Below are 72,089 nucleotides of genomic sequence, written 5' to 3'. Positions count from 1 at the left end.
AGCACATGGTAAGAATGTCACAATGGATTTGGACTGGACTGGTTGCCCTGCAAAATGAGAAGCACTGATCATTATACATAAAAAAATAAAGAAGGCATACTGTGTTGGTTATTGGGGGGAAGTAAAAGTGAGAAGCTTTCTTTTAACTGTATATTATAGCCTTTCCAACACCTACTGTCCTTAATTTCAGCATCCTCCTGCTGTTCTTTGATCAAAGATCCTCACAGTGAGAAAAGCAATAAAGCTGGACCATCTGTTTGCCCATGGCCTTGTGAAGCCTGGGAGGATGTTATAAGTATTCTAGGGGCTGTGGTGCCTTTAACTAGGTCAACACGGTGGGGGCCTGGTCTCGTATAAGGAAAGCTTAGGGATGTTTTCTATCATGTATATGAATTAGAAACGGATATATGTCAGTAAATAATGCATATCAACCAATTATTTTTTTAAAAGGAGTTTAATTATGAAATTAGAAAATGTAGCAGATGACACGGACATTGAAAAAGGGGAAAGTACTTGATTGTTATCTTTTATATTCCATCCCACAAAATCATCATTTTGTAAGTGTTTGATTGGTCAATGAAGAACATGGAGCTAGATGTGAACTAGAACAAAAAGCTCTTAAAGATTCTCATAATTTTTTGTGATAATTTTTTTCTCTCTTAAAAATGGGTTGGTCCCTAGAATGGAGATCAAAAATCATCTCCTTCATTTGAACTGTAGTGTTAGTGTTTGTCTGTCACTTTGCACTCGGTTGCTTTACAGTTTGGGTTCTTTTGAGCATGTTCCTGCAGTGATGCTCACCCCTGCCTCGGCTCTTGTGGATCCTTTGTTCTCGAGTGTCTGAGACCACAATGTGAACACTGCTCAGACATAGACAATCAGTTTTTGAAATTGAACAAGAAGACAAGGGAGGGAAACAGAATGCAATACAAAAGCCATTCTCTGTAGTGTCTTATCACCATGTCATCTCAGGAGGCATCAAAGCAAACAGCAGATGCAGAGGCCCAAGTGAGGAATGAACAGCTCATATAAAGACATTCCCAAGCTTCAGCAGACCTGTATGATCCGGAAAGATGAAGTGTATAGCACCTTCTCTGACCGCTATGTTTTTTTTTTCTTTCACTCATTATCTACTACTGTGTTACAGGCAACTGGAATCCATCGACCTGTCCTACAACAGGCTCGTGCACGTGCCCTCCTTCCTGCCCATGGGCTTAAGACAGCTCATCCTGCACCACAACCAGATCGAGAGGATCCCGGGCTACGTTTTCGCCCATTTGCGACCCGGCCTGGAATTCCTGCACCTGTCCCACAACCACCTACGGGACGATGGGATCCACGGAGTCTCCTTCCTGGGCCTCTACCGCTCCCTGACAGAACTGCTGCTGGACAACAACCACTTACGTGCCATTCCCCGTGGGCTCCTCAACCTCAGATTCCTGCAGGTCCTCCGTCTCAACGACAACCACATCAGGTATGGTCTATAGCCGACCTCCAGCCTAGTTTTAATCTCCTCTGGCTTGTTTTGTGCTAATGGGCGGTGAATTACAGCACTGTAGTTACTGCACAAAACAACATATTTTGAAAGACTTGCTGTTGATTGCTGATCTTCTTGAGTGAATTTCCAGTCACTTGCACTTGATAGACAGATGGATACATGGATAGAAGGACAGAGGAAGAGATAGATACAATGTCTTCAGCTAAAGAGTGTGGGAGAGGGTCCTGGGCTCTGACTGTACTATGCATCGTACTCAAACCCAACCATACACACACACACACACATACACACACACACACACACACACATTCTCCCGTCCCCTCCAACTGCCCTGAGCGAGGTACGGCACAAATGAAATGGCTTGGAAATAATCAGGGTTTAATTTTCATCGGCACGGAAAGGCTTGGCCAGGCTCGCCCCTGTCACATCTACTCACATACAAGAAGACTGAATAAAAGAATAGGAAATAAGAAGTCTGGGATCTAATAAGCTGAGATACCAGCCATAAGTGGCAGCCGCGTTTGAAGAAGTTCGAACAAGAAAAGAGACGGAACTCTGACTCTTTTCCTAAACGGTTACAGATCGTAACAGAGATTTGTTTTTTTCAAATTGTGCTCCCTTTCCCAAACGGTTTGATTTAACACATGCACATGATGACAGTTTTTAGGGTTATACGGTTATCATGTTTGGATTTTGATTGGTATGTTCTGCAACCTCCGCCAGATACGCCAATCATTAATAATAACAATAATACATATTTTCTCCTTCATGCCCATCCAATTCGGAATATATATATAATTTATATTACATCAATGGTACTGTAATGTACTGTGATTGGATTACATAAGCTGCACAATAATGTTTTTTTAATTATGCCTTTTTTGATCAGGTGTGTATTGATGATATCTAGACAGATAGGTAGACAATCATATTGTGTCATAACACAGCTGGATATGTCTTTTAACCAGTCGTGTGCATTAGTACAACAGTACGATCATCAACCTAAACCTTTCATCTTTAAAAATAACCCCCATGAGGATATCTCCAGCTCATCTTCCAAAATGAAGATTAAACAAAAACCAAAATTAATCTCTTTGTTGTTTCACAAACCGATCTCCAACTAAATCTTTCCCTCCTGGACATCCTGTTGGTTGACTCCATTTGAAACTGTCTCCCACAGGTATGTGCCTCTCAACTCCATCTGTGACACCCGAGTCATGGAGGATTCCCCCCTTATCTCTATCCATCTGGAGAACAACCTGATCGACCGCCGCCTCATCCCACCCACTGCCTTCTCCTGCATCAGATCCTACCACAGCATCATCCTGCGTCCTCAAAGCTATGAGGAATAGATCTTGCATCTCCCCCCCTTTCATCCATCCACCTCCCTCTCTCCCTCTGTCCCTGTCCTTCCGTCTTACACTGCAGTCTCAGAGGAGGCATGACTTGGAGACACGTCTCATTTGTCTCCTGAAAACATCAGACACACCCCATCTGCCCCCATCTCCGCCCCCTACTTTGGTTATATTTGCTTTCTAACCGTTAATTTCAAAATTCTCCATTCTCGCCTCCTCTAAAGAAAGTCAGTGCTTAACACAGGAATAAGACAGGATATCTGTCATATTTTAAACTAATTTTCATTTCAGGTTTTACAGATAAAGACCGTCTTTTTCTCTCACAAATACACACAACCTTGTTTCTTGTTCCTGAGTCAGCTACAGCAGGATATGCTATTGCTTTTCTTTTTTTCCATTTCCTTTAAAAGAAAAATGTTATTATTTCCCCTCTATATTTAATTAATTGCCTGTCTGCTCCGTGTCTGCAGTTTTGTGTGTTTTTGTGTAATCCTCTCCACCCAGTCGTGTTTGTTCAGGGTGATTCTGTTTGCCGTTTGTCTTGATTCAACAGACCTACGCATTCCACTTCAAAGTGAAAGCCAAGCATGGGTTGTTGGGAGACAGATTAGTAAAGCACTTTCTGAAGACAAACCGAATTCAGGTTTATTTTGGTAAACTTACTGTAGGTTTTTTACATAATATTTGTAATATTTATAGTTAAATGTGTTTATAGTTTTCTATGAGTTCAGTTTGCCTTGTCTGTGATTTATTACACTGTACCACGAGTAATCCATCAGTACTATAGTAAACAAGCCCTGGAAGCATGTATTATTGTACATCACAGAATTCAGTGTTTTTGTCACCCTTATGATGCCATCAACTGTCATTGATCCTTCCCCTGTCTAATAAAGTTGGCTATTAAAAATGAAAGGTGAGAGTGTATTCAGAAGGTCAGATGGATTTTATTTAATCTATCTCTTGACTACTCGAGATGAATGATGTTTAAAGTGGTCTGTATTAGCAGACCCAATCCAGAGATCGATTCTATATTTTGTATGCAGTTCCTTAATGAAAATATACCATAGTAAATATAGGAATTTGTATGTTTTTCCATAGTTTCACCATGGTTAAACATTTACTTTACATGTACTTAATTTCACAGAGTATAGTACACTGCACCACTCCATGTCTTACTTTACATGTTGAATTACAGTAGTCACTGGGAATATTTTACAGTGCACTGCGTTAAAATCAGCTAGGCAATGGCACTAAATGAGATATTAACAGTACTGATAACACATTAAAGTCTGATCTTCCAACCTTGGTAACTTGGTATACTAAAACACGGAGAAAGTATATAAGCTCATTAAGTTAGAACAAGATTTAAATTGAAGCTCATTAAATCAATCAGTACATTAGTTCACTGACATGTACTGAAGGAGAAACACAAACCTACTTACCAGAATTATATATTTTTTTAGATGACAGTGAAAGATAAACAATATGCACTTGCCAACAGATTTACTTTAAGCTGATCTGAGCTCATCAACTACCGCCTTTGGAAGATTATCTCTTACTAATTGGTACCAAAATACTGCATTGCTTGGATAGACTGAGAACATATGAAGAACAGTAAGAATGTGCACCAGTATCACTAGAAATGTCAAAGAACCAAAATCTCAACAGAGAAATAATAAAGCTCTGTGAATGTGGTTGCAATTTACCATCAGATTGGTGAGACATTAAATAAATTTAACATACTAATAGTTTGCTGAGACATTTTAATCAAGAAAACTCACCATCTACAAAAAACAAGGAACCTAATAAATACACAACTCTTTAAGAAGACAACTTAAGGATCTTGTTGACTGAACCATTTTAAAGGACATTGCTTCATATTCAGCCAGATCTACAAACACAACACAGTCCAGCTCATCGAGACACTGGAAGGTTGTCTGAAGTTGTCAGATACAAATGGGTTCAAAAACCTAAAAGATCTGCAGTCTAGGCATTTTCCTCTGATCTTTACTGTGATTTGCTGCATGTCTCCCATCAGACACTGCTGAAACCTTTTCATTCAATGTGAACTTGTCCTTCAATACATTTACTGACCTATTGAATCAACTGTTATGTTCCCAGTTTCCCTTTTCCACCTAGATCCGTGAAGTCTACTACAAAACCATCGATTCCACAACTACATAGTCCACCTCATTCAATTCATCAGCTGACCTTTCTCTGAAACCCTATATACATTAGTGATTATGTTGATTAAAAGACTGGAGGCAATTGTAGAAGTATTAGAAGGGTAGAAGTCGGACTCATGGGATTATCTCACAGTAGCACCTCCTTGTGGCGTCTCGGGTGCCTGGAGGTTCAGGGGGGTTCCTCCGATTGGTAGAATAGCTGTCAGGACTGACCGAGTGTAAGAGTAACAGCACGTACACCAGAGGACTTGTGCTTTGCCATGGCCTATTAGAAGAAGCACAGAGTTGTAGCAGTGAAGTGAATCAACTCCACTGTGAACTGGGTATTCCAAGTGTGTGGCTATTTTGCCAACCCCCCCCCACCCCTCAATTTAGCATTGAGAAATCACAAGAAAGAATTAATTGGGAAGCAATGACAGGAATGTGATACGGCATGGGGGTGCTATCGGGCGTATCGCATTGTAACTAGGGCACACATTCATTGCGAACGCTGGCATTGCCGCATATCCCCAGCAATGACAATAATTTCCCCTAATTAGGCTGCATGCTGAGGTGCAGATAATGCCCTTTTTCATGGGACTCAAGCTGTTTCAGTTTGTTTTTCTTCTCCACCAAGTTATGGAAATGCATTGACTTAATGCAGAAGGAATGTGTGCTTGGGACTTTTTAAACATTGAGGGACTTATATATAAAATAGACATGTGAATCCTACAAAAACAGCAGATTTTCACTTTTAACTGGAAAGCCTAGTAGATACAGAAGTATTTATGGATACAGATATATCCTATAAAGCTGAAGCACATCCCATAGGCATATATATAAGTATTAATTATTATTATTATTATTAATAATAATAATAATATTAATGATGGCCTTTACTGAAGACTAAAGTACAGGTTATTAGCACAAAGGCAATATTTCTCATAATAAGATAATAATCCCTTATGCATATTTAGTTATTATAACATTTGTGTACTGTGAATAAGAGCATTACCGAGGTATGCAAAGCAACACCAGGCACAATATGGAGCAAGCACCAACACCCTAGCCTCTGCACCCCTGTCTTCCATGACAGCCGAGGGAATTATTGTGGGGGAGAATATCTGTGTGGGGGGTGCTCGGTTGTTTATAGCAGGGCTCAACCATCACAAAACTAAAGAGGGCCCACCCCTGAATGAAGCTGCCCACATTTGCTTGATCCTGTAGCAGTTTAGTGTTGGCGTTTGAGCCTCCTCAATCCCTTGGAGCCCCATAGGCCCCCTGAATAAAGCTGAGCTGAGGTCTCCTCTGGCATCTCTCTGTGTGCCCTTTTGTTCCTGTGGATATATACGCACGACCGCACAAGTCCAATATCCCAGCAGATGTTGGACATGAGTGACATCATAGCTCTGACTTTCTTGTGCTTTTCTCCTGCAATTTATCAGCCCTGTAATAGTAGTGACAATGATGTTGGGGGGCGTATTTTACTCTGTTGGCAGCCCAGATTTACAAAGTGAACTCCATGGCATTCACCCGAGAACTGGAACTCAGGCTGAATCACTAAGCTGGAAAGGGGGGGTAAGAGGGGTTTGTGTGAAGCCAAACGGGACATGATCCTGAATTAACAGTGAAAGGCTTTGTCTCGAAAATGACTCCCTTGGTGATGACAAAGCCTGTTATTTTCACTTCATAAGAAACGCTGGCTTTCAATGGAGTCTGCCAGCAGCATCTGTGCAGTGTCTACCTTTGTACCCCATCCAGCTGTCACAACACTGGCTCAACAACAGTATAGAGACACTATACAGTGATGCTGAACACTACGGGTTACCACAAACCCTTGCATCTGCATATTTTCTACCTCATGTCTGCTCCTGTATCCTTTTCTGCTGTGTGTCATTGGCAGCTTTTTGCAAAGTGGAGGCTCTTTCCTGAGGGATATACCTGTTTCATTCTGCGTACTGTAGCCCCATATTCATAAGATTTAGTTTGGAGTTAGGGATGAAGTGGATTTTGGTTTTTTCCAGGACCCCTCTGCTGAGTGCCTCTCTAATTCACAACACAGTAAATGGTTGGGGTCAAGACTGGTAAAATGTTGAGCATTGGCTCTGAAGTTCAATTTTCAAGGACCAGGTGGATAGGAAACAGTTGTTCTGTCTTTCATTGTGGTAGGTAATATGTCTTCAAAGATTAAAAAAACCTCACCTAATGCGATTCCTAGCCTTTGATTAAAACCAGCATTCTCATACGGTTCTTATTGTCTCCTAATCTCTTCTCAGCCCTTTGCTGGCTGTGTTTACTGATTTAGGAGACCCACGAGTCCATTTCAATTCTGTCCAGTTCTGTTAGCACATGAAGAGTGATGCTCAAAGCTTTTTCTTTTCTCCCCTCAGTGTCGAAATCTGCTTGTCAGGGTCTGAAAGTCATTTAAACCAATGTGAAATAAGAAAAGACAATGGCTGTGTTTACTTGTGCTTTGCATTCTCGACTTTGTGATGTAGATCAGGCGCTTTCTGCAGGATAAAGCTGAAGCACATCCCTATGCCAATACATGGGGACTCCTGACTACTAATATTTCAAATTATTCCTCCCAAAACAAAATTTTGTTTCAATTGTTTTTTGATAAATTATAAATCACACATTATAAAGGTTTATTTATCATTTATAAATTGAGTTATTGGTTCCTAACTGATTTATAAACTATTTACCAAATATGTATTAATAGCACAGTAATAAAAGGTGTTAACTTTTCTTCTTAAATATACATTTCCCTTTTATTGAAATGGGTCGATATGAATACTGTATTCTGTGGGTTTTTAAAGCTCAAAAACTGTTTTAAACTTTAAACAATGTAAAAACAACAACAAGAAGTGTTATTTAATTGTTGTTTAAGATACTAATAGAAAAGCACTGACAAATATATACTGTAATCCATACCAAAACAGACATATGACAATAAAAAGCAATTGTCTATGGTGTCACCACGTTTTTTTCTCCTTTCGACAGTATCACATCCATATACTTACCAGGCCCAGCCCTGCTTAGCTTCTTTGATCTGACAAGATCAGGTGGTATAGCATAACTCAAATCAAGTCTACACATATATTTTGAATATTCCTTCTTGCATGGATAATATTTCAAAACAGGCATACAGTTGCAACAACTCCTATAATTGACTCATGTCTTATTCAACAGCATTAAAGGCTTGTAATAAGCCATGTATGTGTTCCTGAAGTACAGAAAGTCAGTGTTAACATCATGTTTTAATCCAATATTTAAATGCTTAAGGGTAAAGAGTAACAATGACTTAATATTGTCATGCAGGGATTTTTATGGATGCTGGGATTTTCATATTCTCTCTCTTCTCTCTCCCTCCCTCCCTCCCAGAGAGCTGACACATTTGCAAATGGAAGCAATTTAAACCTAATAAGGCTAAGAACAAACCTCCACTGTTTCAGGGTTATTGCTGTTATTATCCACTCCTTAGCATTTGTAGCCATTTATTTAATTTCACACAATTGTACATTTTCCAATTCAAATCGTTGCACAACTGTCAAACTGCAAGCTGCACTCATCCGGTTTTTCATTGCCTCTATAGTGCTTTATTATTATTATTATTATTATTATTATTATTATTATTATTATTATTATTATTATTATTATTATTATTATTATTATTATCATTACTATTATTAATGTTCATCTGTGAAGCATATCTGATATGATACAGAATGCTATTACTGAGGAAAAACTGGGCAGACAGCCAAAAGATCTATTTCTTTTGAAAGAGTTCCTTATTTAATGAAAGTCATAATGCTATTTAATGATGCCTACACCTAGTTGATTATTAACTTCTGCACCAAGTGTCACAAGACTTAAGGATCTGTAAAACCGGTGACTTTGCAAAAATCTCCTTAAAGAACATAATTTCAATGCATACAGATATAAAAGTTAATAACAATATTCTGTCTTATGACCTAAATGAATATGTATTGCACCATTGACTTTTCTTCATAAAGCAACATTTTTACCATTGTTGGCATCTACGTTGTTGTCATTATGTCCAACATAATGCAGAGTTTCATGAAGATGGTGATCTATCTGTACAGTTATTCCTCTTCTCACACAGGACACTGTGTTGCGGCCTCACAGCAGCATTCCTGTGGCCGTTGATGGGAATAGCTTCTCCGGACTGCAGGGGGGGCAACATTAATGACTGTTGTACTTCTTTATGTGAACTGAACAGGTCTCAACCGGCTCAAAAATCAGTACTCAATCACATTCACTCCTCCCAACAAACAACTCCCCATTTTAATATTCACCGTTCATTTGTATGGGTGTGTGTGTTTGTGTGTTTGTTAGTGTGCACTTTTGGGATCTCTCCCAGATTATTACTAAAAGATCCTGAATACAAACAAAATGTGATGTGAGATGACATTTCCACATGCACTTTAATAGGCCAAGGATTAAGTCATGTTCATCTTCATAATCATCTTTGTGCTCATGTTCATAATCATCTTCATGTTCATAATCACGCTCATCTTAATTTTGGCACTGATCACCCTCCATAGTCTTCAGCCACAGATTGGAAAGACTTGGGCGCTCCCCAGGACCAAGGCTGGAGACCTGGGTGTTAGTCTGGGTCAGAGAGAAAGAGTCTGAATTTCTCTTTTGGAAAATATGTAAAAGAAAGTTCTATCCTGTGTTGAGATCATAAGCTTGACTTGAGTTTCAACTGGCCATCTCAACAGAAGCAGAATGCAGTGGCACTGTGAGCAGAACCTGCACTTTTCAAATGAGATCCCAGGGGAGGAACCGGGCGGACTGCCTAGTACTGGGGTACAGCACTAATGCCATTAGTTAAATAAGTGTGAGACTATGTCAGAGACATTGTCTGAACTTGCCAGGGTGTTAAAAGTGAAATATATCACATTTGGTTGTGTCTTGTTAATTTATTTCTTAAAAAACGAAGAGACAAAGATGAAGAAGAAGGAACTTTAAATATGTTTTGTTTCTTTCTAAACATAGTACCAAGGCTGTCTAGCTACAGTTCAGGAGAAAAATAAAATGTGTGGAGGGGGAGTATATCAGAATTCATCAACTACTAATACACACAGAGGCCTCAGGATAAGTGAAGAACTGGTTCCCCAGTACAGGTCCTCACAGATCACAGAGGGGGCTTTCCAGAAGCTATTTTAACTGGCAAAGCCCTGGTTATGCCAAGAAACAATCTAAGACCAAAGGGCCCCAGAGAATAACTATGAAAACATGCATCCAGTTACAAAAGTAAGAAATGTTATAACAGGAACCTAAAGCTGTGAACCCCCTTCACCCCCTTTACTTGTAAAGTAATGTAAAGAAACGTTGTGTAAGTATAGGCTATACACCGATTAGCCAAAACATTATGACCACCTGCCTAATATTGTGTAGGTCCCCCTTTTGCCGCCAAAACAGCCCTGACCCATCGAGGCATGGACTCCACTAGACCTCTGAAGGTCTGCTGAGGTATCTGGCACCAAGACGTTAGCAGCAGATCCTGCAAGTCCTGTAAGTTGCGAGGTGGGGCCTCCATGGATCGGAGTTGTTTGTCCAGCACATCCCACAGATGCTCGATTGGATTGAGATCTGGGGAATTTGGAGGCCAAGTCAACACCTTGAACTCGTGATTCATCAGACCAGGCCACCTTCTTCCATTGCTCCGTGGTCCAGTTCTGATGCTCAAGTGACCATTGTAGGCGCTTTCGTCAGTGGACAGGGGTCAGCATGGACACCCTGACTGGTCTGCGGCTACGCAGCCCCATACGCAACAAACTGCGTTGCACTGTGTGTTCTGACACCTTTCTATCAGAACCAGCATTCACTTTTTCAGCAATTTGAGCTACAGTAGCTCGTCTGTTGGATCGGACCACACGGGCCAGCCTTCACACCCCACGTGCATCAGTGAGCCTTGGCCGCCCATGACCCTGTTGCTGGTTCAGCGCTTTTCCTTCCTTGGACCACTTTTGATAGGTACTGACCACTGCAGACTGGGAACACCCCACAAGAGCTGCAGTTTTGGAGATGCTCTGACCCAGTCATCTAGCCATCACAATTTGGCCTTTGTCAAAGTCGCTCAGATCCTTACGCTGCCCATTTGTCCTGCTTCTAACACATCAACTTTGAGGACAAAATGTTCACTTGCTGCCTAATATATCCCACCCACTGACAGGTGCCATGATAACGAGATTATCAGTGTTATTCACTTCACCTGTCAGTGGTCATAATGTTATGGCTGATTGGTGTATATACAGTAATATTAAATAAATGGCTGACAAATGAGATCAGAAGTTTTTGAAAATATAATTCAATTAATTGTAAAAACATATACTTCATGTGTTGGTTTTGGATAAAACATTTTATATAAGCATGTGTATGTTCTAATAAGTATTTCATTATATTTATGGACACATAAATAGAAAGTAATTTCTGTTTATGAACTAGCAGTTATTAATACAGTGACAGATGTTTTGTTTAATTAATTGCTGGCAGATAATAAGCAATTCATTATTACCCTATTTTTTGCAGATGCCATATATCCTTTTAAACCAATGCCTGTAACCTTTGCATTAGCTTGGTGTTTTGATTTTTATTAGCACATCTGCGATGCAATGTATCCAGACTTAGTGACTTAGAGACACTAGTGACTAAAGCAGAACTCAAGAAGAATGAAATTGCACAGGTCTACAGCCAGACGGTCTCTCTAACCTAGTCATAATAGTTGAGACTGAGGTAAATATTAGGACAGGAGACAGGAGACATTGACAAGGAAATGACATACTTCCTGTAGCTCTAACAATGGCTGTATAAACCCAGCATCAGTTTGAAATACTCCACATCTATCAGATCTCAGATGGATGGCTGGGGATTTCAGATCCCTTTTGTTCCTGTTGAAACTGAGAGAATCCTGGAAACCTGTTGCCCAGGAAAGGAATCTGATCTCAATGTTCCTCAAATTCCTGAGGAAAGGAGAAGAGGTCTGTTTGAAGCTTATTAGAAAATGATTGTGTGCCAACAGACAATCAGCTCCCAGATTATCAAATAATAATGCCCAACTGTAAATTCAATAGAATTAAACAAATACCGGATTAGCAAAAGATAAACCAACCACTGTATAAGAGCAACAACTGTTCAGTTACTCTCTGATGCTGGTCTGGAGATGAGGGAAAGCATGTCAGTGACAGGACACCACAATGAAAGCTCAATTCACAGCTACTGGACAGTAAATCCACAGGAAAGATGACATTGGTCCACAGTTTTAACTTCATCAGGATCCAAAAATCACTCAAAAATCAGTTTCAGCTCCAGCCAATCCGCTTCCTGCCAGCTTGAGTGAAGCCCCGCCTCCAGCAACAAGTTCCAACGTAATACTAGTACAGGGACTGTTTGGTAATGTTACTTTCTCTAGCAATGTCCAAATTGATCATAACAACACAATAGTCTTTAAAATGAATAAGGATATATTTTAGCCAAATAAAAATGATAATTTTCTGTATGTCTATGTCATTTATTCATTCTAATTACGTTAGGAACAATTTTTCTCAGCGGAAGGTTACTGGTCAAAATATCAGAATATCAAGATAAATATAGGTTTTTAAGTTTATTAAAATAAAAAACCCTTAATACATCAATCTGTTTTCTAATACCAATAGAGCATCTATGTGGGCTCTGACATTTTGATAGATGACCGTAACTGGAGTTATGCGTCCTGAGCTGATGTCTAGGTCATCTATCAAACGTTATTGCTTAATTGTTGTGCCCAGTGTAGCTTCCACGCCCTTTTAGGTCATATAAGGACAGGAGCCAAGTGGAGTCTGGAGAGGTGGAGGGGAGCTGCTTAAGTTGATTGGCTACTCCTAAATTGCCTTGTAGTGGTCTGTATGTGTGGCGTGTGTCTGCCAGGTTGGGCTCTGGCACACCATGACCTGTGCTAGATGGAGTGTTTGTTGAAAATGCATGAATCTCAGATTTTGTTCTCCCTACTTTTCCTCCAAATATGGAATTGCATGAAAATCAGGGCCTTCCTGTAACTTGTTTTTCTTTTTGGAAATAAAGCACTTATTTTGCCTCCCATTAACAATTGTACTAAACTCCCAGTTCCACACAAGCCTGGGGTGGTTTTATAACCAGCTCGACTCAGCGCAGACAGTTATAAAGTCCTTACGTAATGTACCAGAACAATGTCTTGTAATTTGTTTCTCAGTAAGGAACTGAAGACAAGTCAAGGACTGCCAGTTCCTGATGCTGGTGTGGCCCCCCAGGGAAGATTACAAACAAGGGGATTGAAAATTGAATTCTGTTACTGAATGTAATTTTCTTTTTCTGAATTAAAAACTAAACATTATCCAGAGAAAAATAAAAACTATTTTAATCCTTGGTACAGATGGAGTAAATTATTTGTTTAATTATTTAATGGGGAGGTGGGGTGGGGCTGGAGGGTCTTAAATTGTAATTTAAGTGTATTTATTTTTATGATAGGAAAATGGACAGGGGTTGAGCTGGATCTCATTTAGGCAACAGAGGCTGCTGGTAACCAGTTGTCTTCCAGCAGGGGGGGATGTAGGTGTTGCTCAGAGAGGGGGGTTCAGAAAATGCTGGCAATATGATGAAGGTTATACTGCCAGTTCCCAAACTGCCCAAATAAGATAAACAAAACATATAATGTAATACACGCAACCTTCTGGGCTGTTCAGACATTTTACAGTTTATTTACTATACTGCCTTATGCTCCTGCATACCTGTGTATTGTAAGCACTTATATTGTTTTACTGTGACTTCTCTGATGCCCCCACTCTCCCTTTAACACATACCTGGGACTTAAAAGTATTTATCTGCACTTGTTACCTCAATGTACTAGGATGTGTGCTTAATGTATTTTGTCCTACTGCACTTGTCTGCACTTGTCTGCTTCGAAATAAATTATATACACAAGAAAAGTGTGTATCAGTCGGCCCAAGAACAAAACAACCAGAACAAGAACAAGATCAAGAAATGGACCCAAAACCAGAACAATATTGAATCGAGATGACAGAGATACTCGCAATAATGGGATTTAGATCGAGTAGCACTCAAGTCACTGCAGTTCTTGTCCCGTACTGTGAATCAGTCAACACCACCGGCTGTACATTTGATGCTTCACTGGCACTGTGAAACCCAATCCCTTAATCTGCTTACTTACAATCACATTAATTTGACATACTCTCTCAGTTGTTCCCCAGATTTATTTTGTAAGTAAAAGTCATGTGTTTTTTCCCCTTAGCTGGCATGCGTACATTCAGGAGTAATTGTTGCATATAACTAAAAGTTATACACAAAAACGTATTATCACAACTTTATGCTAGTTACACTGTCAGAGTTAGCTTTGTTTAGTACAGTAAGTGATGTTATTTTGTGGTGTTTTCGCATTTATTATTGTTCTGCCAATCCACTCTGTCCCTGTCCAATGACAACTGCCATTCATCATTTTTGTAGTGCAGTTCACTTATACTGTACTTATACTGGACACCACCATCTTTCCCATTTAAAAGCTCAGCAGCTTCTAATGTCAGTGGGTTCATTGATTTGATGCCGCACGTCACCGGCCCTAAATGATGGAATAAAGCTGGATTTTTAAAGGCGTTGTTACTTGTAGTTAAATTTAGGAAAGCACCCCTTGTTTCAAAGTGGCCACAACATTATTTAGTGAGCTGGGAAGTGGATTTTTTTTAAAGTCACACCGAAGATAAAAAATAAAAGTGAAAACCCGCATTTGCCTTCACTTAAGTAATGGTTTTCTTTGGAAGGACTCCGATTAGTGATGGAAAGTAATGGGAAAAGAGGCTGGGAAACAGCCACCATGCTACAGTGGTGTAGATATACAAAAATAGTAAACCCAGTGCTTGTTAACTGACCATTGACTGTGACACTCTTTCCCCCTGTCTGTTTTACAATGGGACAGGCCACATTAAAGCGAAGCTGATGGGTGTGGATTCTGTAATGCGTCCCGCAGACCAAAGTCTGGGCCGTGGAGAGGAGAGAAATAAATAAATAAATACATAAAATGAAGCAAGTTGGAGTCACACAAAGAGATTCCCACCGGACACAGAGAGAGGAGCAGCAGGGAGTGTGAAGTAATCGTGCGAGTGTGAGAACTGTGTGGGGGTGTTTTGAACTGTCTGCCAACTGGATTTGCTGAGCCAATCCAGCCAATCCGGCAAAGTGGATCTGAACACAAGTATCGACTTCACTCAGCTTACCTGCAGACTGACAACAAAACAAAGGATCAGAGCTATTAATCACTTAAATACATTCTAATATTAAAAATTCATAATCGACATCATCATCATCATAATAAATGCAATGCCTAAGGGGAAAAACAGAAGTCCATCTACAACAGCCCGTATCGAGGAATGTGCCGCTGGATTCCCCCTTCACTGCCCTGACCTGTTTAATCGGAGCAGCGTGGGAAGTGGGCTGCAGGGGTCAGGACAGATGATTGACAGCCTCATCCGGTTAGAGTCCTGCCGGCTTTGGTAGCAATCTCCCAGGCAGTGTGCCAAAGTCAATATCAGTACTGACCTCCCCATTCCCCTCTGCGCACCCACACACACACACACAGTAGGCAGAACTAACAATATTAAAATGTTCACCGGGAGACATGCTACTTTAAATGCAATGAGTTCTTATTCTTGTTAGTGTGATGCATATAGGAGCCAATGTTGTTATAGCCGGGCCCTGGAGAGTTCTTATCCTTCAGGTTTGATGTTGTTTTTACATTAATATGATGTTATCTGTGACTTAAGATCATACTGGAAAAAAATATTGTTGGTTTAGTTCTGCCTTAGAATTCCACTCAGCTTCTTCTTGAAGGAACTCAGAAAGCCAGCAAAAACTTGTTCCACACCCCCACCACTCTTTGCGTAAAAATATGCTTTTCTTTTGTGGCTTTAAAAGCCTTATCTTAACTTATGATTCTCACATCTGGGGACTTGTTTAATTGTTGAGTGTGAAAGCTTTCCGTGGGAATGACTTCCTCCACCCTGTTCACACTTGGGAATCTGCAATCACTTGTGTCCAAGAATGATGAGATTCGGGTTCCTTTAACCTTGTCTGTGTTAAACACTCCTTTGACACCAGGAATTAGTCTAGTCACTCCTCTCTGAACTCCCTCCAAGGCAGAAATATCCTTCTTCTAGAGAAGTGACCAAAAACTGCACATAATATCACTAGCGTTCTGTATAATTATAACATCGCATCCCTCAATTTTAATTCTACACTTTTGACTACATATTAAAGCATTCTTCATCATTAACTATTTTTATCTCATTCCCCACATTCGTCTAGACGAGGACAATGATGAATCACCAAAAACGCATGAATTATTTCTGTAGGTTGGTACTTCAAGTTCACTGACACTTATTTTATGTTTAAAGTGTATGTTTCTGTGCACAAGCATGTAGTACTAAAGACCACGCAGCCTGAAGTGGAATTGGCCAGGTGTCTGCCCAGTCCTGAATAGTGTCAGTCTTCCTGGATTGTCTTTGTTGTTGCTTTACTGTTTGCTGTTTTACAATAAGAACTATGGAGGTTATCAGTAAAGGTACACTCCTCAGGTACCCTCGTGGCAAGACTGAAATATACCCATTGAAAGACTTTAAGGATGGCTTTCGTTTACATAGAAAGTCACCCAAATGCTAAATCAGCTGTTCTAGTGCCACGTGTTCTTTCTTTTCAAATGTAATCTGTGGGTTTACATGCCTTAAGGAGAAAATATCTAGATCTAGCACTAGCGGTGATTAGCAGTAAGCCACTGTAATCTCTGGCTGTGTGGTAACAGAGGAACATCCTTTAATGTGTTTTGAGAAAGGAAATTCAACAAGATCAAAGAAGACATTTCGATTCGCTTTCCTCGTTTCAGTTCAGACTTGATTTAAGTCCTGCTCTGTTCAATTGAGCATTGACATCCTTCACTGCTGGCTTTACTGGCGGTTGTAATTTGGGACGGTTGCTTTGAAAGTATTCCTCTGAGATGTAAGGAGCAAGGTGGGGACTGCAGGGTTAATATTGCAGTTAGAAACCACATCTCAGACACACATCTCTCCGCCCCACAAGAAAAATGTTTTTAATTTGCTTACAGCTCTCTTGGACAGTATGGTGGTTTGTGATGGAGTGAAAGATTACATTTAGCCCCACTTTTTATATTTAGTTCCATTGTACTGTACCACATACAGACATAGCTATTTATTTTATTTTTAAAAGCATTTTAATGCCATTCTTTCTTTCCTTTTCTGTGTCCCGACCCCTCAGTTGCCGCTCAGCTGTAGTAACGCCTTGGTGGCCTGAGAGAGAGAGAGAAAGAAGTTGTGCATCTGGCCCAGTGGCTGTCCAACAGTTTTTATGGGTCCCTTTCAGTCCTGACTTCTAGAGCTGGGATTGGGGTTAAACTAATGTAGTCTGTGAAGAAAGAACTATAAAACCAGAAACAGTTTTAAAATGCTTTCCTATCTCAAAGTGTCCCTGGGCAGTCTATGGAGTAGTGTGTTCCCACTGCTTTGCAGTATTATCTGCAAGTTACATTAGCCCTCCATACAGCTCTACTGTTAACAGCGGGGGTCTTTCGGAGTGAATAGCAGCACCATGTTTTGAAGGACACATACCTAGTGGAAGCGCTATTGATTAAAAATTGGCCATTCTGCAAGGTATCAACAGAAAAAATGTAAGACAGCATCAAAAGTATTTTTATAAATGGGAATTAACACTGACAGTGAAGGGACACTTTCGCGTTGTGGTGCCAGTCTTTGGAGTCTTTGATTTAACATGCTTAAGCCCCATTCTTGGTTTCATCCACATATCTAACTCAGCCCGAATGACATGTCTCAGGCTGCATGAATGTAACTGCATCTTTTCCTAAAACACAAATAAAGAAATAAAATAAAAAGATGTGGCACAGTGACATCAACTCATGAGCAGTTGCTTCCAGCTACAAGTCTGGCTTTGAAATAACTCGGCTCTTGTATTTGAATGCAGCAGGCCAGTTCCTTTATTGAATGTTGTGTGCTGAATGCATGTAATTTGCTGTCGCTTCGGCACTTGATTGACTTATTTGTTTTGTCTGTGGCTGACTAATGTATTCAGGCAAAGTCAGCAAATGAAAATCAGGCTTTACTGTATGTGAAATGTAGTGACAACCACCATTTCATTGATTTGCTTCTTGTCTTCTGCATTTCTATGCTGTCTTCATATGTATTTCACCCGGGGTGTCATTTCTGTGTTATCGTACTTACTTTCATTAGGAGGTTACGCTCCAGTATCGTATAGGTTGACCACAATAAGGGTGTGATTACATTTTGACTCTCAGGTCGAGCGATGTATGTCATTGACAGCTGACACACGTTCTGTGCTCCTATGGGACTAGGTTCCTGTCCAGAAATAACAAGACACAGATGTCTTCCAGGCAGTTAATAGCCCAAAGGGGATTCAGCCAGAAAGGATATGAAAGAATAACGTTGTTTTTTCTGCTTTTTGAATACAAATTATACAAATTTCAGTAGTTGTTTGTTACAAATGCATTCATATAAGTCTCAAGGGAATTACAGTTTTGAGTGACTCTCATTCTTGGTAGCAAGAAACAAACCAATCAATAAAACCAAACAGACCACTCTTTCTGCTTACAAGCAACGATTTTTCTTTTTGCAGCGCTAGCTCTGTTATTGTGGTGTGTCCTCTTTGTTTAAAATGAGGTGTCTCCTCTCGCCCTGGGACAATCTGGGGTTGTGCATTGTAGGTAATTAGCAAGCAAGGTTTCCTGATGATAGAGGAATGGTTCCAGTCACCTGTTCTCCTACATTGAGAAGCAGGTCCTAAGTGAGTGGAATGAACAGTAGGGATGAGGAATTCTCATGTGGATTTGAGAGCAGAGAATATATTTCAACAATGAAAATCCAATGCAAAAACTACTTTCAGACTCTGATTCCAGTACTCTAGTGGAGGAGCAATTCTCTTGTAAATCCAATCGTTTGGGAATAGAACACCCTTGTGGGTATTCCAGACTCTATTCGAATAAGTCGGATTTTATAAGGAAATGAACTTGTGAACTCTGCTCCGTGCATTTCAGGTTGTTGGTGAACCGTGACATTTGTCTTTATCTCCAGCAAGGAAACAGACAGCGTTCTTGTTTGTTTGTTTGTATGTGTGTGTGCTTGTTTCTTTTTAATCTTTTTTTAAGTGTTAGTGCACTGTTCCTTTTCAGATCCAAGTATCGCAAGCTCAGAGAAGGCTATTTCATTCAGCTGAAGAATACAGAGTCTACAAAAGTCTATCTGTGTTATTGTTATAATAATTTTCTTCCTATATGTCTGCTTTTTAATGTAATTTAAATTGCCCAGCTACATTACAAAACACACACACACAAAACAAACCGATCCTTTTGCTTCAAAAAGTGTCTCTGCTTGTCACACATTTCATCCTCATACCAAATCATAATCCATTTAGCTTTATATCATGTCAGTATGTGGCTTTGTATTGGTATACACTACATGTGTGACTGTAGCTTATACACACATTCAGTTCTACATAATTAGGCTTCCTTTGGTTTTAGGTTTTACCATAATAATATATCAGCCATTTACAATAAAGTGTTTCTCTTCATTTATCCATTTGAACCTGTTAACTAGCCATCACCGCTCACTGCTTGATCGTTGACAAATTGTTGTGCACCTTCTGAAAGCTAACAGTGATGTCAGACTGTATCGACACTGTACAGATTGTTTGTTCTCATATCGATTCATGTTTTTCATCTCCTTGTGGGATTCCCAGCAAACATCTGTCCATGCTGCTTTGTGCTGTTCAGAGCTTCTGTCTCATTCTTGCATTTAATGACATGCACATTGTTCTGCATTTATTTAATACTCATTAAAAGTAGAGGTCCAAAATATGATAATGTGATAAAAACAAATGAGTAATGGTGTGTTCAATACACTGAGTCTGTGGTTAGTTTGGTAATTACTATACAGTGGACATAGATATATTGGCACAGCTGGATTCTGTTGTATAGCAACAAACATCAGGACAACACTAATTAAAGGCTGTGTCTCGGTACATGGATCTCAATAGATATAGGCAGGAAGATCACATTTAAACATTGCTCTGTCATTTTCAAAAGACAACGTTGGCTTTCTGCAATAATACATTGGATATGCAATTATACATGCTCTCACCACATACATAGGGTATCGAAACCGAGATGGGTGGAAATGGCTTCAGTTTAAAATATACCATGTCATTATACATTATACATTAGGTTAAAAGAGAAACAAAAAAGAAAAAGAGCACTTCAGTGTAGGATTTACATTATTTTAATGAGAGCGCTGGGCAGTTTTATATAGATTCCTAAAAGTGCCACATCAGTTGAAAAAAGTAAAGTGTTTCTTTTTTTAATTTCTTTTTTGAAGAACAGCGTAACAGTGATTGGCCTTGGAGATGCAGTTTAAAAAATATATACTTTAAATTAATAAATAAATACATAAATGCACAAAATCACTTGTGCATTCTTCCCTACTTTTTGGCATTAATGCCAAACTATTTTCAATGTCAAAGACTGCAACCTCCTCTTATGGTATGGAAAAGGAGGCAACTAATTTGACTGTAGTGAATTTTATATATATACCAGCATGGTTTCAGAGATTTTATTCTGGTCAGCAACACTGGAATTATATCTATAGTTCATATAAAGAATATTTAACAATTTGATTTCCTAACTATATTGAAAAAGATATAGGTGTAATACCGGTACATTTTCACACAAGCATATAAGAAATTGAAATGTTGAATTGAAAGCAGTATGACTGGTGGCTTCTAGTTATATACAGATCTAGAGAAACAGTCACTCTGCCTCTGAATAGCTCTTATTTTGGGACACGGTTTTGATTTTATGTTTATGTTTTCAATTTAAATAAAAATCTTCACTTATGGAAAGAAAATAGAGAAATACGAATCAGCAAATGATGTACCATAGTGTGACAGATAATAATAATACCAACAACAACAACAAACAAATAACAACTCATTTGCACACACAAAACAAGCTTAATAAATGCCTTATTTTAAGTAAACACAGATTGCAACACAGTTTTTAAAAACTTTTTCGACCGGGAGCCAATGTCCCACCTACTTAAATCTCCCTGTGCAAACGCCCCAGGTTTGCGTTGCTCTTTATTGTCATTCTTGCTGCACTTTTCTGGAACTGCCTAGCTACCTGGAATGCTGCCCAATGCTGAGGAAAGCACAATCTTTTAACGCAGTCCAAAAGCTGGGTTTCTGTGGCCGAGAGAGGAGCCATAACCTTACAGAACGTGCCAAACGCGAGACACAACGAATATAGACCATATACATTTTCCAATTACGAGAGCTGGCACAGCGTAGGGCCGTGGCCTGTTTGAGTTATCACACACGGCACTGGCTTGTGTTGTACATGGGATTCTCCAAGAGCGCATTGTGACCGCAGGGGCCCGCAGGATCATCCGGTTCCTCATCTTCATTCATTTCCTCTGTGCTTCCCTTAGCTTCACTGAGGAATGAGCAATTGTGTGCAGATGACGTTTCTGGACGCAGTATCTTTGTGAATACCTGTGGGCGTCTGGTTGTGCATCAGTGTGTCAGTGTCGTGGAGAAGCTTGGTAACATTGTATGATGAGGTTACAGCTTTGTTGTCCATTGACTACATTTGATTTTTTAAGGGATTATATGTATATTACTGACTGCCCTTTTTCCTGCAAAATAGTTATATATGTTTATACAGTGAGTACATGTATAACACTATTGTTGATTGTTATTAAACATGTATTAATACTATATAGATGGGTTATTAACCATTATAGCTGTAACCTGTATAAATTACCAACATTGTAATACAAAGATTAATCAAAATGCATTCAGTAGTTTTTGAGAACTAAATAACCATATATAGATGAAAACGTAAGTGATGAAAATTCTATTATGTATACAAAATTGGTGAATTACTATTAAAAAAGTTATCATTGTTGCAAAGTAGCCCTGTCATTCGATTTACTATTACTTAGCAAGAAGCCAAGAACAGAACCCAGAGACAAAAGCTGAAATTAAGTTTAGTAGGACTGAGAAGAGGCAACGTTTCGTGGAGTGAAGCTACCCAGCCAAGTACTAGAGATTCACTCCTTGGGCTCCTTCATGAAAGCCTTGTATGGCGTTATGAGGTCAATTAGCTACTAACCATCACACAAACAAGACTTTTGGGTCTCTTATTCTGATCCTATGTTCGGTCAAAAGTCTCTGTATCACAGGACAGCTGCTGTTCCGGTTATGGCTTGTGTAAATGTGCTCTGACTAATGTTTTTAAGTTATTCCCCTGTCCTGGGGGACTGACTGACAGCAAACACAGCTCAACTGCTTGCCAGAGCTCCTATTCACTCTTAACAGCATTTTTCCAAGAATTGTTTGACATGATTTCCTGGATTATCACTTAAAATCTGTGCCCAATACATGAAGATTTAAAAAATGATGTATTGTTTTTTATGTGAACTTTTCTTTACCCCCACCCCCCGCAAGTTAATTTAATAAAACAAGAAATGTTACAAACAAGACTGCATTCAGCACAGCCTGCTTACTTGGGTTTCCCACTTGACCCCAGAATCTCAAACAGTCATTTCTTGAAAAGTAACAGTCAGCTTTCACCATGTGGCTGGCAGCTTGTTCCACACCCCTACAATACTGTGTAAAGACATGCATGCCTGCTTTCCCATCCTGAATGTATGTAATTTTTTTACTTCTTTACCCTGGTCCTTGTCATGCTTATAAGGTTTTGCATTTTCTGAATGACAAATAGTTTTATATTTTAATCACAATCTATTATTTCAATAACACAATTGTTTGATTGTAGTTCAATAGGTGATTATTCTCACACATACAAATAGTGAAAACGCAGAGGCCTATCACTAAAATAATATTAGCAATTTGGAGGTGAAAGCTATATTTGTTTCACAGTGTATCTCTGCATATCTATATCCAGTACCAGGAGCATGCCTGTTTATCTTGCCAATGGTTTGATGCACATGTCTTGTGATTTAAACTATCCAGCTGCAGTGGAATGCAAATTGGATGCATTTTTCTGATATAGCAGAACACAAACAATGAATGGAAAGAATGGAACTATTGTCAAACGCTGGACACTTACAGTGTGTATAAATATATTTATATGTGTCTGTGTGATGATACTCTGACCAGTAACTCCTGGACACCCCCAACCGCCCCAATCAATGACCCTGTCTCTATGCATAGACTACTGGACCCCTGGGCACCAGTTTACTCCCCTTGGTGTTTCTTGAAGTGTTAGTCATGAAAGCAGTGGATACAAACGTCCACAACTAATGTCCCATTGTAGCTAGCACAAGTCACGGTCATTTATGCTGAGGCCCTCAGAATACATTGGGGATCTTGGGATATATTGGTTCCATACCTTGCTCTACTGCTGCCACATACACTCTGGGATCCTTTCCAAGACTCTCCCTGCTACAGATCCTATCTCCTTTGGATACAGCATGCCTTCCTGGAAGATTAAGATCAGTTGTTGATGGAGTATTCAGGTTTATTTATTTTTTAATGTTGGTTTGTTTGTTCTCTTATTTCAGTCAGTTTGATAAGGTCTGCTAGATTTATACTGCTTCCTCTTCCAAGATCCGTAGCAAATTCACGCAGTGCACGTTTAGACTAGTGCAGGTGAACTAGCAGAAACAATGATTGTAAAATCCGTTGAGCATCCAAACATTGTTTATGTATATACCAATATTAAATTAAGCAGAATCTAAATGCATTGAGAAACCCAAACCAATATTGCATGTGCCAAGAAACACTATTTCAGGGGAACTGTTAGAGACGCACAAATTGTGGTGCACAGCTCGGACTATTCAATACTGCTCAGAAGAAGAAGACGTGAGCGGTGAGATGAGACTCCAGAAAATTACAGTGATGCGTCTCTCTCCGGAGTGCGGGGTAGGATTGGCAGCATTTCATTCCTTAAACATAAAGACGTGACTAATTATTGTCGGCTTTTACAGACAGAGACACTCTTTTGACTTTATCCAGCAGGCCAGCGTTTTTAGACACCGTCAGCTGCGCTTGCAACATCTTGATAAGACATCACCTGGTTAGCCTATTTGCTCGACAGAAGCGAAAGAGGGAGCGGATTATCAAAGGTAGCAATCATGTGGGACGGGGAGGGTTTTATTTAGACTTAAGTAGGAGTCGGAGGGAACATTGGAAAGAGGTTTGATTATAACGCTAAGAAAGAAAAGCAGACTTCACATAATTGCGACAAGTGATACATTTGTGTGAGAAACTTGAATATGTTTCTATATTTTATATTATGATAATATTATTATTATGCATTAGTATATATTAATACATGTTATAGTATTTTATTTGTATTTTTATTATTAATAGTAATTTAGCGGATTTGTTTTGAATCCAAATCGACTTGGATTTATTAAATCAAATCAAGGGTAACAACATAAACTTACAAAAATAAACTTGGCCATGTATTAATAAACAACATTTAGTCTCGTGTAAAGTTTTCTATTAGAAGCTTACTTTCACGACTTAAGAAAATGATGAGCACTTTTCAGCACGTTCAGATCAAAGAGAGAATTGATGCATTGTTGTCTTTGACCGATTGAGTTCAGGAATCAACAAGCTGATCTGTGTAATCCAACCTGATCCACACTGTTGTGTCCCATTGCTGTACAAGTCTTGACCTGATAACTGTCCTTGAACAAGCTACGTACCTATAAGACTGAATAAGAAAAACGTCTGTATGCCAATAGATGTGGATGTCTGGAACAAGTAGCCAGCCATGTATTGCATATGAAATGTCATATTTTCAGTACATACTGGTATTATGGGCAAATTCTATCTTCAGGTATTGTGAAGTACCAGACACTCCTGACTCTTATATGCTATTTTTCTGTAATATTTTTTCTGTAATATTTCCCTTATTTCAATAAGGCCCTCTGTGCTGGATCTCAATAAAGCTGCAAAGGCTTTTGGCTTTTGTATATTATGTTTGTTTTCTTCTATAATTAGTTCCGCACCTGTTCCCTTCAAAGTCATTACATGAAATGAAACTTAATTAAAAGGAGCTTGTGTTTACCTGCGACCAGGCAGATATTGCTCTGAGGTGAGATTCATCTTCAGTTCCCAGATATAAGTTTAAAGGGCAACCTAAGAATTGCGCTATCGGAGCTTTGAAGAATAGAAGAGGGTGTTGCTTTGTTCCAACGGGAGATAAAAAGAGCTATTTTACAGCTGATTGCTAGAGGAGAAAGAATTGCTTGATTTGATTTTACTCTTGACTCTTGTGTAGTTTGTTGTTATGTCAATACATTGATTTGTCCTAGATGTATTGGATAAAATACTGCAACAAATTAAGGAAACAACTATTATTATTATTATTATTATTATTATTATTATTATTATTATTATTATTATTATTATTATTATTATTATATAATTAAACGTTGTAACAAACATGCTACTGCTGAGTAATATGTAATACGTTATATAATATATACCATATAATACATAAATCGAAAAATTATTAAAGTGATTAGTTGGCAAGTTTATAGTTATTATTTTCTTTATTGTTTTTCTTATTAGCCCGATTATTATTATTAGTCATGGTGACGTAAAATGTCCAAATACAGCCTTTACCTGAAGTCTTAAATGTAAAGTTTCGTAATTCTACCCTTATTTCTGTGTAGCTCTCTCTCTCTCTCTCTCTACCCCCCACCCCCCCCTCTCTCTCTCTCTCTCTCTCTCTACCCCCCACCCCCCCCCCCTCTCTCTCTCTCTCTCTCTCTCTCTCTCTCTCTCTCTCTCTCTCTCTCAGAAAGGGGCTGGTTCTAAAATGTGGGACCGACTTTTTTATGTTATGTTCGTGGTTGTTAAACAACTCCAGTCCTTCTAATCTGCTGGCAGACTAAGAACTACGGAGTTGGGGACACAGACCTCGGGACAATAAAGGACCCAAACAGAACTATTTACAATATTTATGTCTATTTTGCGTTTAAAAAAATAGAAAAGAGAAACGGAAAAAGAGAAAAGAAACGTTGTTTGGTGACCAGATTTGGAAAAAATATAGATATATATTCCTCATTTTAAAGGTAGGTTACCTGTTTCCCGTGGATTTATTTATGTGAGTGTGATGAAATAAAACAGTTTAGAGGACAACAGTATGCTGTTTAAATTACTATACATGACTGTTTCTTGATTTTGTATTCACTAAAGGTAGTTTAAACATACCTCTAGGCTATATATTTCAGACTAACCGATATTGTGCGGTGGCGTTTTATTTATGTATTTATTTTAAAATAACCTCTCTTAGGTGTGTGCAATAATGCGGATTGTTAATTTGTTAGTTGCTTTATGCATTGGCTGCATTGTGTACTGGAGCATATTGATCATTTTAAATGTGTGTTAGTTTTGTTGTTGGTAGTAATAATGAATTATAACGAATCGTGGATAAGGAATTTAAGTTTAATTTAAATTAGTTGAATTGTATTAATATATGTATTAATTTAAATCATAATCTGTCTCAATTGTATTCGGACATTTAGTCCGACTACAAGTGAGACCCAGATTATTATTATTAGTCCTCGGTTTATAACTACACCTGCGAACTATTTAATGTCATGATTATTAGCCTGTTCTTTTTTTATTTTATTTTTTTCCAGATTCAACCCCATTTAAAACATTTTGGAGACAGAACAGTTATGTGTTCATTTTCAGAGTCAGGGTGGGAAAGTTATGTTGTTAGGCTAAAAAGTAGCCTAAAGGGGTTTGTTATCTGTGTTTACATAGCTGGCATTTTTGTCGCCGCTTTTTCACTTTGCTTTAGGAAATAATTGCGCCCAATTGTGTTTCCCTTGTGCTTAATTGGATTCATTAAAATACCATTGGCACTTACAAAATGGCACTTTTGCAATTTTGCCACATCAGATACAAGAAATGCATCAAAAATCACATCCAGGCTTTGAAAAATGTAAAGACGCTCTGACTACCTTTGCGATATTTCAGGGAGCCTTTGAGTGAGTTGAGTGGTCCCCAAACCGGTCCTGGAGGCCCCAAGTCAGCTCGTACCAAGTGAGCTCTCATTTGCTTAATTGAATCCTTAATTGAACTAACAGTTCAGTTGTCTAACTAAAGGTTCAATTAAGTAATTAAGAGCTCAGTTGCAACGAAAACAAGCAGGGCAGGATGGGATGTGGGCTCCAGAACCGGTTTGGGGACCATTAGTGTCGCCGATGGTCCTGTGCTCCCGGAGAGAGGATGAGAGAGAGAGAGAGAGAGAGAGAGAGAGAGAGAGAGAGAGAGGGGAGGGTGTGGTTGGTGGTTACAGCCGGGCGAGGGGGGGTGGAAGTCGGGGTTGTGTCGGGTGGGATAGATCAGTTATTAAATATTATCTTGCGGTGTAGTAATATGGTTTTCATTTAAGATGCGGTTGAAAAGATTCTCGGTTTTAAAAGAACATTGGATTACATATATTATATATATTATATAGAGGGGAAAGAATGATTTACAACAGCAACACATTATTATTATTATTATTATTATTATTATTATTATTATTATTATTATTATTACCAGTTTATTTATTTATTTAAAAAGACGTCCTTACCTTAAGTAGAGTGATGCTGTGTCAGGCCAAACACCAATCGCAAATTGAAAACACAATATTATATTTTCATTAGATAGAAGGAATAGTTCTCCATCAATCAATACATATGCATGATGCTTCTGCTGCTGATTATTATTATCATGGCTACTAATAATACTACTCTACAACGAGGTATTTAGTAGTTTGGTGTCTTAACGAGGCATATATGTGCAAAGAAGCCTTGCATTGGTGTTTGAATCAGCTTTAGCTTTACAACTACTTTTGAAAAATCATTCGCTAAAAAAGTGGTTTGGGGGGCATAAACCAGATGGATTATTTTCCTGTATGCTATGTTTTATGTGTGTGTGTGGAAGATGTGGAAACCTTGTGTGCCGCCTTTAGTGAACTTCAGTGATTCGGTGGCACTGTTGAATGTGTATCTCAGTCAATGGGGGGCGCTCTTGCATTTGAACCCTTCTTACATTGACAATGAAACAATGCAAAATAAACATGCTCAGTAATGTAGTCCCAATATAAAACTGCAATGCTAAGCTCTGGATTGATTTGGTGCAATTGAGTTTGGACCTATAGGGAGTCTATGATGATTTAAAAACAGTTTATTGAAATTTAAACTGTTGATCACATCAGCAACACGATTTTGAAAAGACAGAATAATTAAAAATATATAGAATAAAATAAGTTTAAAAAAATGGAATGAAACTCCCAGAATATTCAGAACAGTGTTAGAAATGAAAATGGTTTTCTTTGTTTTGTTTTGTTTGCTTTTCTTTTTATTATGGGAGCCATTTCCATGTGAAGTGGCCAGGAGAGGAATGCCAAATTGCTAGCTTTGGGACAAGTCACCAAATTACAGCTGTACACTGGTAATTTGACTGAAATTCGTGGATGGAGCCGCCCTATGGTTAGCTAGCTTTGGGGAGAAGACAAAAAAAGAGGAAACCGTCTTAATAGAGGTACATGCTTGGAAGAGAAAATGAAAAGAGAGAGAGAGAAAAACAGAACTGCCATCGTATTGGTTATTCCTGTTACATCTTAGAAGGAAGTGTAGCGGGGGATTCAGATCTGCTCTGCTCTGTAGTAGATTTTAGTGAGCTTTGAAGCCCATACAGGGATCTGGCATCTTCAGACCAAAACAGTCATTTAAAAAAAATAAGGTTAATGTTTAAATTGATCTGATTTAGCAAACACAAAAAATTGAGATCAATTAGGAACTGGAAACCACGAGACACTGTGGCCCTGGAGTGGACTTTAGACAACCCCCCCCCCACACACACACACTCTTCTCCACAGTAATTACTAATTAAAACAATATTTGCCTGGTACACTTCCAGCAGCAAAACATCTAAGCAAGGAGTGAAGGAGAACTTTGTAATGGGATATGCAGCAAGCGAAAATAATAGGGTGAACCAGATGGTAAGAGAACCTTTTAGGCTCAGCAGAAGGTTTGTCTGCTTGCAGCCAAGACTGGCACACGGTACAAAGGGGCATTTCATCTGGGGCTTGGTTTAGGGTGGTGGAGCAAAGCGTGGGCATATTACAGGGCAGAGCTGGACAGCTGTGTCTGCCCCGGTGTGATGACATTAAAAGGTCCACAGTGCCGGGAATGAGGTCATAGTTCACTGGAGGCTGAGTTGAACCCTGAGTGTCGAAGGACCTTGGAGTTCAACACCATCTGAAGCTACTTGGATTTCTTTTGTCCCTGCCTTCTTTCACATGCAGAATTCTTCATGAATTATCAAAAGATTAACCCTTAAGTACACAAGTACTAGGTTTGTAATTTGCAATTGAAAACTTGATTTTCTATTTAACATAATAATAATAATCTTGTAAGTTGATGCTTTATTTTTCTTCTCCCTGGGTTAGGCACTTCATACCTCTGAAGAGTTTGGGAATCATAATTGATCAGTAAGAGGTCAGCCCAGACTCTTTTATTTTTAGTGCATTAAGTACTGGGTTTGTAATTTTCAATTGGCAGGCGAACTGAAATTTTCATTTACCGCAACAATCTGCCTGACACAGAGAAAATAAGGCTGTCCTTCCTTGTATTTAACCTGCTCTTTTACAAATCTTTCCTTACTGAGCGAGATTTTATAAACTTAAAAGTAAGCTGGAGGAAGGGAGGAGGGGAGCAGGGATGGGTTAGCCTTCTGGCACAGAGGGATGGACCAGAGAGGTCTGGAGGGGATGTATAGAGAGATGAGGGTCTGAAGGCAGCTCAGCGCAGTTTGGTTGAGACAACTGTAGGTAAGAATCAATGTCTTGAACCGGATACGAGGCGTGTGGAGGGAGCGGAGAGGTGGAGTAGCCTGTGCAAATCAGGGCAGAGAGACAGCAGAGGAGCAGCCGCGTTCTGGACGAGTTGGAGCGGGAAGGTAGTAGTTGGAGGCAGACCAGCCAGGAGGGAGTCCAGTTGGGAGAGAACCAGGGCAACTGAGTCAAGTAGTCGGTGAGGAAGGGGTGGATATAGTAGTCAGGTAGAGGAAATGTACAGTTTGTGTCATTTGTAAACCACTCAAGGCCATATTGTGTAGCAGGCAACTTACATTTCCTCTGCCACACTAGTGATCTGACTGTTGAGATGGCCAAGAGATATACACCGTGTCTGCTGCAGAGGTCTGCATGAGAATGGAATTTTGATGCTTTGAGACGGGACCTGGAAAGTGAGGTCACTTAGCATGGCCTGGTAAATGCGATGACCTACTCATTCCTTCACTGTTGGTGTTTACTGAATGTTTGACCTCCTGCTCTGCTCTGCTTTTACTTCCTCACCATTTGGCCCTCAGCTCCAGGCATGAGGCAGCTTCAGGTCATGACCCCTGGGAGTGGGGGTGGGGGGAGGTAAACTTGGAAATTCCAGTCTCCATGGAAAATGGTCAAGTCCTGTATCTGTTTTGGCAGCTGGCAAAACACTATTTTGTTTCAGTTTTTTAATTTATAAATGATAAATCACATCTTATATAGGCTTATCGATCATCTATAAATGGAATTATTAATGGTTCCTGTTTTATAAACTATTTACCAATCATTTATTAATGACACCATGATATAAAGTGTTACCATTTCATTGTAGAGATCAAATAACCAGGCCCGAGACATTTATAACCATTTGAAGACACCTTATCATCCTTTTTATGAGTCCCATTAGTCACCTTTTAATGATAAAAAGCACAAAGAAGGTATGAGGTCAATTTTATGACTGTCTATTATTTTTTGGTGGGGTTTGCTATGGTTTACTCTGTTTTCTGCATTCTGAACCATATAAATCAAATCCTAGTTAAGCAAGTTGATACATAGCGAGTTGATATGTTTTCACAGTAAAATACCAATAATAAAAATGTCTGCTGTCAGTATTCAGTTTCCTGAATTTCTGAGTTACATGGCTTCTAAGTTACACTCATTAGTTAGGGGTCATTTGATGATATTTACTCAGCACAGGACATCAGCTTATATGGGTTAAATAAATCTGTATAACACTCGTTTACAGCACTTGAAATAGCATTACTGCATTTCTTTTCACAACCTGCCTGTAACATACTTAAAGCTCTCAGGGGCATTTTCTCATATTAAATATGGATTAGTCATTATGAAAACCATGTTATATGTACTCAGGTGCATTTGACTACAGTATATAAACATTCAACCCAAATCCTAACCTGTATAATTACTCTGCCTCCAAGCCTAATACGAAATAACTATAAAACTACTCTCAAAATTGCACAGATTCTTTATGATTCTCTGCATTTCCTAATTATACCATCTGAAATATTAAGTGACCATCCCCAATGAAATTAGCTAAGAAGAAAAATTTTCAAATCTGAAGGGAATATCAAGAGGACAGATATGAGAGTAACACTGTAATGCATTTCCAATGAGCGTCCATAAGAATGGAGTCCGATGGTAAATAGTTTCCCACAGAACACAAGTTGTTAATTATGAGAAGTCTGTGGGAGGAGCTGTGAGAGTCCCATTTGGATGCGATTTGACAGGGAGAGTGTTGTGGGTTACGGTTACTTCAGTTTCTCTTCCAAATTTCTCTATAACTTGAGACAGGAAGGAAGCTCTTAAAATAAGAGTTTGTTGCAGCCTTCATTTTCTTGAAAGGAATAGCTATTTCATAATGACCAAAATTGCTCAACTAAATACAATTTTGTTAATAAAAAATGTTGAATGATATTAGATTATGACAAGTAAGCAGATGTATGTATTATATTGTTGGGTTTATATCAAATATGAGGACATTTGGGTGTGATGGTTACTTTGATGGCTACCCATTTAACTTCATCCTTGGTTGTGCAGGGACCACTTAGGTTACTTTACGTAAGAATGGAAATAACTAAGAGATACAGGTGAGATTAATAGCTCTCTCATGAAACAGGAAACAATACTTCCTGCTGTTTCTCACACCTCAGTCTAAACACTGGTCTCCTTCTTTTTTCTCTGACACATTTCTCTGACCTTGAAGGAACCTCGTGGTGTAGTGCCGAGTGCACTGTGCTTTTCAGACAGGCCTGGGTCATTACTTTGCACTCTAGAAGTCTGTATGGGGAGAGGGATCGTGTTTGAACGTAAGTGGCAGGATTATTCACACGGAGGCCAGACTGCACATTGCCAATCAACCAACGTGGTAGAGATGGATGCAGACATATGCATCCCTGAAAACTGCATTGCCAAACACTCTGCTTCCTTCAATAATACAAGTTCACATCCCCAACAGCAGGGCTATACCTTCATACAGAGGACTTATGGACCTTCACTGTCTTCTAGGCTTCTCTTTGGAAAAAATACCAAAGGGGCTCATGCACAATTACTTTCCCATAAGATTTTGACATGGATTAACTGTGGTTTACCCATAGCTGGAATTTGGTTTGGTCCAGAGTAGTAGAGTACAGTGAAAGCATGCTAAACTAATAGAAAACCACTACACAACTGTCACAAAACCACTATCCTGTGAAAACATCCTATAGTAAATGTACCAAAGTAAACTTGCATATGGAGTCTTGGTTATATAAATCACTGAATAACTGGAGACACTGCAGCTGCTCTTACAAAAACATTAGGATCCCTTGCTGTGGTCAGGCAGCCCGTTTCCACGTTCAGTTGGTTCTGTGTGAAAAAGGAGACGGCAAATATTTAGCAAATTTCCACCACAATATTTCCCAAAGCTGAGCTCATTCAAACACCTGCACCGGCAAAATACATTAAGAGCAGACAGGTGGACACAGACACATGGCCTGGACTGCCAGAGAATCCCTCAATGAGAGACTGTTTATGGAAAGGAAAGTTGGTGCCAGCCTTTATTCGCCAGATGCTGTCATCAGGGCTCGTGCATTAACAGACTGGAACACCACCAGAGTGACTGGATTGCTTGGTTTCTTATTTATTTTTGAGAAATCCTGGATATAAATACAGTAGACATCTCCTACAAAGAAAATGGTAAGCATTAGTCATAGCCTAGGCTATACCAGTCTGCCGTCTTGGCACAGGAACCCATACAGCACATAGTCCATGAAATAAATGGGACACCTAGTATTGCTGTTATTACTGTTATTATTATGATTGAAGGAAAATTATACAATTGTATGTTTACATAGTGAAATCTTTAAGGTTGCCCTGTAGAATGCATGATGTGGAGAGATGAAAAGTAAAGTCTTTTAACTTAGTTAATTTCCATTAAGAAGTACCCTGCCATTTCCTTCCACTTCCCTTTAAATCAGACAATACTAAGAAAGGATCTGCTGACCATTGAGATGCTGACCCTACTGCATATTAAGCCGATTACAGGCTTATATCAAGGATGATTAAATTGAATGCCCCTTTTTTCCAACAAAGTAAGCAGAGGTATTTAATATTATATTATTAAGGTTTATATGCCCCACTTTATGGAAGGTGTGTGATCTCTCTTTGCAGCGTTGTCCTCATTGAAAATGGCTGGTGTTCTTGCGTGGCTTGCAGAATGCTAGGGTCTAATTGCGCTGGGCTAGGCTGTGCATACTTAGTCATAGCCAAAACCAGTCACACAAGAGTACGGTATAATTTGGGAGATATTTTTAAAGGGACCAATTGCTGTGCTGGTTTTGCCAAACACTAGGGTCACAACCAAGCGGGGATTTTTTTTCTTTTACTGTTTCTCAAAGAATGTTAACTATTCCTTTGCACCTTTACGAATTCCATAACTGTGAGGTGCAGCTCCTTGAGTATATTTTTCAAATGGTCACCTATCCTAAAAGCCATTTTCATAGAGGGGTATTGGAATTTATATACATGTCTTCCTCAACTGATTCACTCTCACTTGCCAGGGGAAGTACATACAAAGTGGTAGCCACCATTTCAGGCATTTGTCAAGCAATCTCATTTAGAAACTCCAGAGAGCTGTTCATCTGTGCAACCCAGCTCCCCCTTTCTCCTCTATATCGACTGCTGACACATCTGTTTTCTCGGGTCTGTAATGAGCCACCGGGTAGTCAGGCTGCGAACATTAATGGGAGGGTACGTGGTATGTGAGAAATGTCAACAGATTTGGAGCTGCTGTGGTGGTCGCGATTTACATTTTGGCCCACATTTACATGCCCCTACAGCAAGGCTACCACACTGCTGTGCTTTGTGGCATTGCACTGAAAATCACAGAGGACGGCTGTGTGCGCTCCACTGATGCACAGTGCTTTACCCTGCATGTAAACAGCTAACTTGCCCTGCTTGGTATTCTCTGGGTATACAGTCACTGTATACTGGACCACCCCGGCGATCAGTGAGACAAACATGGATAGAGATTGAGAGCAAAGACAAAATAGAAGTAGTCATTTTGTCCATCTGATTGGAAGCTTATAAACCAGCCCTGGCCCAGGTGGCCACAATCCTGTAGGCTTTTTCAATATTTTTTCTTCTCCAGCTGGAAACACAAGCAATTTACCAAATCAGTGGTTGGATTCAGTAACCGAGAGCTCTGGTGGAATGAAATACAGAAAACTATGCAGCCCCCCCACGGACTAAGGATGGTAGTGGCATGTTGTGATGGATAAGAAGGCAAGGGGGGATATCAGCTGTCACTCCTTTAACATTGTTTTAACCCTACACACATTACATATAATATAATGATGTGTTAATTGACAAAATAATATGTATCACAGGTTTTGTTTTGTTTTGTTCAAAGGAGTGCTGTCTCCCACATAGAAACCTCACATATGTATAATATTAATGCTGTATTGTAAATGTATTACAAATATATGAAAACATACATACATTGTACATACAAGAGATTTGCATATGGGCTTGCACCAAACCTGTATTTGTGCCCTCCGATTGTAGTTTCCTGGCAGAGACTGAAATATCTGTCTAGGTTGACTTTTAATGCCTTTTAGGTTGTTGAGTAACTTCAAGAGCTCAAACAAATCATAAATTCGCATTTTGATTTACAAATAGTAGAACGTGGCTTCAATCAATAAATGTATCCATGATAGGGTGCACATCTGTACTTTGCGATTCGCTGGGTAGGTCGAAGATTGAATTGTTGTGGATTTGAAAACAAAAACAAAGACCAGCTGTGCTGTATTCATCTTCTGCTTTCTCATTGTGCGTCAATTTACATAGTCAATTTGCAGTGAATTGGAAGTTTTCCCAGTATTTCTCCCATGGTTAAACTACACATTTACTTGACTTTTCCAAAGCTTTTCATGGTTTGTATCCTGGTTTACTAAACCCATTCATGCTTTGCTTTCCTACACTATACTACTGTACATTTTACCATAAGATATTAAAGTAAAGCTAGTAAAGCTTTGTATGAGTCAAGCTTTGAGCATTTGGGAGACATACAAAGAAAATTGAGACACCTCTGTTTTGTGTGCATCTGTGTATCCATCATGTAGTGGTTTGCTCGTAAATGGTTAATGGCCAGCGTCATTATGGTCAATCAGGTAGCTCGAGGAAATGTGGTCAAGCCAAAGTAGGGAACTTGCTGTTTGGGTGGCACTGGTTTTCGCATGAGCTAATCTCCAACAGAAGGCTATTTCCAAGCCATGATCTCAATCGACCCTGTGGAGCTCCGCGTCAGGGAGTGGAACATTTCAAAGTAATATTGGGTGCAGCATGAATGGGCCGTGTGTCTGCATCATAGACGTTTTCCTTGCGAGTGAGGCTTGCCTCTCCAGAGAGGAGATTAAAGGCAATCTGATGTCATCTGTCATCTGTTTTTGCTCTTGTTAAATTTATAGCTCCTGTGCTGGGTTGGGTTCTTACATTTTGAAATGTTGATCTTGCTAAGTGGCGAACTTTGCATTACCAGAACACCAACAGAACCCAGACAATGAGAGAGAAACTGGTGATCAGCTGTAATGATAAAAATAATGTCTTGCATGCATGGAGCAGTTTTCATCTTTGACGATTCCAATGATTTGATAGGCAGGAAGCGACATTCCTTCCACCTGACAGTGAAGCACTCTCCGACCCACAGGGCCCTTAATGTGATAAGGAATGCTTTCCCGTGTCACAGGCTTGGCACAAGTGTCTCAGATGTCAGAGATCCCAAACCATTTACTTTGGTCTTGCGAGGCCGAAGGGCAGGGCAGGAATTTAGAGACACAATGCAAGTGGCACAAGTCCGAGACTCAGCTCTGCAGCTGTGGAATGAGCTTCAGTTGGGTTGTGTCTTTGGCTGGGTACAGCCGCCATTTAGCCCTGCTGAAGATCCAAGTGCATTAAAACCTAAGATTAATGTTTTGCTGTGTTTTGGGTGTCTTTTCTAAAGTAAAGAGATCTTTAGTGGTTAGGCATTCTGTTTGTAGTGCAATCAGAAATTTGTATTTGGGCACGCATGCTTATATAATAATAATTATCATCATAATAAGTTTTGAGTGGAGAATATGATGGATTTTAGCTAGACAGGTCAAGAGACCTTCTCATCTTTGTAACCTTACACTAATATTCTTATGATATACACAGAAAGCTATAGCTTAGGGACGAGAAATAATTGCATTGATTTGGAAGTGGATTCATTATGTTAATTAGAAGTAATCTTCTTTAAAAGATAAAGTGCTTTTTTCTTTGCCAAAATTTAGTTCTCGAAAATGACTAAGGAGGTGGTCAGCAACCCCAAACCCAATTACACTCCCCCCACCTCATTCCCCACATTTCCACCCTCTCTTAGATTAGGAAGTCTGATGGTAATCTTGTGGTCTAATGCAACCACAAATCTGTAGTTTGCTCACTTACAAGTTTTACTGTGCAAGGAAAGGGGGCTGTTTAAATATGTGCAGATGTGACATAAGTACAGGTCTCCCGTTGACTGGTATATATTTCAGTTAAAATACTTTGCAGAGTATAACTGCTCAGTCTCCTTGCAGCTGTTTCACAATATGTCATATTCAAGGTGCAAAGTATTTTGTTAGTATACAAATGACTTCAGAAGTTAAGTCATATGCATATCAAGCAGCTAACCATTAAGGTTGATAGACCTTATTTTGTTATTATTTCTATTCGAGGTGCAAAGTATTTTGTTTGTATAAGCATTACTTATAGTACCATTGAAGCTAGAAGTGAGAAATATAATTTTTGATTTCATCCCTGCATTCATTTTCAGATACATATACTGTAAATTAAATAATCAATACAAATGAAAGACATTGGGCACAGATTAATATCACATTTTGTCCCACCTGCTAGAAAACTGTTACTCCTCCTGTACTCACTTCACTTTATCTCAGATGCTTCTCTTTTCAAACCACTATCAAGTTTGTGGTTTGTGATTAGTGGGTGGGTCACATTTTTGATTTGATCTGCCCCTCAATCTTGCATGATTTCTCTCATTCATGAACACATACACTTGTAAAATATAGTAGCTTGAATTATTAGTATACAATTGTATGTTTTTTTAATTAATAATGTATTAATTCTTATATATGTGTGTGTAAGAGATAATACCTTAAACATGCTTAGTATTAGAAGTTGTTTCCTAACAAGCAAGTATTGGTTTATTATGGATTCTTTAGATGTGCTTCATTGAAATGACTTCTCATTTCAAAGGTGGTATTCAGGTTATATTAAATTCAACCTTGAACTTCACAGGGCCTTATCCATAAGAGCATAAGAACAGTTATTTCTTCCAAAGCCTCCACCCTGGAAGAGTTAATCACTGCGGCTCCTATATTTTATGACTTTCCAGCTTGTGGACTCCAGACCAAAACTATGCCTGTATTTCAGGGAGCACAGGAAAGCATTTGCACCAGCTGGTGTCAACTCCACGATGAACAGACCAATAAAATATCTGGGTGAACTTTGATGAAGCCACTTTGATAGAGAATAACCCAGTCATCCTGTGTTCTGTAATTACTAAGCTATTAAATGTTTGTTTCAGTCACTGATATTGCCTGGCAATCTGACGTGAGCTCTTATATTGAGTCAGTACTTCTTAAAGGAATAGGTCATATCAGCCAACATTTTTATTCTATTTAATGTGGTAGAATATGTGGTGTAGGAATATACTTCAGCATATGTGTGTTATTACAGTGGGTTGACAAGCATTTTTTGATTGTATTTAAACGTTTTGGGATGATATTTTGGTCTACTACAGTACCTTTAAGGGGCACACGTGGCAAAATATATATTTTGAAACAGTTAAATGAAATTTAGTTTGATATAAAGTGCTTCTTTGTTAAGATTTTGACATTCCTACTTAGTCCCATTTAATTGTAATGTGTGACCAGTGTCTCTGTGCAAGACTTAATGAACTAGGAATAAACTAGTCCCTTTGACAAAAATACAGGTTTTCAGTATCTTCAGAACCAAAGAAGGATAAACAACAACTGGAATGATGCATGTCGGCATAGCCAATTAAACACAAAAAGCAAAAATTCCTGCTGAAGAATGTTTTGCCGATTTAAGTTCAAACATGCCATCTGGTAATTTTTTGCAGCAGATTGCATCACCTTGCTGATAGCATCTTGATCCGTCCCCTGCTCCATTTCTCCAAACGCAGTCTCCTAGTTTAGAAAAATGGCACAACCTTCATCAGACGTTGTTCCCTGTCTGCTTCTTTGTGTCGCTTTATTTTTCTGCAGCGGTGCATTCAGCACTAAATAAAGCATGGGCCTTCAATTGACCATAGAAATGCCTTTTTTTATATTTTAGAAACGTGGCTTGTTTTCAGATCTTGTCAAGCCAAGTTCCAGCGAGTTCAGAGTAGGCCACCAAATTGAGGGGGAACAAAGTTGGCCCCAGAAAGAGAGCACTTGCTAAATATGAAGTGGTTAGCCCACATGTGAGGGTAGATAAGGCCACCATAACAGTCCAGTCTAATACCAGGAAAGCACATGGGATAGGCATGGTTGTATGGCACTGACTGTTACCCTCACCGACTGACCACACTGCTTCAAATGACAGGCCAATCAGACCACTGTTTTTCACTGGATGACTAGTAACTTTTTCCAGATGCTTGCTTAAGAATCACAGTTCTTCCATAGGGGACAGTGTGAAGTGTCGAATTGATGGATTATGTTTAAAGATTCAAAATGTCTAGTTTATGCCACTCAAACCATTTCAACCTAATCAGTACTTGTTTTATGACTACTGTAATTTGATTGTTCATTGGGCCTTTGGGTTTGGTTGTCACTCCTTTGTCCGGTCCGGTGTCCATACAACTCATTGAGATTGGGATGACACAATAGCATTTTCCATACCTATGATGAAGAAGTGTGAAATGAAATGTACAAGAGGCAGTGTTTATATAAAACTAAATGTTTTACCACTGTATGTGCAGAATTATTCAACAATTCACTGAACTGGCAAGGGTTAAATGTTTATCTGTTCATCTGGACTGTAACTGTTGAAAGGATTGTGGCTTAATTACATGCTGTTTATTTTATTTCTGTAGAATTGTTGATAAGGATTTTGTGAACCAATCCTCAGTGTTCTGTAGATTTATTTACTAAAGCCATTCAGCCACTTTTCGGTCATAGATTGGTAGATTAAAGAGTGACATCTCATAAACCTTTTCCAGATGGTGGTTAGGTAGGTATCTCCATGCACCAACAATCCTGAAGTATGACGTGATTAGTAAGGATGTCAGCCAATGAAATCTGTACATTTCTTTAATGGTGCAATCTTTAAGATGAAAGGCCTAATGCTGAATATCACTGATGGTTTTGCATATGCAGTGTCTTCTCAAACTGAACTGAGACCATCTCTTCAGATTTCTTGGTTGTTTGAAAGGGGAGCTCTGAAAGTTCATATTATGCTACCAAACTAACCGAATTACACTCGGTTAAAAAACTAAATAAATGATGAAGCAAACAAACTAAAATAAGAAACAAAGTTTGAATACACCCTAAGTTTAACTAGCTGACTGTGTGAAGCCACCATATTTCAGAGGAATGCTGTTCTCAAGCAGATTGCAGGTTAAACCTCAAACTGCAAGACTGAACAATTCATCTTTCCGGAGCCCTCAAACTGTGGCGTGCCGAGATTATTATTTTTTATCAAGAACAAAGACACATACTTTTCAGGCCAGAAAATGTGGTGTACGGTTCTGACATTTTTGTGGGAATGCATAAAGATGTGTTCTCATGTTGAAAGCCCCTTTTTCTGCAGTTTGGTGGGTTTGATACCCACTGGAAAACAGAAAGATGAATACAATCATATCTATTGTCCCTTTTGGGGAGAAAAGATCACCACTGCTTTAATGCAGGGACAATCCTTAACCAACTGCGTCATCTGCTCAGTTTATAGGTTAGGTTTCTGCCTGCCTCTGTGACCAAGCTGAAGAGAATACCATGTTTATCTCTCCATTGTGATTGGAAATAGTTTTGTTATGAGCAATCCAGTTTGATTTATGAACTGAAAAAGATGACTTGCCGCAAGAAGAAATTTAAATGAGTCTTTTAGCTCCAGTCTGGTGTTGATGATATCATAAGTTTGGTCACCTCCACTGCTCCGACTGCTATGTCTCGTCTCCAATTCTCAATGCAGCTACATGCACTTCTTTCATTCTGCCTCTCACTGTATGCGTTTACTGTCAACCCTATAAGAAATCACGGGAAATCTCGGGAAAAAACACAGTCTGGCGGATATTGGCAATCCGCACCAGAGAGCAGCTCAGTGCCCCCACAAATGTGTGTGTTTGTATCCATGATGGTTTATATGCATAGAAGTGCATGCTGCACATATTTAATAAACTGTTCAGAGTTCAAGAGAGCATTTTGATATCAGATGGTCAGTTCCGTCATCCCGTTTGTACGTGGGCTTGATTTCATTGCTCTGCAGTGCACGGTTCAGTATACAGATGCGTGAACCAGCCAACTATTTTCATAAGCACCCTGTATAATAACACTGTTATTACACGCGTTATACAGAAAGCTAGCATACAACTTCAGACACGTTACAAAGTCTTGGAGACACAAAGGCAAAAAAGCTCAAGCTCTTTTCTCTGACAGCAGTAAAACCAGGCTATTTGTTTTTAACCTTGTCTTGAAGGATGTTCCTACCAGTTAGGCTACTTTTGCTGTGATTTTCTTTATTTCTTATGCAACACAACACTACTGGTCTCACAAGTTGCATCTGTTTTTAAACTCCGAAGTGTATCCAGCTAATGATAGAGCAGAGATTAGGATGTTTATTTGGTCTTATTTTCCTTTTTATAGGTATACTGTTCATAGAAAATATACGATGCCTGGGGTACAGATACACACACACACACAGGTATTTACTCAGCATGATGGCAATCAGGCAATGCATTTTTCTGGTCGATTTGTCTTACCCCCCCCGCACTTCCCCTATCCACAGTAGGCAAGCTTGGCATTGGGATCAAAGCTGGATTTGGCCATGCTGAGATGCTGGTTCTTGTAATGAAAGGCAGCAATTTGTGCATTTTTTCATTCTTTTTCTAGCTTTTTTTCTCCGGTTTTTAATTTTTGATTCAAGTTGCCTGCAAGGGAGCAATACTCAGCGATTTTTAGGCTGCCCTTGCTGCAAATTAAAGATCTGTCACAGCAAGCAGGGAGGGAGTTTGGCCCGGGGAGGTTTGAGCTTGACTTGTGTGTGCCACGTAGAGAGGAAAAAAAGCACTTAACTGTGGACTTTTGAACAAAACTTGTGGATTATTATTCTTCTTGTTTATTTTCTGTTGGAGATGTGTGGTTTTAAAGCAAATGTAGTGTTTTCTAACAGGCATCTCAACATTGTGTAGATATCCTTTACTACAGGTCACAAATCCTTGAGGTCCACAATATCCTGTCACTTTTATTTCCACCCAGCTCCCACTAAGAGATTTGGACTGATTAGTTGAACACAGGCTGTGCACTTTGTATCTAAATATTCCTTTTAAGTAAAAATGTGTACAAGACAGTTCATGTTAAATATGTCTATTTGATCAAATAGTTAGGCTAATTAAGTCATGAAGAGGTCCAGTCCAATAAGGGGGTTGAGATACTTACTTTACTCACCACTGTATTGGACGAAGACCCAGCCAAGGCCAACTCTTGGTCTCCAGCACTTTTAATGTTCCGAAAGGTCTACCAAGTAGTATTTCATAAAACAAGAACTACTGTACTGCCTCATAATGAGAGCAGAAATCATTACATTCGTCTGGACCTCTTTAAGGGACAGCCTGTCTTTTTATACATATAAATACAAACGTCTTATTTAGGGAGAAGAACCTAAGCGATGACAGACACGAATGTAAGAAGGTACATCTGTGTGGTGGGTGTGTGGAACAAATTAGTGGTTGCCGATGCCAAAAGGATCCTTTCCCAATCTAATATGTTGGCGCCCTCAGGCCCACTGTTGGTGTACCTTCTGTGATATTTGGTGCCACATCACCTAAAAACAACATGCGTCACCATTAGCTACAGTAGTCAGGTTTTCCAACTCATTCCTCCCAAGGTCTTGTAAATATGAATAGGACAGGAACAGGCTAGCCCCTAATAATAAAAAATGAAATGCAAGGCACCTAGTTAGGAATTGGACGTCACTCTTCTTCACACAAATCTGTACGTTGAATTGTTTTCAGGCTGTTCTGCTACTCCAACTGGGACGGAGCTGACTTTAAAAAATTGAATTTCCACTAGGATAACCGCACTCATTTCCAGGACATGGCAAAGTGCGTTCAGTATGAACTTCAGAACACAAGAGAAGTTATGAAAAAGTGCTCATTGTTTCTGTTAAGTGGCTAATAAAACCCTACAGTTTCATGTAGCTTCTTGAAGGAACCCAGATTCTTCCTATTTGTAGTACTAAACACAATCTTGTATTGTAAACACAAGTATGTCTATCGGCCCTTGTTTCATGGTTGCACATGAAACAGTCCTCAGGATGAACTTATTCAATCCTATTCAGGATTTTCTTAATGCTGAATCAATTCCCTCTCCCTGTAACTGAAAAAATATATCAAATTAAAACTGCTGGTGTTACACATGAGTAAATATTTTACCAAAATAACACATAAGGGCAAAGTTTTACTGAAGGAGATCATGATGGTGCCATGTGACATGATTTTTCCATTCCCCTCCACCTCTCTCCATGCATCTAAAGTCCTTCAGGTCCTTCATCTCCCCAGTCATATTAAGGACTGGGGAGGGGGGGGGGGTGTTGGTGAGAGGGGGCATGGACATGGAGAAGTAACCCTCAGGGATGGAAAGTCACCATTGACGTGGTGCGGGTGTTTGGGGAGGTGGGTTAATTTAATACCTCGTAAAAATTTTGAGGACGTTGCAAGTTAAGGGGCCCACGGGATTGACTGTGTCCTGGAGATCAGTGGGGCGCTGGAGTCTGGAGTCTCTACATCAAAAGAGCTTCCCTTTTTATTACATTCTAAATCCATTTTCAAAGATTGCTGAGTGTTGAGAACAGGGGGATAAACATTTTTCAACATGTATAGGGAGGTTATGGCTGGAAAGTGAGTGGGAAAGGGTTGAAACAGCTTGGCCGTGAGTTGACTTTGGTTGGGAAGTATTAGAATAACACTGGATCACTGCAATGCCATTGAAGGGGAAAAAGAAACGCAGTAGAAAGCAATTATTTTCCAGAACCTGAGTGTCCTTTCAGCCTATGTTTTCAGTTTGTGTGTTCAGCCTGTATGTCTCGCAGTGGTGTAATACAGTGTCTGTACTCTAGTGAATATGACAGACTGAGAATAATATCCATTTTAAATCTGGTTGGAAGGGGCTTTAGCATTTCATAATTTGTTTAAAATTACAACTAGGGTCTTGGAAAGAATGTTTCAGGAGTGGAGTGTGAAGTAGTCCTGTGACTCACCCCATCTCCAAATCATTCCCCTCTGCCTGTTTCCCTCTAACCCTGTCTATGTTACACATTCCTTTGAGATCAGGCATTACTCTAATGGCTCTTTTCTGAGCTCTCTCCAGGGATGTCCTTTGAGTAGCTTAATAATAGCTGTATTGGGACCACACTAAATGACAACTTTTGGGGTTATTGTTACTCTCTGTATGCTGTCTCTAGGTGAAATAAGTTGCAGATTTGGTTGTAATCTTTATCTCTGATGATACCTAAATATAGATACCATTTACAGCTTGCTGGAAGAACTGAAAACCTTGTAGAAAACTCCATTTAAAAATCTGCATTTAACATCATGCCCAAAATAGAACAAAAACTGTAAAGTATAGTGATTTCTAGCAACAAGTGTTGATTAAAACATTTACACCAGTAAATTGATTGTAACTCTATACTTTCTAGCATCTTTCCTTACACTCCTTAACTGAGCATCTATTGTACCGAAAACATAGGAATACTGTAATTCTTGCTTCAAGGTGTAGCTCACCACATTATGTTACAGCACCCTGGTAAAGCACTCTGCTTAGTATTACACTTTGATATGACTGTAAAGTTACTTATCACTGGCAAATACATAAACTGTAATGGTCTTAACTAATTTGCCTTGGACAAAAAGGCATTACCACACATAGATAATTCTGTGTAACTTTGAATAAATACCAGCTGATATTCTTTTTTGGTGTTGTTATTAAAGGTGGACATCTACAAATTACAAATAAATGTATTTCAATCTAGTGTGAAATATTAGTAGATAGAGTGAATAAACATGTAATAAATATCTGAATTGCTGTTGAGGAGTAGCTAGGAGAACAGAGCTGTGTATAAGGACGAGGGTCTTAGATTAATCATTATTGCTGTTCACAATCAACGCTTTCATTTAAACGAAGACCCGCTCCTCTATTATATCTCTATTATCAGTCATGGCATTCTCCACACCAAAGAGTAGACATTTCAATTCTTCTTTCCATTCTCCTCCCAGGTCTGTGTGGCACCCTCCCCCAGCCCCCATGGCACTCACACTTTTGCTGCTGTGTGTGCTCCTGCCATCGGCCACCCTGGCACTGCCCTTTGAGCAGAGGGGTTTCATGGACTTCAGCCTGGATGAACTGGGTGGGCTGGGAATGTTAAACGATGAGGAGGGATCTGCGGACGTCCCCCCGGAGCTGCCCATCTGCCCGTTCGGGTGCCAGTGTCACCTGCGAGTGGTCCAGTGCTCGGATCTTGGTGAGTGGTTTTCCTTCTTTTGATTCAGTTGTATTTGGTTTATGAATCTAGAAGCTACAATTTCTGCTCCAATATGGAGTTTACATTGACTAAACTTGGCTCAGATGGCCCATCAGCAGTGAGACAAAACATACACATACGTCCCACGATAGGCATTTGCTCCAGTCTGTGTGGAGCCCCTGGCTAAACGTGTAACAGTGCATCAGATTGCAATGAAGTGGATGTACACTATGGAGTCAGAGTTAAAAAAGGGGTGGGGGTGCCAGTTGAGAGAGATGTCACACAGACCAGCCTGATGATGTTGAACACTTTATCGAGCTATGAAACATAATCTAACAATCAGGCTGCAAATAATCTTAAAAACAATAAGGAATCTGCAATATGGATTTTTGGTAATGAAACACGGCTCAGTTGACCTTTAAAATATGATATATAGTGAACAACTGATTCATACACAACAAATCATATATTGTTATTGTTATATATATAAAGTAATTTCTAAAGGGAGAGAGAGAGAGAAAGAGGAGAAGAGCTAGAGAAAGTGAGAGGCGGAAACCAGAAAATGGCAAAGGAAAAGGGGACGGCGAAAAAATGAAAACAAAACAAATAAGAAAACAAATGCAACTAAATTGGTTAAGCATGTTACCTATGACATTGCTCAAATACCCCCTGCTTGTTTTGGATGGAGGGAACACAATCCCTCCCTCATTTCCTGTCCCTTTCTCCCCTGCAGAGGAGTGTTGTCCTCTCTCTGTGCTTAGTCAGCACCCTAGAATAGACACTGTGGAGTAACAGACACAGCTGCACTGTCCTCCCAGTAAAGGCAAAGCAATTCCTTCTCTAAATTTCCAAATCCATCTTTCTGAAGTCATCTGTCAGGGTTTCCAGATCCTGAACAGGAAGGAGAAAATCAAGGCCAACAAGTACTTCACACTCATCAATCAAACAAGGGCCCGACTGTATTTTATTAGTAAGGGCGGATTCAACCATGAAATGTGTCTTTAATTCCTTGCCACATTTGGTTTAAAGTTGGTGTAAATCTGTGTCATTCCAATCCCCTCACAGAGACCAAATAACAGTAATGTAATCACTAACTTGACTGTAGCACATTGATTAGCTGCAATGGTTTGAATAATTGAATAATTCAGGTAGGAAGGACACAGGGAAAGTGAAGCAGATATACAGATGACTGTGTAACCAGAAATTAAATATAATCCAGATCCAAACTGTTCCAATAAAGTAGAGGAAAACCATTCTTTATACAAAAAAGTTGAATATTTATTATTTTCCTAGTAACCGTCCAAAAAGAGCTGATTTGATCTTCTTTCCTTCCCTGTGTTCACACCTCGTTGTGTGTGTGGTGCTGCTTCCGGTCACTGTTCCTGCTGACATGATAATTTGCCACGCAGTCAAACACAGACAAACAAACAAACAAAAAACGAAATCCAAACCACAGCAGTTTCTCTGGCGTCGCCCTCAGCAGTTCCTAATGCTCATCCGGCCAGAAAATATATTCAGAAGCAGGTTTTATTTTTAGGTTCCCCTATCAGCATGATTGGTGGATAATTGTGCCAGCAGTGAAAAAGCATTAGGACAAGAAAGAAGTTCAAGGGTGAATCAAATTGAAAAAGCAACCAACAGAAACCACACCTTCCAGTTTAGTGTGGTTTGTATTTGTACCAAATCGCATTGCTCCACAGCACACCAGATTCACTATGCAATGGTTTCAATAGTCCAGGTAACTTTATAAGACTCCTGTACTGACACTTCTACCTTCAGACATCAGCATTATTAAATGGATCTACTTCAGATTATATTATTCAAATATTAAATAGTTCTACTTTACATTGTAGACCGAGAGACAAAGACCTTTTAATGGCCGCCAAAAAGGATCGGAAAAATTCAGTTAATGAACAAGCAAGCAAGCAACTACAATACAGAATTACCAGATATATTATAACTGTTATTTTTTTAGCAGAAACACTAACCCAGGACTACGTAAAGCAGCCACTAAGTTTACACATTTCAAAATCAGAAGGAAGTGAGTAAGAATATGAGAATGCAGTATTCTACTCTAATCCCATTTACCTAAGAGTAAGCATAACATACTGTGCATGAATCTAGGGGTAGTTAAGGAGAATCTCAAAAATTGGAGCCCACAGGATACCCAGGTATGAGGGCATATTGTGTCGCTTTTGCGGTCTGCTTATTTTTTATCATTAAAGTCACAGACGTTGAGCCTGTTCTCACTTGCTGTAGTTTTGAAGGACTATTTGGCTTTGGATAAATAGCGGCCTCTGAACAGTGGCACATCACCAATTACTTGCACGTGAAACAAAACTGATGAGTTACAGTAACAGAGGCTCAGTGTGGACACTGGAAACAGTTGAGTAGTGCAGACTGCTGTATCCACTGGGCCAGACAGACAGGCTTTTTCTGTTTTTGCTTTTTGTTTGTTTTACTTAAAATAATTTGTTTCCATTACCATTGAATACTGCATTTACTGTTGAAAGCCTGCTGTTTACAGGACAACTCCAGCATGAAACAGACCAGGCTTTTTAAATTGCCAGCAAATGTGCAACCAAACAAATAATAATGTAGACAGATGTCAAATTACCCAAGCTAAAGATGTCCACATCACAAACACACATGTTCTTTGGGTGACAAATACATTAACTCACCAATAAAAAAGCTACCATCCTAAAGATGTCCCTGTTTTTCAGTTATTTGATTAATTACTTGAGTGATCTAATAATCAGCATTTTCGTTCAATATACTCATAACACAAGCCAACTTTTGCTGGTTGTAACTTCAGACTCCACCCCTGTCTTGACCTAGAGCAAGGTTGAAAACCAGTGTGATTAACAGGACTCAATTCAGTCATTCAAGATCATTCATAATAAAAACCTGAGTGTCCTTCAGCTCCTCCAGGACCAGAGTGGCTTGACTGGAGCATGGGAGTGAACTGGACCTGCTTCATTGATCATTAACCAACATGTTTTCCTGGCATTTGGACTGTGGTCGTTATGGAGGGTGGCCTACAAACCAAGTGGACAAGGGCTGGAGAGATCACACCCTTCTCCCTCCATCTCAAGTCCCTGTTCCACGTTGCAAGGTTGTCCAGATGAGCTGGTGCAACGTGGATGTAGCTAGCAAATCTGTCTAATTACAGAGAGGCAAAAACACACACACACACACACACACACGCACACACACACGCATGCACACACACACACACATCCCAGTGAATTACCCTACATTTTATTCAAATTACAGCCTGCAGGTTACCCACAGCACACAGCCTAAGAACCAGCAAATCCTCACTGATCTTCATAACATGAGCCTTTATTATTTTTAACAATATTCATTATGTTTAACCGGCTGTGTGCTGGCTACTGTTTGGGATTTTTCTGGGGAATTGTTATCGATATGTGTTAGCATGAAACATCTTGCAAAGCCCAAGTTATACCACACGTGTAGAAAAAAAGAATTGTGGAATTGTGGAAAAGAAAAAAGTTTAATCCGGGGCTTTGGGTGAAGAAACAAATAATTAATTTGTATGTTTTAGAGCTGTTTTTTATTTCATGTGTGCTCATCCAAGCATCATCTGTATTTCGTCGTAGTCAGAGGATTTCTAGAAAACCCCAAGTGATTTTTTTTTTTAACCAAAAATAGATAACATTTAATAGGATGGTGAAATAGTATTTGTCAACACAGGAAACAGATGGAGATTTAAAATGCCTAGAGGGGTGACCCCAAAGCCCAGCTAGCATATGAGAGCTGTTTGGGGGCTTAAAATACATTCCACTTCTTCCTGGCAGCTGGATGTTAAAGGGATAGTAAATGCAATGAACAGCTTCTGATAATATCAGATTCGCTGAATACTCGGAAGTGCTGGGTACCATGTAGCTAAGACAAGTGGTTTTAAAAATGTATGTTTGAATCTTTTTAAGTTAAACACTAATCTTACAGTGCCGAAATCTTGATAAAATTGATATAATTGTTTGCTCTGTATCATATGTGTAAAGTCAGGAATTGATTATAAGACTATGTATGATTCATATTATTTATCAGACATACCTAATTCATTAACAGCTGGCCAATAATGTGCACCGTTTGGGGTTACACTGTGGTACATAATATTTAATCAAACCAGTAGTTTCTGATTTACTTCCATACAATTTAGTCAACATCAATTACATTTACATCTGACTGTGAGTACTGGATAATGTTTCAAACGATCACCTCTCCAACAACGCCTTCCTTCTCCTGTTTATTTGGCCTTGTCAAATTGCATGGTTTTAGTGTTTTATGTTGTTCAAATTCTCACGCCACTGCAACTTCCTTGAGATGTCAAGATTCCTCACACTGACATACTTTGCGCACACGTCTTTTTGAAAGCAAGAGTCCAGCAAATGATCTGAGCACGGACAAGACCTTTTTGTCGGTTTATGATCTTTCCTGCCCATGATAATCAGCAATCTCTGGTTATCCCAAAAAAACGTGATTATATTTATGGCTCCATGGAGCCTCTGTGAAATCAACGATTGCTGATTATACATAACAGAGCTGTACATCTTGTTTACAAACACTTGTTACAGATGCAAGACAAAATATTTTGTTTCTGTACAGAACAATATGTGAATTAAATAGACATACTCTGTGAAATGTTCTAAATGTTATATGAATTTGTCTATAGAAAGGCAATGGGTTTTGTGTTTGTGTCCTTATTCAAATCCAGCTTTCAGTGCGACATTACAGAAAGAGAGTTTAGGCACCGAGAACACATTTGCTGATGACTTCAGGTGTAGACTTCTTGTTAATTTGTTCATTATTAAAATTACAGCAACCTTACAGTGAGAATGCAAACAAATTGTACGAAAGTTTACCAGTAAGATAACTGTGTTTGTGTTAATCATAATTTGCTCAGTAGATTTGGAAGTGAATGTACAATTAACTGAGTCTCTGGTAATCTTACATTTGTTCTAAGTCTTTATGACATTATTATTATTATTATTATTATTATTATTATTATTATTATTATTATTATTATTATTTTTATTTCTTGGCAGACGCCCTTATCCAGGGCGACTTACAACATAAGTGCAAAAATACAGAGAAGTACAAGGCATCAATCATTACAAATTCAACTTAGCTAAAACATAGCAATTCAAAATAATACATTTTACAAATTACAATTACAATTTACACAAGTACAGTAAGAGACTTCCTACATCCTGGACAGTGAAAGCTAAGTGCTGTCAAGATGTAGGGTTACAGACGAGGGCTATGGGAAAGGGAGCAAGGAGGAAAACAATCAAGAACTCGAGGAGCATAATAAGCTGAAGTGCTATCTAGCAGGGATAGAGGACTAATATTACAAGTGCTGTCGGAAGAGATGCGTCTTGAGTAAGTGCCAGAAGTAGGTCAAGGACTCTGCTGTTTTGACTTCAGTGGGCAGGTCGTTCCACCACTCAGGGGCCAGGGATGAGAAGGAGCGGCTCTGGAGGAGGGAGAGTGGAGAGGAGGCAGAGTTAGTCTTCTGGCACTGGAGGAGCGCAGTGGTCTGGAGGGGATGTATGGAGAGACGAGTTAGTTTACAGGTGACCGATAAAGACCTTGGTGGCTCTAGAGTATAATGGCTGTGGCAGCCACTGCATTGCTTTGCGCAAGAGAGACGAGGACACAGAAAGCAAGGGATATATAGCACTGATGGGCAGAATGGCATTGCTATTTTGAGAACGTTTATAACTCTAAAGAGCCATTGGTCAGCATTAAAACATACCACAAGACTTTGCTGATCAAAGATAAGTCATGATGGTGGTTGCTTGGCCAACCCAACCCAAATCAGTGCTTTGATGGGGTGTTTCGAGAATGCATCAGATTCAATAGCTAAAGTGTCCCGATTTTCTTAATTATTTTTTTTACTTCTGGAAGTTTTGCAATCTGTAACTGTTAGGCGGTTAACCCAGTGACATTTAATGGGGGAAACAAAACTAGATCTGTCAGCCTGGCTGGATTGAAACCCTGCCAGAGATAGAGAGAGGGTCAATGGCTCTACTGGAACCACATCTGAGAAGTGCGCTAAGCCCAGACTGTGTGGATCAACACACAATGCGGAGTCAAACAACCCAGGGACTATGGCTATGTTAATGTCCAGTGCATTGTAAGGGCTTGCCAAATTCCCAGGGGATTTCAAATGACCTGACAAACCTCAAGGGATGAAGCAAGCCATTCCAGTAAATACGATTAAATAACCATCACACCGCTTATTAAAGCTATTTTCTAAGGACACTTGTGGTGCCACATAAAGCTTTCCTAAAGAATCATATCAAATATATTCTTCCCACTATTAGAATAAATTAAAATACATTATTTTTATATTTTATTAAACAGTTTACTTGATTCTTTGGAAAAACGTCGGTTAAATCAGTTTGTATCCTGAACGATTTTATTTCCCTCCCCTGTTATACACTTAGATTATATATTTTAAAACTAATTAGCATAAATGCAAATCAAAAACATTGTCACATTCTAATGCATTTATTGATATAATCTGACAGACTGATCAAAGTGAAAGCCAAATTCTGGCAATTTTACACAGCTGTGCACATTCAGACATCTATGTTTTGGATCCAGGTGCAAGTTAACAGGTAAAAAAAACCCCAGCAAATTAACTTGTTTTTTTACTTGCTGAACATGGCTTCTATTCTTCTGTATTTAGAGCTTTTTATGGGAAACCGTAAACCGTAAATCGAAAAAGAAAACGCAAAGTAATGTTTTTCAAGCCACAGTTTCCCTTGTTGGGAGTTCCTCGGAGTTTGGGTCTTGGTTAACTCAGACAGACAGGATGTGCGAATCACATCAAAGCTGTCTGTTTTGTTATTGCAAAATGTCTCCCTCTGTAAATGTTTTGGTTACATTAGTTCACAAGGAAATGGTCATGTTATGTCTTGCTTTGGTAGTTAACATTTTAAGAGGGACATTCTTTCAGCAATTTTGTTTGGGGGGGGTGGGCACAAAATATTGATCTTAACTGCAACTGAGTTTCTACACTAATTGGTCAGATTATGTGTGTAAAGGTGTGGTCCATGGGCAGGTTTGTGTGTGGGCACATATCTCACTTTCTATGTGGTTCCAGGGGCACACATACTTTAGCACTGCTTTTGAATGACATATCGTTTCCCTTCCTCAATACGTAGGCCCTTTCTTCCCTTATTTTTGGCAGTCACCTCCTTGTTAGCAAAAGCAAATTAATAAAGTATTTTTACATCAAACTTCACAACCTTCTCCACAACATGTACCAGCTTTACTGGCATGTACATCTGCACCCATGGGATCTACTCTGGGAATCGCTGGTGTGAAGAATCAGAAAGCAGAGAATTTTGGATGCTGTGTTGTGCGGATTGTGTATCACCCAGTTAGAATACAGGCACTGAAAGAGGCACGTTTCTCAGCACTACTGTTTTGACACACATACAAATGGATCCCATCCATCCATCCATCCATCTTCAAAACCGCTTATCCTGGTGAAATGTATCCCAAGAAATGAAAAAGAGACCTAGAAGACCTTGAACCCATACTTTTACTGGCTGGTACTTCGAAATCCATTTACCTGTAATAATACAGCTGGTAGTGTAAAACTCATGTTTTGCTGACACACACATTTGGGTCCTGCCACCACTCTGATCTGAGGCAACTGACAACATATTGAAAGCACATGGATGATCACTTAACACATCAACTGGAGGGAACAAAACAGAACCAATTAATCTTAACCATAAAAACGATCGTGGCCCCATTTCTGTCCTGGCACCCACTGACTTACAAGGCACCACGTTGTTCTCTGACACATCCGTAACTGACATACTGTAGATTCTGAGTGAAATATAAAACGCAGTTTTTTTTAAAGGGCAACACTACATGGCCTGCAGGTGTTTAATTTACAAGTAGGCAATAAACTAGATGTGGATTATGTTTCTAATTCCAACACATTTCACTACGTATACCATTCAAAATGTTTCCTCTAATTTGTTCTTGTCCAATTGCCACCGTAAACTGTAAACTTGTTTTGTAATTGTACTCACATTGTTAATGTACTATTGGGATTGCTCTAATCTAACACATGACCTTCAAGTGGGGGAAATAGTTTTGTGACGCACAGGCTTTGCTATATGAAACCCTCACCAGTAGGCTTAAATGGCTGTGTGCAACACCAATTTCATTCCCCCGCAGCACACTTTCCTGGCAGCTGTGGGAAGTCATTTTAAAGCAGGGTGTGACTGTTCAGTGCACATATAAAATACAAAGCAGAATGACACCAAGCAAATCAGAAAACAAGGCATTTAATATTATATAATTATATAAAAAAATTGTTTTTAAAAAGTGGGTGAAAGGAAATCTGCCTGAGCTGTGATCCTAAACAGTGTTGTGCTTTAAGTGACCAAGTTAAATGGGTAACGCTGAATTACAGCTGTGCTGTTGGCTAGCTTTACTTTCTCAGTGTAGGACAAATCCTGACCAGCAAGGAACATGAGGGAACTTGAAAGGGAGACCTAAAAAATAAGGTATATCATCACTAACCTTAATGCCACCTTGTGGCTTGTGTTTGTGACTGCAGGGCTCACAGCTGTGCCACCGAACATCCCAAGTGACACATTGCTCCTGGACCTGCAGAACAACAGGATCACCGAGCTCAAAGAGAATGACTTCAAAGGACTGCACAACCTCTACGTAAGGCACATTGTTATCAAAGATATCATGGAGCTCCCAAATTGGGAAACCAGTATAGCTTCCAGCTGACCTAGCCTGGGGTCCCCAGGAGGGGTTGGGTTGGCAAAGCAATTACAATCGACAAAGTATGGGTGGGTAGATGTCACCTAGTGACCCATCAGATCATTGAACATCGGTGCCCCCGTGGTTTCTTGGGCGCCCGCAGGTTCAGGTTGTTAGCAGTTTCCAGATTCCTACTGGTGCAATGACTGGGGCTGTGGGGCTTCCTGAGGTCGCAGTTTGAACAAAAGCAGACAGCTTTGACCGGGTACGTTCCGGAGGATGCATGTTTGGTCTCGTCACTGCAGAAGAAGCATGGTGTTCACCTTTTGGTGATTTCAAATTGGGTGATTGAGTTCATTAGAAAAGTAAAGGAAGAAATACAATCTCAAATGAGACTAAAAGAGAGCTTTGTCTCATCCCTCCTAAAAAAATCATGGAGTCATAGTGGTGGGTGGCATTGATTGCCTTGTAAACAGGAGATGTTTCATAGTAATAAACTACTCCAAAGAGGAGTGTACGTGGGAGAATCATAATTATTTCCACTTTTACCCCGTTTCCACACTTCAAACTGAAGTATTGGATTCCATTTTCCTTTCCTTATTTGTGTTGAATTAGCAATGTTTGTGTGTTTTCCCATTTTGTCACAGTAAATTTCAGTTCTAGGATAGACCTCTTATTCCACTGTGACACTCTGTATTTTAACCCAAATCTGAGTCTGTGTATGGCTTCTATATTTCTAGTTCCATGTGGCAAGATGAACGTTTGTTTGTAGATTTAACATAAGCATATCTTTAATCACCAATTTGATCAGTCCTTGCATTTAATTGGTTAGCTACTTGCTTTGCTGAGTACAGATTTCATAGTTTTGAAGACTTATTCATTTAGCTACCTAGTTTGACGACCTACCATTTAGCTACCTAGTTCAGAAATACAATAGGTGGACCTTGCATAGAAATACATGTGAACAGTTTGATATTACTTTGATCATACTATAGTACAACAAAATGTCTCTATCAGAGGTCACAATGCTAACAACACCTTATATATTTTGACTGGCAACATTAAGTTACATTAACCTTTCCATGATCTCTTACTGTACCTGCTCCTCATTTTGACAGCACATCGCATGCCATGAAAGTGTGTCCCGGGCCAAAATGAATATTTGGCTTTGAGTTCAGATGCAGAATTAATTCACAATATGTATCCTGGAGCCTTGTCCAACACAATATTTTGTCTGGCTGCTTGAACAAAGCAGCATATATATATCCACAGAGACTGGGATTATGAGACTTAGGTTTTAGTATGGCAACTGCAGTCTATTGGATTTGACTGGTCCCAGTATTGGACACAGTGTGCCTTTTCTTCCTGTGCTGGCTAGGTAGGGCCAGTTTCAATCTCTTCTTTTTTCTTCATTGCTTCCTAACTAAAACATCCCTTTTCTTCTTGCATAGGCCAATAGAAACACCTTCAAGACCAAATATATTTAAACATAGAAGTGTTCATGGATTATTTTCTCCCATACACTGAGGACCTACTTATTAGAGCCTTGTTCTCTCACAATCCCATTCAAGGACCCTAACATCTATGTTTCTCCACAGGCTCTGGTCCTGCTCAACAACAAGATCTCCAAGGTCCATTCCAAGGCCTTTGCCCCCCTCAAACGCCTCCAGAAGCTCTACTTCTCCAAGAACATGCTGACAGATTTCCCTACCGGTCTGCCGTCCACACTGGTGGAGCTGAGGATCCACGACAATCAGATCAAGAAGATCTCTGAGGGAACCTTCAGCGGCCTCAACATGAACTGCATTGGTGGGGCTCTTAACCCACTCTCTTAAAAACAACGAGTTAAGAATAACCCAACACGTACTAAAGTGTCAACAAGGCCCAAAACAGCTCAAAATACAGTTCTACTGTGTTGTTCTGCTGGTATTAATTCATTATATAATAATAGTATGCCCCGAAATTTCTTCACGATGCCAACATACCAAATCATTTTTGAAGGTGCAGTCTTCTAAGAGTCAATCATTTTGTCAGTAAATGTTAATTTTCTGAGGACATTCAAATCAATGATGGTTCTTACTAAGTTATTGCTTATATAATTGACAGCTGCTATTGCAGATTATTGCCTTCAGGAAAGATAATACTCTAATACTCAGACCAAAGGGTTGGAAAAGTTAGACAGAGTCCAAAGTTTGTAAGAGTTTAAGGGAATGTGGTGCTGTGATAGGGTGACTATACAATTCTGCGATCACTGGGACACTTTGAGACGGGATTTGAAAGATACTCTTAAGAAATAAATCATGAAATGTGTGTTCCAGCTATCCCGAGATCAATATTGAAAACATGCTTTGATATGTTGTATTACTGTGTGCAGCAGACAGGAGTAATGCCTGATTTAAAGGTGAACATCTTTCCCTTTAAAGTGTCTCAAACTGTCCTGTTGACCATTGAATCAGATGGTTACCCTATGTAGTGATCTCTCTTACATCTGCTCTCTTTTGTCCTAGAAATGGGAGGGAATCCTCTGCAGAACAGTGGATTCGAACCTGGTGCATTCAAAGGCCTGAAACTCAGCTACCTTCGCATCTCTGAGGCCAAGCTTACTGGAATCCCTAAAGGTAAGAGCACTTCATACTCATGCCAGAGCATGTAATTAATTCTGGAACTGAATTAAGGCGAGAGCTTTTTACAAGCACACACAAGAGTACATTGCACATAGTAGTCTGTCCATCCCTCCATCCCAGTGAGCTGGAGCCTAACCAGGCAGACACCGGGCGCAGTGGGGTCACCACTGAAGACACTAGTGCTTCTGGGAAATGTCTGTAAGCTTATTATCCTTGACTGACATCACCATGAGTCGCCAACCCTGGTCCTGAAGGGCTGCAGTCAAGCTTTACATAGCTCACCCTCTCCATCTACAATTTCTAAAGACTGTGAACACATGGTAGTTATTGAGTCAGTGAAGCAAGTCAAACACACTTGCTTAATAAAGGGGAGACTGGATCCTTGAGGACTGGATGTGCATTCAGGTATTTGTTTCCCATTGGCCTAACCAGCAGTTCACCTAACAGATGCACCGCCCCAGTGTGCTCGTTTGTTCTTGTTTTTGGACTTGTTTCACTGCTTCCTGGTAAATGTGTAATGCCTCTCTGTCTCTATCAGACCTGCCTGATAACCTGCACGAACTCCACCTTGACCACAATCAGATTCAAGCCATCGAACTGGAGGATCTCAGCCGTTACAAACACCTCTACAGGTAGAGCCGAGTCCAGCCATTTCAACTCCTTTATCTTTCTTCCTCTCTCTGATGTGACATATCCCACTTCAATTGTGCTTCATCCAGAATCACTGTCTCCTTTTATTGGTCAGTGATTTTCACCTCATGCACCTCATCTCATTTCATTTCACACTTAAACAACAGAATAGACTGGTCAAGTGTAACTACAAACGGGTTATAACATATTTTGACATAGTTTCCTATCTTTGAAATTCCTTATAAAGATATATTCATAATCACGAAAAGATTTCAGACTCTGGCTGTCTAGCGCTGGGTTTTCTAAAGTTGAAGTGTCACACACAGGAAAGCAAAACACTGCCCAGACACCTGTGTGAGACACATCAGCATTAGAAAATAATTGAATCAAATAACTGAACTTCTGATTCTACTAGTGACTTAAGAATGTGCCACGTGTGTGATTCCTTTCTTTAACAGAAAGAGGGGAAATCAGCAACACACAGCCACACTTGGTCAAATGCATGGGTCTGTAAAGATATTTAAGAGGCAGTCTTGAAACCTCAAGAATAAATAGATTTGAGTTGAGCCAGAGATTGTGGAAAGGATATATAGGCAAGGTGGCCACACTAAACATTGGTGTTAAAGACACTTTTGGATGTGCATTTTTAGCTTTTGGCGAGATATTTAGCAAGTGCATGCTTGTGCCTGTTGAATCTTGACCAAGAAACAATACTCCTCTAGCACCCTCTTGTGGTCACTGTTGAAATTGAACCTCACGATGAGCAGACTGAGAAGGAAGAACTCATGTTTTTACAAGCCTGTTGAGTTGAGTGGAAACTACCGGTCTCCTTCCAAGCTGGCATTTTAATTTGTATTCATGGGAAAGAATGTATGCATTTAAAGACTATATTTGTTTAAATCACAGTAAAGACAGAGCAGAAATGTGATGACACGTTTTTATGAACGATTTAAAAAATGTATAAGATAAAATGCTTAATTCTGTGTCTGTATTCCAGCTGTGTTCAGAGTGAGTCTGTGCTTAGAGGGGAGGTCAGTGGGTAAGCTGACTTGGCATGGTTTTACTGTGCTTTCACTATCCATATGCTTTGCTCTTCCATTGTTTTCCAATGTGTGTATCAAGTTGGCATCACAGTACCTCGTCCTGCTTCCCCACGATCAATCTTTCCAGTCCTCCACTTCTTTGTGGTTCTCCCTTTGACAGTTATTACGAGCCACTCCTGGAACTCACGACTTTTGAACACAAACACTGCCTTTCTGCTGCGGTTCACTGTGTTTCCCGTGCATTTCAGGCTGGGGCTCGGATACAATCACATCCGCATGATCGAGAACGGCAGCCTGGCCTATGTGCCCAACCTCAGGGAGCTTCACTTGGACAACAACCGGCTGTCCCGCGTCCCCACCGGCCTGCCCGAAATGAAGTACCTGCAGGTGAAGTGAAGACGCGTTCAAACATGCCGCCGTCTGCCATGCGGGGGTCGATAAAGAGCAGAAAGATCTGATTTGGGGGGATAATGGAGGCTCCTAGCCAAGACTCCAGCTGGAATGGGCCCTATAGCTGCTCTCCAGCCCCAGCTATGCTATTCCCAGTTAATTCAGAATAAGTACAGAGAGAGTAGGAGTGAGTGAGAGTTAAAAAGTGCCATGTTGTCAAGGAGAGGACATGTTACATGTGTTTTGAGCAGGTCTTCGGAAGGAGGAAACATGAAACATGGAGAAGAGCGATGGACTGTTTGTAACTCTTGCTCTGTTGTGTTCCCCAGGTGGTCTACCTGCACTCCAATAACATCACCCAGGTCGGTACAAACGATTTCTGCCCCGTGGGCTTCGGGATGAAGCGGGCTTACTACAACGGCATCAGTCTCTTCAGCAACCCTGTCAACTACTGGGAGGTGCAGCCAGCCACATTCCGCTGCGTGAACGACCGACTGGCCATACAATTCGGCAACTACAAGAAGTAAAAGCGAGAAAGAGACAGATAAAGAGGGAGAGAGAGAGAAAGAGAGAGAGAAGGAGAAGGAAACCGAGAGAAAGACACAGGATAACAAGAAGCCTATACCCCCGAAACGTGCCTTCAAAAACCCCAAATCCCCCCAAATAATCCTATTTTTGTTTAGTGGCCTGAAAAAATATACATTCCATCTAATAACTTGGCAAAGGTGTATTTGCCAGTTTGCTTTTTGTAATTATGATTATTATTATTACTTCTCAGCGAGGATTAGACATAGATTCTGGTAAAATTTGTTCTTTCAAGCAAAATTGGATGCGGTGACATTTGTTAAACGTTTTTGTTTTGTTAGTTTGTATTCATATTGTTATGTTATTGTTATTATTATTATATTATTATTCTTATTATTTTTGAAGTTTTTTTTATTATTATTATTGGTGAGCTGTGTGGTGGGGAACAAGAAAAAAAAATCCATTGCCGTAAAAGTAGATTTTTGATTTGTTTGGGGTTTTAAAATCCTATTGAAAATAGAAAAACGGATTTATTGATTATTCTCTGCGTTTTGGCTTTGTGCAGATTTTGGCTGGGGTCGGGTCGGGAGGGGAGGTGGGCGGTGTATTGCTCTAAAATACGCATTAATATACGTCTATGCTTGTGTTGAACTCTGTCACCTGTATCACCTGCCCCTGTTTAAATGTATATGTGAAAATCACTTCAACTGGGTATACGAAGAAAGATGCTCACTTATCCTATATCTACGGGCTGCCTATTTCTATTCGTCTGTTGCTTGTCAAATGCAGTATCGGCTAGAATAAATGCTTTTTACTTTCATTACACTGGGGTTATAACAAGAGACAAGACCTGCTTTGTAAATCTTGGGTGGCGAAAGAAAGCTAAGCTGATTATCCAGTTGCCTCCTATTGGTTCTGAACTCTAGTGATCTGATCCCATTTAAAATCACTTGTAGGTACAGGCACTAAGACTGAGTAATGGTGGACATCCATTGAGATCATTAAAGCTTTCCCACAACGGACGGAGCCTGTCTGCCTTTTGTGAAATGGCTTTGGTAGGTCTGTGGTTCGGGTTCAGAACTGACTGTTAGCATCACTCTTCACACCTGACTGTGTCCCTAGATTTCCTAGCGTGGAGACATGTTGGTTCTAGTGTTTATTTCTTCTCAGTCTATCTGCCTTTGCAAAACAAAACATTTTATTTCCTTTTAATTGCTTTTTTCATTCTGAAGGGACACAACTATATAAGGGCACCAGAAGCAACTAACTACTCCAAAAGAAAAGAAAAGACTGTCCAAATGGTTTGCTCTCTATTGTAACATTATTGTGATGTTCTTAAAGTGGTCCAGACATACTGGTAACTTAGTGGACATGCTGACAGTGCCACTAAGAATATGCTGAAGGGGTAGTTCAAACAGCACAATCCCCTATTGTGGTGCACCCTTAACGTAGCTCCCTAACTATGGCCAAAGCTGTAGTATCAATGGAAGTTTCCCCACATAGAAGCCATCAAGCACTGAACAGACCATCTAATGGCATCAAAACACAGACCTTAACATCGAGAAGCCATCCAACTGGAGTTATCATGCAAACTGGATTGAAGGAGCTGTGATCAGCCAATGGCTAGGAAAGCAAACTCTAAAATCAAAACCAAATTATTGATAGAGTTCATAACCAGGTTAGTGTTAATTTCACTTAGGGTTAATATGTTACTGCACTCTTTTTAAAAATAGCATTGCCTGTTTGTTTTTCTTTTATGTTTAAGTGCTATTTCTATACATTCTATAAAAAAGGCTTTAATCTCCACCATTCATTGTGTAGCTCAATTACATACCGACTTTAATGTCTTAACAGTCACATGAGTTTAGAATCATGCTCTTGTCTTGGCCGATTGTTTCAATTTTATCACGTTGTCCTGGGGTGTAGAGGACAACTACAGTCTTTCAGAGCACAATTGCTTGGACAAATCAAAGTAGGGGCATAAACCAGCTTTAGCCATTTTGTGATGCCATTTTGGTATTTTCAATGGTGTGAAAGGGCTCTGTTTAGTTCATCTGTAGGTGTTGTACTGGAGGCACAAAAGGTGTCCCAAAACCCTTAAGAGCAGGTTTGTGCTTCGCTTTGGATACTCCACATGTTTTACCTACATGTAATGACCTTGTAAATGTCTGACAGAGGACCAATAAAAACAGGGAGCATCTTCTGGAGAAGGCCACATAGCTTGTCACGGGCACCTTTGCTGGATCCTCCCCCTGTGTAGCAGCTTTTTACATTTTTCATATCAAACACTGACCTACCGAGTGTGAGAAAGGAACCACATGTCTCAGGATATTAATGGTAAGGAAACAGAGCACTTATTCATACCAGTATTATTTAGTGTTCAGTACCCCTTCAAGATCTGGGCAAATGGTTAAACACTGGTTCATTGAAACAGATATTCAGGCCAACTATTTTACATCTGGAGGGGAAACTAGAAGGCACTGTAGCCACCAAAGTCCCAGAGTTGGATCATTAGAAGCAAACCACAAACCATTTCTCCCATGATCACCCTCTTTCAAGAACAGGGTTCTTGTGTCTCCGGCGACCTTGATGAGCTCACACGAGGCTCTGCTTGTCTTGGAAATTGCATTAAAAGTTTAATTAAATTAATCCTTTACTGTGTATTCTTTGCCTAATAAATTGATGTCTTAATGTTGTTATTAGATATTTTTCTCAGCCTGAACAAAGTGCGGGATAATTCATCTGCTGCTCAGGCAGTATCTGCACGTGGACATGAGCAACAGCAATGAAGATCTGTTGATCCATATCTGCTTATTTGGGGCTAATGGGAGGATTCCCCTACATCAATGTTTTCTTCTAAAAGTCTCAGACAGTCTCAGATTTCTCTTATGCAGTTTATTAATGTTAACACAGAAAAAGGATTAAATTAAGTTCCAGATGAAAACCATTTAACGGTTTTTGGGTTACAAGCAATTATAATACAACCCTTCTGATTTTCTGCCCGAGCGCCAGAGCTGAGATTACCAGCCTATCAAAGGAGAATATTGCAGCCAGATTAAATGGTGTTTCCCTTCCCCCCAGACCATGGGAAAGCAGTTGAGTTTTGGCACTGTTCAGTTTTTCTTTGCTTTCCTATGCCCGAAAGAAAATAATAATCTTTATACACATAGACCACAAGCTGAAAACTCCAAGCTTGCTTCAATCCAGACAATCATAAAGTTCGCTGTCGGTGAAAGTGTGTGAGAGCTTATTTCTTAGATTTCTACAGAACTATACAAATACATTTTAGTTAGTTTCCCATTGCCTTGTAGAGTAAAAAGATTGTTGCCTTTCATTTTGTCACGTAACCTCGTTCTCTTGTGGTGTGTTTTGTGTATTGTTCAGGCTTGCTAAATTCTGAATACTTTAGAGAATGAGCTCCAGAGAATATTATGACATAAAAGGGAACCAGGTTATGCAAGTATACACAGTGAAACTGTTTGCACTGTGGCTTCTGCATAAGAGCTGACAGTTTTGTTTTAAAGCATCATGGCCATAGAAAGGTTAGACAGTGCATTTCAAAATACAGATGCGGGATAATATAGTTGTAAGACCAATGTGTGTGGAGTGGAGCTGAGCTGAAGATCAGGTGGTAACAGTACCATCGTGGCCAGTTTATTAAAACTACCTTTATAAAAGTACCTCACCACACTGCAGTCGAACCTCTAGTAAAGCGATGATCTGTTGTATGGATTTTCTGCCATTGCCCATAGGACTTGGGTTGTGTTCTGTGCAGCTCTGGGTGGGGCACAGGTGTGGACGTGGATATTCATCATATTAGTATAGGAGTGAGAAGAGCAAGCACTTCATAAATATTGTGGTGCTGAAGGCTTGCAGTGTCTTCTGGAGTGGGCTCCACCTCAACTATAATTTATCTCATTGAATGATCGCAATGCTAAATTTAACCAATTGAGCATTGTTTCCACAATCGGAGCAGGGGGATGAGGACAATGGGGCGGGGGGGCAGTCCCTTCTCTTAGAAACACATTTGCACAGGCAGACTCAGCATCCCGCCCTCTCCGCCCCCACCCTGTATCTGGTTTCTTTAGCTAGTTAGCTCACATCCCTGCTACTTCTTTTTTTTAACCATTACTCATAAATAAACCACCTCTCAGTAATGTGATCCATATATAAGTTTAAGTTTTCTTTCTCTGTTGCCAAATAGTACAAAATCTCCTTATATGGCCAAACGAATCTTTCTGCCGTCCCTGCTGAGTTCAGACAAACAGACAAACGGACAGTTCAAAGAATTTCCACTCCTTCAGTCCTTATTTTTTATTCCAACACCTTATAATGTTTGTAATACTCAGCAATATTCTCAATGTATCAGTCTATTCTTCCATACCTTTCAACACAAACTGACATGTCATAATGCAAGACAATTGAACAGTTTTAATCATTTAAACCCCCCCATTGCACAAATGCACGTATAGTGAAACTGGTGGTTTTGGGGTTCCGTTTCAGAAGTCATATTTATTGAGATTAGGGTAAGGGTCCCACACTTATAAATCAAGAGGCAAGAACTCAGTTTGAAAACCAGCTGCTCAACCAATGGATGCTCCAAGATTCTTTAATTTCTGTAAGTACACTAAGTCACACTCAAACTCTATTTTATAGGTATATTTTGTTTGAATTTAATGTTTAGGCTTTATAAAATATTTTTGTATATATAATTACCAATTTCATGGTGCCTTTTCAAAGTAATTATGTAAAGAAAGATATAGCATTCACTGAATTCAGTTTAATACATTTGGAATTACAAAGGAGCAAATTGTATCTTTATCCTGTATTTTAGGGCTGAACTAGGTGCATCAGAGACATTAAATCCCATTAAAGTAAAGAGATTTTAAAGTATGAATGTACTATTTAAAGGTCAGTTTTTGGTAATATAAATTTTATCAGCGTTCTCCTCACCAATTATCTATCTTTGGCCAGGTGACAGAAAGCAGCCACACTGCAGAAATTTATCAGGATATTTGCTGAATTATTTTCCAATTGTCTTCATTTTCCCCTAAAAAAATAATCTGTAGGCTTGCCTTTGTTTAAGAGGGGCATATAAATTAGATCAAATCTAATTTAGTGAGGTGTGTTTTTATTTTTCATTCAATATACTAGTACTAACTTGCCTTTTTCCACTGTAGTCAATACTCCATCCCGGCAAATGGCTTCGGGAATAAATGAGACCATTGAGACAGCATCACTTGGCAGACCTTTCCAGTTAGGCATGTTATACGACTGCCGAACAGAAACCCTTATTCCAGGTACAGCAACCCTCATTTTGTAAACTGACAACAAAAACATGCCTCTAAACATTTCAAATTCAGTTTCTAATTCCTGTACATATGGTTGCAGGTTTACATAAATCTCAAACAAGTGGAGGTTGCCTAATTTAATCTACAGTCACTCAAATCAGAGCAAAGACTGAAACTGCACTCAACCTCTTTTCAAAATCTATTGGTCAAACTGTACTCTCTTAGTGGGGCTGGGATGACTTGCCTTCCTACTGGTTGAAAGAAAGTAATTGCAAAATGTGAACTTATGTAATTTAAAATGGCTTCTCACACAAACCATAGTAAACGACGTGTTCAAAGCTGGGGATGGACAATAACCATTTTTTTTCTGACAGACAAGGATGAACCCATGATTAGAAGTAGCAACGCTAACCTCTGTCAATACAAACATTGCACCAACTGATTAGCCATATCTGCCTTTTAATGCATCTTCTCAAGTAATCTTGACTTGCATACATCTTTCCTTTAGTTACACATATCAAGTGGTTAATGATTGGAAATATTTCAATATTAATGTTTATATGTCATATTAATAATCCTTTTTTTTTTTCTTAGACACCACATTGTGGAGTACCAAAACAGTAACTGAGAGCAGACAGGTTAAATCACAGATTAATACAGAGTCACAGGTCTTCGTCACAGATTCCAATAAGCACAATGTCTCTGCGCTAAAGGTGAATTCCTCACTTAAAGCAAGTCTGCTGGCAGGGCTTGTAGAAGTAGGTGGAGCTGCCAAGTACTTCAATGACAGGACGAAATCCAACAACCAGGTCAGAGTCACTCTGAAGTACTACACCACAACCAGATATGAACAACTCAACATGACCGACTTGGCAAAAAGAAAAGTGTCCAGCCCGCGTGTGTTTAAGGAAGGTACAGCGACCCATGTGGTCACTGCGGTGCTGTATGGAGCGGAGGCCTACTGTGTTTTTGGCAGAGAGGTGTCTGCAGAGGAGAACAAAAAAGACGTGGAGGGAGAACTGAAACTCGCTTTAGACGAGTTGAAGTACGATACAATCAAGACAGTTTTTTCCGTGAAAAGGAATCGAGAAGGGAAGTCTACCGTCAAGAATTTCAGCTGTATATTTTATGGGGATCTTCAGATGTCTGAAAATCCGTTCACTTTCGACGAAGCCATCAAAGTTTACAGTAAACTCCCACAACTGCTTGGAAAAGATGGAGAAAAAGCGGTGCCTGTGAAGGCCTGGCTTTACCCTCTGGCAAAGCTGAACTCAAATGCTGCGAGGCTCATAAGACAGATAAGTGATAGTTGTGTTCAGTATTTCCAGAGGGCTATAGAGAAGCTGGACGAAGTTGAAATTAAATGTAACGACCTGTTGAATGACCCTGTCGCAAAGACGTTACCTCTTTTCAAAGGCCATATTCAAACTCTGAAGGAAGTGACAGACCAGTACAAAGTGTTTTTCAGTAAACAAATTGCGGACATTCTGCCATCCATCCGTGGTGGTCAAAGAGAGGAGGAAGACATTAAAGATGTTTTATCACAAAATGATGGGTCTCCTTTTAACCCACAGAGGATCAATCAGTGGATAAAGAAGAAAGAAACAAACATGAACACTGTAAGAGGCTTCCTCACTACACTGCAAACCAGTGAGATCGAGATCATGTCTCCAGAGAAAATAGAACAGGAGAGATCTAACCCCAATGTTGAGATGGTGGTTTGCTTTACATTCACCTCCCTCCATCCGCCTGAGCCGTACCTGTTGGATCTGTACAGATACCTTAATGCTGAAAATAATGCCAGGTTTACATCTCAGCTTCCTCCACTTTCTCCTATTCCACAGGACGCCACAGACTGCATGAACATAGGTTCCATAAAGGAGATAAAGGGGTGTTTTAAGGTGTTTCTCGATTTAGTGGAAATCCATAAGGAGAAGAAAGGAATAACATTCTGTGCTACTGACAAATCAGATAATAAATATCCAGGAGCGTGCATATTCCTCTATAAAAGTGAACGTGCTGAATGCCTTTACCATCAGCTGCCGCCAAAACCCGAAGTGATCAATCTGCAACACGATAGCATGACGGTTAAGATCTCCTTTCAAAATAGCGTGATAACTGGAGGCAAGGTGGAGTATAAAACACAGAAAAAGGCAAACTGGGAGTCTCTTGCTGTCACAGGCATAGAGGACACAGTCACTGTGTCAGGGCTGCAGCCAAACACGGAGTATGAGCTCAGGTCCACAGCACAGGGCAAGCTGGGCTACACTGTGAGCAGCGACATCACCGGCATAACAACACTTCCAACAAGTGCACCCAGACAACTTTCAGCTCTCCAGTCATCTCCCAATTCCATAACTATAAGATGGAAAAAACCCTCCTCTCTTGGCAAGGGGGTCAGTATAAATCATTACATCATTGAGTACAAAGTGAAAGAGAATCCTGAAAGGAGCTGGATGCAAATGATAGTGGAGAAGGAACAATGCACAATTACTTCACATCATCTAACAGAGAACACACTGTACAACATCCGAGTTTGTTGCAACTGCGGAGCCCTGGGGACCAGCAAGTCGAGTGAAGTGGAGTTCAGAACAAAGCCATATGAGAGTGGACTTTCATCGATTTTCAAACAATTGAAAACGTAATTTCCAATCTTATGTCCTGTTCAGTATTGTCGTCTCTTCAAGCTGATGTATGAGTTTTGTTTTTAGAAAATTTGTGACCATGCACAGTATGTTTTAGCTGTATTACGTGCTGTTAAAATCACGTCTCCTGAAGACAATATAATTATTGGCATCATGCTATATATTATTACATGTTATTCATTCCTAAAATTAATTAAGAGTTTAAGTAATTTTCCTAATAATCTGTAATGTATGCAGTCAATTTAGTGTAATGTGCAAATCTACCTGATTTTGATGATTAAACGATCATACTTTTTATTGAAATTAATACATAATTCCATTGAATATAAATCCATTTGATCTGTTGTGTATACTTTTCTAACAGAAATTAAACTCGTATTCATTGTCAGTCTATCAGTATCCTATGATTCTGTATCACATCACCCATGACTAGGGCCCTGCATTTTGTTCAACCCGATTCCTGTACTTCATTCCTTTATGTTTATCTGCAACAATACGAAGCTTTACTATTATTCCCAGTTTTACAAATCTTAATACAAAGAGGTGTTAATGCATTTTACTTTTCATACAAAAAACTTAGAACCAATAACAATGAGACGTGCAGCAAAATAGTTTTACCGCCGATACACAGCCAAAAACTCTCTGTACTTTCTCTTCAGCTCTGCCACTTTTGTCGCTATAGAAGAAAAAAGGAAACTTTCAGAGATCTAGTTACACAACATCCTGGTAATTTATGACTGATTCACAGCCTTTTTACAGCCCACAGTTAAGTGTCAACTCTTATTCCCCACTCCTGAGCACTGTAATAATAAGCACGGTAGCTCACTACTTTGGTGTCAGCTAAAATGCTATACCACTGGAGTTGTCTCTGCAAAAAAAGGTCACCCTCGACAGTGCTTGAGCAATGGACTTCAGTGCATTGCACAACCCTTATTTGCTTCCCCCTCCACACCTCCTAGCAAAACTGGTTTCTTTATCGTAAACAGACACCAACTTGGCATGCATTTACACTGATCTCCAAGAAGAAGAGAATGATGGACAGTAACATCAGAGAGAGGCCTACTGTCAAAGCAGCCTGCCTTCAACCAACAACAAGGTCAAACTGCACAGATACGGGCACTACCACAGTTGTTGTACAGTTAGGGCATCTGCTAATAATGCCATAGAGTCTCTTTCTGATTAGATTGTTTTAAATAAAGGTTTTGTGCTCAGAACGTGTCAGGAACAGGAAGGACAGTTAACAGAGCAGGAGGGTGGTGATGCTGGCCAGTGGCTCACTAAACAGAGCGCTCGTGTCATACTCACGTAAGGAGTACATCTCCCCATTGCTCCAAAACCGCCTGGCCTGCTGTCGCTGTTCCACGGTTTTGATCACCGTTCTTGATGTTTCTGAGACGTGCTGCAAAGCCTGCAACTCCTACCGAAAGAAGAATTAGATCACACTGGGGCCTCTGCTACCGCTGGAGTGAGGGCCAGCCTTCAGGAACTCACACTGGAAGATAAACAAGCCAGAACAGTGAACGTCCATCTTTAACCTTGTGGATGAGGTGTTAAAGAGTCATTATAAATCTTCACCAACTTGTCAATACACCCAAATGATTGCATAGAATTAGATAATTTACCACAAAACTGCATTGTGGGAAAGTCCAAAAGGTTCTCCAAAACGACACAAGATCCTTCTCTCTTGAGAAGCAGCTCACGGATGTCTGCCGGCCAGGGGCTTTAGCTGGTGTGGATGAGATCGGGGAGGTGAGGGCTGGACAGTAACTCCACCAGCAGCTCCTCGGTCCTGGTCACCTCTTCAGAGAGGGACAGATCTCCCCTGTAACAACACATTACTCTTGTGAATCCTAGTTTCCACTGCTAATCAAGATTGAAATAGTTTCTTCTTTTTCATCATCATCATTGCCCTATAATCAGAATGACCTTCTTACATCCACTTACTCTAATGAACTACATATAAAAACATTTGCCATTCATTGACCTAGATTAAAAACTAACCTGATTGAATTTCCTTAAATCTACCTGACATTTTTATCATTTCAGAGCACCGAGTTTGATAATGTGCTTAAACAGACAGGTGTACACTTCTGTGTTTTCAGTTATACATTAACAGCTATCGTTCTTACACAGAAGATGAGGAGGAGGAGGAGTTCCCAGAGGCCTTCTCGGCCTGCGGACCAGGGACTAAAGTGAGGAGCTGGTCCAAGAAAACAAGCTGGCGGAGGGGCGTGGCCGAGCCCTAAAGAAACAAACCACATCATCTTACCCCTGGGACCATACATTTTAAGGCATATCAATTAAAAACAGTGGTGGGGGGTAGAGGAGAAGACACTTTGATTTCTTATAGATTAAAAAATCCTGAGGTGTAACAAAGTAACTGTCTTGTTACACACTATCTTAAAATCTGATTAAAGTTATTTGAATTAATTATCTTTTTTTTTCATAATTGCTTGCAGATCGTAGGTCGCAGTAGATTTTAAGACGCTGTGGGTAAACTTAATATCTTCAGGAGCTGAAAACAACTAGTTTTCCATGTCAGATTAACAGAATGAATACTAACAAGGGCATCGAGTGGTTAAGGTTAATATCTCAATTGAAGAGCTCGGGTCAGCTGGAGCCGATCACTCGAGTGTGCGCTTCTCTCAGCGACTCCTACCTTGATCAAATCGGTGTCATCTGGTCGACACAGCATCATCTCAAACCCCAGCTTTGCCATTTCTGTGGTGGGCAGAACAGCAATAAGCTTTCAGATCTGGGGTCAATTACACTGTTTTCTGGGGGTGAATTCATTTCTTGAATTGGAAAAGTGTTATATGTAATTGACATTTTGAAAGCAACACGTCCAGTGCATTATAAAGTATCCCATACTATAAAATAAATTACGTTCTTTGGAAATTCATACTGATGACTGTACAGAAAATGGAATATTGTTTATACAACCTTCTAATCTATAGATTTAGAAAACATAAATTAGGACAGATTCCTACAGATCTGAGCTTTACACTTTGTGCCACATGGAGCTGATAGTTTCACTTTAATTATACTTTTGGCTGTCATAAAATGTATGGTGCTCACATAACAGTTTTAAGATTAGATTCAACTGACTTAACATTATATATTCATGTATTTTCTATTACACACACACATATACAGTGGCTCTCAAAAGTATTCACCCCCCTTGGATTTTTCCACATATCATTGTGTTACAACATGAAATCAGAATTGATTTTTGCCACTGATCAACACAGAAAATGTCCATAATGTCAAAATGAAAAATATAATCTACAAATTGTTCTAAATGAATTACAAATACAAAACAGAAAATAATTGAATGCAAATGTTCTATATGGCTATGTTATGTAGCGTAAGGTACACTTATACATTTCAATTAAAGAAGTGAATTTATAGTATCACCTTATCACGAATCCTGGAATCTTGTAGAACTCAATTTCTGTAATAATTGGACGCAGACACCAATTCCAAAGATATAAATTGTCAAGTTTATTCAAAAACAAAGACTAAATGTAGCACTACACTAATTATACAAAAGGGAAAAACTAATTAAAATTCAACTCTAGATCAACAAATCAAAGACCATGGGATCGCATATGATATCACACAAATCGTTCAACAAAAAAGGTTATAAACACATTGACTACAACACCGGTTAGTAAGACGAAGGTGAGTCTCTCATTAGTATTGTTAGTCAGACATTAAATAACTATGCAGGTTAGTATTTATGTCTGGTAACTTCTCGTTATATATATATATATATATATCAGTCTCATTTACGTTTAGGTGCAGAGAAAGATCCTATCATTACTTGTTACCACAATTTCCCTTAACTGATTATTATTCAATGATTAAGGATAGGCAGGGCCACCAATAATCTAATGTCTATTAACTTGTGTCAATTTCAGACTAAACAGTTAAACAGGAATGAGAAGATATTTCTTGGCGTTGACAGATTTTATTTCTAAAATTATCAACAAAACAGTTTAATGCAACACACATTTATATTTAAGAAAACTAAATGATATTACACATTCTAGAGTTATGAATCACAGATTAAGATTTCTAATTGATTTTTCAAATGTCATGAATCACAAACTCCAAACTGTTAAACTTATGTGAACTTCGTCGCAGAGAGGCCTCTCTGTCTTCGGGCTCAGATAACAGCACACGGCACGAGGTCCGTGTGGTTTGAACAAAGGCAGTCCGGTTCGGCTTTGTCCAAGAACTTCCACTCAGTCGATGCACCTGGAAGTTGGGGTTTCGCGAATGTAGAGTCTTTTCCAAACAGATTTTCCATTGATTTGTAAGCAGGGTTTCCATCGTAGTTACTTGAAGACAAAGTCTTTGAGGAAAGCAGGGCCCTGTTCGGTTCCAAGGGTCGAGTTTCTTAAGACTCAAATAGCTATTTAAATGACTGACACTTTCGTATTCAGTCGACTTAGTCAATTGTCCAGCTGTAAAACTCCACTGATCAGGTGGGCACAGGCGGGCAGCGCAGTCTGTAAAGTTCTTTATTTAATAAAGTCCTTTAAAAGAATTCTTCGTACGGCTCAATCTCCTTCTCCCAGTTTAACTCTTCTGTTGCCGGCAAAGACTTGGTTGGTTTCTGGTTCTGGTTCGGGCAACAGAGCTACAGGTTGAGCTGTGGCAGCGAGTTACTGGTTCAGGTGAGAGAGAGAGAGAGAGAGAGAGAGAGAGAGATGCCGTGCGCTGTTCTTTATACGCCTGTCAGATCAATAGGTGATTGGTTCTTGAGTTTGTGAGATTGGATTTCGGTTTCAGCCCCCAGTGTCCTATTGGAGGGGGGCTTGATTTATGACTGATGTCAATCCATGCCATCTTTTGGAAATGCCAGTTGGCCCGGGTTCGTAGCTCTGTGTCTGGATTCTGGCTCTCGTCCATTTCAAAGAGTTTTTATTACCT

At 39.6% G+C, this 72,089-nt stretch overlaps 4 protein-coding genes across 4 annotated transcripts in view; 3 read left to right on the top strand and 1 right to left on the bottom strand.

The window, feature by feature from the left end:
- Positions 1 to 3,759, top strand: part of LOC136753966 (extracellular matrix protein 2) — a 16,762-nt gene extending 13,003 nt beyond the window's left edge. The window contains exons 8-9 of the mRNA XM_066710345.1: positions 1,148 to 1,474; positions 2,679 to 3,759. Of these exons, the coding sequence (XP_066566442.1) occupies positions 1,148 to 1,474; positions 2,679 to 2,850 (499 nt within the window). The 3' untranslated portion in view covers positions 2,851 to 3,759. The remainder of the gene's footprint in view (positions 1 to 1,147; positions 1,475 to 2,678) is intronic.
- A 22,197-nt stretch (positions 3,760 to 25,956) lies between these two features.
- bgnb (biglycan b) lies at positions 25,957 to 60,234 on the top strand. The gene is made up of 8 exons (XM_066709865.1): positions 25,957 to 26,218; positions 44,981 to 45,225; positions 53,846 to 53,958; positions 55,599 to 55,809; positions 56,508 to 56,618; positions 57,163 to 57,256; positions 58,546 to 58,684; positions 59,017 to 60,234. Exons 2-8 carry the CDS (start codon positions 45,009 to 45,011, stop codon positions 59,212 to 59,214), a joined length of 1,083 nt encoding a protein of 360 aa, XP_066565962.1. The 5' UTR covers positions 25,957 to 26,218; positions 44,981 to 45,008; the 3' UTR covers positions 59,215 to 60,234.
- A 4,178-nt stretch (positions 60,235 to 64,412) lies between these two features.
- Positions 64,413 to 68,584, top strand: LOC136753965 (stonustoxin subunit alpha). Its single transcript, XM_066710344.1, has 4 exons — positions 64,413 to 64,512; positions 65,098 to 66,274; positions 66,614 to 66,773; positions 68,459 to 68,584. Exons 1-4 carry the CDS (start codon positions 64,413 to 64,415, stop codon positions 68,582 to 68,584), a joined length of 1,563 nt encoding a protein of 520 aa, XP_066566441.1.
- A 286-nt stretch (positions 68,585 to 68,870) lies between these two features.
- Positions 68,871 to 69,870, bottom strand: LOC136753964 (HAUS augmin-like complex subunit 7). The gene is made up of 3 exons (XM_066710343.1): positions 69,808 to 69,870; positions 69,278 to 69,390; positions 68,871 to 68,970 (listed from the first exon to the last, which is right to left on the bottom strand). The coding sequence occupies exons 1-3, from the start codon at positions 69,865 to 69,867 to the stop codon at positions 68,871 to 68,873; spliced, it is 273 nt and encodes a 90-aa protein (XP_066566440.1). The 5' UTR covers positions 69,868 to 69,870.
- Positions 69,871 to 72,089: the final 2,219 nt, after the last annotated feature.

The sequence above is a fragment of the Amia ocellicauda genome, chromosome 7, assembly GCF_036373705.1.
Source record: "Amia ocellicauda isolate fAmiCal2 chromosome 7, fAmiCal2.hap1, whole genome shotgun sequence".
NCBI lineage: Eukaryota > Metazoa > Chordata > Actinopteri > Amiiformes > Amiidae > Amia > Amia ocellicauda.
This window is presented reverse-complemented; position numbering and strand designations above follow the sequence as displayed.

Coding starts and splice junctions, on each gene's coding strand:
- bgnb (XM_066709865.1), top strand. CDS start 45,009: ATGGCACTCACACTTTTGCTGCTGTGTGTGCTCCTGCCATCGGCCACC. Junction 55,810..56,507: donor CCTCAACATGAACTGCATTG/GTGGGGCTCTTA, acceptor CTTTTGTCCTAG/AAATGGGAGGGAATCCTCTG. Junction 57,257..58,545: donor CGTTACAAACACCTCTACAG/GTAGAGCCGAGT, acceptor CGTGCATTTCAG/GCTGGGGCTCGGATACAATC.
- LOC136753964 (XM_066710343.1), bottom strand. CDS start 69,867: ATGGCAAAGCTGGGGTTTGAGATGATGCTGTGTCGACCAGATGACACC. Junction 69,391..69,807: donor ATGACACCGATTTGATCAAG/GTAGGAGTCGCT, acceptor TTGTTTCTTTAG/GGCTCGGCCACGCCCCTCCG. Junction 68,971..69,277: donor TCCTCCTCCTCATCTTCTGT/GTAAGAACGATA, acceptor GTGTTGTTACAG/GGGAGATCTGTCCCTCTCTG.
- LOC136753965 (XM_066710344.1), top strand. CDS start 64,413: ATGGCTTCGGGAATAAATGAGACCATTGAGACAGCATCACTTGGCAGA. Junction 66,275..66,613: donor GAGCCGTACCTGTTGGATCT/GTACAGATACCT, acceptor CTTTCAAAATAG/CGTGATAACTGGAGGCAAGG. Junction 66,774..68,458: donor AGGGCAAGCTGGGCTACACT/GTGAGCAGCGAC, acceptor TACTCACGTAAG/GAGTACATCTCCCCATTGCT.